At 40.6% G+C, this 72089-nt stretch overlaps 1 protein-coding gene and 1 long non-coding RNA gene across 2 annotated transcripts; one reads left to right on the top strand and one right to left on the bottom strand.

Annotated features, from left to right (window-relative positions):
* Positions 1-49623: 49623 nt before the first annotated feature.
* GJD2 (gap junction protein delta 2) lies at positions 49624-59612 on the bottom strand. The gene is made up of 2 exons (XM_020789391.3): positions 59429-59612; positions 49624-57596 (listed from the first exon to the last, which is right to left on the bottom strand). Exons 1-2 carry the CDS (start codon positions 59497-59499, stop codon positions 56753-56755), a joined length of 915 nt encoding a protein of 304 aa, XP_020645050.1. The 5' UTR covers positions 59500-59612; the 3' UTR covers positions 49624-56752.
* A 178-nt stretch (positions 59613-59790) lies between these two features.
* LOC140703202 (uncharacterized) lies at positions 59791-71872 on the top strand. Its single transcript, XR_012082581.2, has 2 exons — positions 59791-60060; positions 66305-71872. It is a non-coding gene; the product is annotated as an uncharacterized LOC140703202 (long non-coding RNA).
* Positions 71873-72089: the final 217 nt, after the last annotated feature.

Below are 72089 nucleotides of genomic sequence, written 5' to 3'. Positions count from 1 at the left end.
TAATTTAGTAATGACTTGATCTGCAATTCACTTATTTATCTTTCTGGCTACCTTTGGTGTCTATAAAACTCTCTTCCAGTACCACACTTCAAATGAATCTAATTTTTTTCCTTAGGTGTTTTCCCCCTATGTCCAGCTGTTATACATACATAGTGATTGGGTATGCTGTAATAAGAATTATCTTGGTCTTGGTCTTCAACAATGCATCCTTACACTTAAGGATTTTTTTCTAGTTCTTCATAACTGCCCTTCCTCATCTCAGCCATCTTCTAATTTTATTATTGTAATGTCCATTCTGGCTTACAATTGGACTAAAGTACATATGATCTTTCATAATTTTGATTTCTGCCTTATCAACATCGAAGATATATAACTCTATGGTCATTATTTTGGTCTTAATGTTTAATGATAATCTTGCTCTGCTGCTTTTTTAACCTTCCTCAGCAGTCCTTTCACATCATTTCACATCTGAAGAAGCTACTTGGATGAGTAGCGAAACATTTCAACCTAATAAGAAAGAAGTCCGAGTTGTCATGATTCAACTTCCAGATAACCTCACCTGGATGACTGAGAATCTTCACAGATATATCCCAGTAATATGGTATCATTATTGGCACCAGTACTGAGCCAGTGCGTATAGAATGTTAGACTACGACACAGCATGTTCCTGCTCAGCCATGGAATCTCCTGAGGGGTAGCAATGGTAAACCACTCTTTGAACAGGTTCTCCATAATTCAGAAGGAAACTGCACATTAAGAGCTAATATAGATTCTCACATGAACTGTTCTGTATATGGGTGGGACAGATAGGAATTAAAATACATATTTTTCTGACTCTTGCCATTTTGAAGCCATTCCGTCTCTTCCTATTTTGTTCTCACAAAGTATAAATTATACATTAGGACAATCAAATGTGTTACAAACCTTTTTTGGGGAGGCATAGCTTCTCATGATCCACACAAACAAAAGCTTTGTTGCAATTTATAAAGCTGAAAGAGATTTACTTCTGAAAGGGAGCATAATAATTTAAAGTGAAATTCAGTGTTTGAAATCCTGTTGTATAGTTACACAAATGGCATACTTTTGGAAGCTAATTCCAGGAAACTAAGAAATTTCTGTAGACATGCAACAGATACTACAGAAATTTTGTAACTCACGGCTGCATTTTTAAATACTGCATAAGTAAGCAAATAGCTATCATACTCTTTACCAGACCTGGGCAAAGTGCAGCCAGAGGGCCACATACGGCCGGCGAGCCACTCCTGTCCAGCCCGCAGAAGTTTTGAACATCAAAATCATTTATAGCTTTTTGTCTAAAGTTGATCAGTTGCTTATCTTTAACATACCACAAAAAACCTCTTTAGTATTTGTGAAGATTAACAAGTTTAAAATAAAAACAATCATGACATCATGGTTTCATTTTATTTTTAAGTAAAGTTGGTTCAGCCCCCAAACATAGTTCAGATTTTTCATGTGGCCCTCCTATAGAAATTAATTGCCCACCCCTGCTCTTTACTGTAATCAGAAAGAACCATAGCCAATAATGTTGGAATGGATTATGGACTATACTTGGACAAAACAAGGAGAATGATGTTCTGGAATATAAGGACTGGGTAAGTGGGGATACTTGAACATCTGTTGTCCTTATGTGCTCTAACTGCCATTTCTTGTCCTGCTCCCAGCTTAATGTACCTTAGGAGGCTGATGAAAATGGAAAAACTGTCCTGAATCCCCCTGTACAAAAGGTGGAAAAGTCATTTTTCAATTGCAACTGCCAGAATTTCCTACCAGCATGATAATGCTGGATAGAAGATTTCTGTGAGCTGTTGTACAAAAAGAAACTATTTGCTTGTTTAAATTTTTACCCCATCTATCTAGTGGCTAGGCCTCTAACTTTTGAAATACTAGATACAGTACAATGAAATACAATCATTTGCTTTTCTTGTTCTTTCATATATTCTCTTCTAAAAAGCTGAAGCAAATCTTAATGCTTTAATACTGAAAACAAACCAAACTATAAAAATTTATATGAATCTCTAACATTTTTATTCTGCTGTTTTTTGAAATGACTAACATTGCCGTGTGTGTGTCCTATTAATTTCATCATAACAATTAACTTGTGAGATAAGGCTGGCTAAGATATATATGGTCACTGAGTAGCCTACAGTGACATTAAACCTCTGTGTTGCTGTGGAATTTGAAGTTTGTTCCTACCGCTCTTAGTCTAGTTCTTATATCATTATCAGTTTCACAATTCAGCCCAAATCAAAGGCTCAGTTGACTTTTCAGAGGCACCTGCAGCCTGTCACTATAAAAAGAGAGTTTTTCAACTAATCAATGTTCTTTCATGCTTGTTTGTTTGTTTGTATCCTGCATAATGTCATTATCTGGCACAAAGCTTCAGTTTAATGGAGGTGAATAACAAGCTCAGTCCGAACTCTCAGTTATGCTAGAGTCCCTTCATTTAAACCAATTTAGTCCCATTAAAGTCAGTAGGACTAAAGTGGCTTAAAAACATACCATTTCAGCTGACCCAGGGCATATAAATCTGACCTTGAAACAGTCAAAGAGAGCTTTGCAAAATGATGCTGTATTTTCTCCTTCCCATGAAGACAAACAGACACACTGATGTGTAAAGCAGCTGACAGGTTTGGAAAAGATTAGAGATAGAGATAGAGATAGAGACTGAGATATAGATGTAGTTACATTGCAGGCTTTAAGGTTGGTGGTTCGTGTGTAATATTCCCCTTGTATAGCAGTATTGCAGACAGTAGCAGCTATAGTAATCTAAGCAGCCCCAGCGCCAAGAGAAGATTAATCCATCACACGGAGACATTCTATTTTAAGCAACAGGAGCAAATGTCTAGTGACTGCACACACACACTAAGCTTTCTGCAACACACTACTCCAGTTTGCTGCCCGGTGAAAAGGAAAGCCTTAAGATCACAGCCCATGCCACGTCTGCCAGACGGGTGTTATTGGCATCAACAGAAAACACAGGCAGACAGAGAGCCAGAGAACTATTAGAGCTGTGTATACATACAACCTCTTGAAATTCTCCCCAATATTTATGGGCAGAGAAATTAGAGGGGGAATAGAATACTGCTAGGCGAAGGAAGAATTCTATAGCCATTTTTTGAGAAATGGGCTTCACCATTATCACTAGCCTCCAGCACTACTGCTTTCCTTCCTTCACGGGGTTAGATTCTAAACGGTTTGGTACCTCTGCAAACAACAGGAGCAACAAATTTGTTTTGCATCATTCACAGAGCTCTAAGCGCAACATCATTCCAGGAATTACCATATTTTTCGCTCCATAAGACACACCTTTCCATAAGACGCACCAATTTTTTAAGGAGAAGAAAACAGGAAAATATAATCTGTTTTCTTTGCTCCATAAGACGCACAGACTTTCCACCCCCTTGTTTTGTGGGAAAAAAGTGTGTCTTGTGGTGCGAAAAATACGGTAAGCAGAGTGTGGGGTAAGAGACAGCGTGGGTGCTGGCTTCTCCTCCAACACAAACAAAATTGGAGGAAAATAGTGATGTGCAAATAATACCACCTTCAATTTGGTCTGAATTGTTATTTTCACAGGTCATGCCTACATTGCTTCAGACTGCTTTGTTGCCCATCCAATTTGATTTGTGTCCAAATATTTCAAAGTATTTCTACATATTTGTCTTTGTCCAAATAGAAGATAAAATACAAACAAACGAAACATGAAAATGGGGGGAAATAAAGGGTTCTGAACTGGGGTGGGGTGTGTGATACCTCACTGCCATAAACAACTGCTTGACCGTCAGTGTGCAGGGAAAGTGCCCACCTGTTTCCTTCTTCCCCTTTCTCCTTCCTTCACTCCCACTGCCATTTAGTCAAATGTACTCAGTTTAGTCAACAAGATGCTCAACATTTATCACCTGCCCCATCCAGAACACACACACTCACACCACCAACAACAAAAATCAACTAAAGCACTGCAAAATTAAAAGCCAGCAGCAAGCCGTTTTTAAAAAATTAAACATAAAATGAAGGGGAGAAAGATAGCTTAAGTCCTATTCCTAATGCTACTCTGGCCTACCCCACTGAAATCCCACATGATGGCACAAATTTTGCACATACAGGAACCCAGTCAACTGAGCTGAGAGCTCCATCCTGGAGTTGTGTAACTGATGTTTCCAGGGGAGCTTAGGCTTTTCATTGGTACTTGAGCAATCTTCTTCTGTTTTTGACTTCCTGGTTCTCCTGTTACAGCATTTCTTTTGTTTTCCCAATGAGTGATTTTTAAAATATGTTTCAGCTTTCTAAATCCATAAAGTGTCAAAGAACATTTAGGGTTTGAGAGAGCCCTAAATTAATGTGAGTTCCATTTTGGGTTTGCTCACTTTTTTTCTGATTGGTTTGGAAACTGACAAATATACTTGCTACACTTTGGATCCCAAATAATTTCCAAACTCCAAGCACATTGTATTCATGAAGGCTTTCACAGCTGGGATCTACTGGTTGTTGTGGGTTTTTCGGGCTCTTAGGCCATGTTCTGAAGGCTGTTCTTCTTAACGTTTCGCCAGTCTATGTGGCTGACATCTTCAGAGGACTGAAGCTGGTCCTCTGAAGATCCTGGCCACAGAGACTGGCAAAACGTCAGGAAGAACAACCTTCAGAACGCAGTCTAAGATCCTGAAAAACCCACAACAATCCAAGCACATTCTTAGTGGGGAAAATCTGAAGGAAATGATGTATGGTAGCTGTCTTTTCTCCTTTGATGTTGTGGAAAAGAAAAACGTCTGAGACCTTCACAGAAAAAAAAGTCTTCTGAGAAATTGAACTTAGCCTTAACAAGTATAAGCCTGTAGGCATGACTTCTGTATTTTACATATTATAATACTTACTGCCTTTAGGAACTTTAATGAAAAAAGGCCAGGATTCACAAATGAAAAGCACTTCCATGCATGCAGCTATTATTTCCTTGCAATGGAAGCTCACCATGCTTCAAGAAGGGCAGTTTCTGAGTGACTTTTGACCTTGGAATAGTGGGTGTTTTTCTCTGAAGCTCCAGACTCTCCTCAAGCCACAGCCCTTAGTCCTTCTCTGAAAAGAAGGAGCTGAAAATATTGTACTATCTGTGTCAGTTGCTCAGCCCTGACCAACATTTCTTTTTACTTTTGTCCAACATAACAGGGAGAATGACATGCCCCTAAATTCTCTTGGCCTAGCTGCCCTATATCTGAAATGTAAACAGCAGCGGTGTTTTAGAGCACACAATTTTCCATTTCTGTTGTACTCTTTGCTGTATTTGTCATGAACAATTTTTGAAATTCCCTGATCACAGCTGACATCTTCAGAAAGCTGCATTTTTCTTACAGCAAAATGCAGCTGGGGTTTTGTACCTGGAATGACAAAGTGCTCTGTGAACAGAAGTGGGTGAACACTAGTTGGGACAATTCAGAATTCACTGGGAAATTAACTATTAGTTTTGGCATTGGATGTTCTGGGGGCAAATAGTCCTGTTTTCTTAATGTATTGTCCTAATTTGTCCCACATTCACAAAGGAGTATGTGTGCTCCCCAGTGTATTCTCTCCCTACACATTCCTGTGCTGCCCCAGAATGGTAGTTCAGAGCAGCAGCTACACTAGAGAGTGGCTGATAAATTAATAATCCATTCCTCAAAACAGGAAAGTTGAACCACGACATTTTGCTGCCTGAAGCAAAAGACAGGGTGGCAGCCCCTCTGTAATTTCCTTAAAAATGTGACTGGATTACCCTTCAATCTTATTTTGGCCCTGAGAATGCGACAGCATTCTTTATCATACCTGAAGCACAAGGCTATATTGGTGGGCTAAGAGATATACATCATCATCACCATCATTATCACTTTGACTTACATATATACTGTTCCATAGAGTTAGATTACTCTCTGGGCAATTTAAAACATGCAAGGAACAATTTGTCTCCCAGCAAGCTGTGTATTGGGATCTAGGAACTACCAGGCATTCAGGAGAGATGGGCAGGAAACTGCTTTTATTTTTTTATTTTTTTATTTTAAATAAATAAATCTCCTCCCTGAGGGGACCATCTTTGCCTAATCAATGGTAGTGTTAGCCCTATATAAACACATCCAGCAGCAACTAGTTCCAGTTTTTAAATATGACTGATTTTTTAAAATGGACAAAAAAAATTTTTGTGGAGTTGAGTGAATTGTCGTCTCAGTAACTGATCTTGCCTGAAAAAGATTTTGATGGAATACATTAGTATCTTCATTTAATAACTATTAGGTTTTTATAGCTGTTGCACCCCATAAATAGTCTTTTTTGAACCATTGGTTTGTTACCTTATGTATCGTATCCTTCTACTATTCTACAAAAGAAACTAAAGGTGTGATTACACTGACCAGCCAAATCGAGGGAATTCAGCTTTGCACCAGCTTGATCTGTGATGTCTTTTGTGACTACATTCAGTTTAGATGACCATACAAAGACCCCTGTTTGTTTCAGTGCCAGTGTCCACACTGGTCCCTCAATCTGATGTGGTTCAATATGTGCCCACAGTCCCACCCCTTTGATTCCACCCTCCTGCCAATCTCTGGCTCTCCTTTTATGGTCTGCTGTCAAGTTGGGACTGTTTAAAGGGCTGCACTGAAGCAGAGAAAAGGGGACAATTTTCCAAAGTTCTCCATACATGTACATATACACATACCATGGAAGTACTGTAGTCTGCTGGAATTCATCAGAGTTGTTTCCATTTTACATTGTTTTTAACTCCCTTATTTTTCTCTGTGCAAAGATGATATAGCACTAAACTAATCTTGTTTGTTGGTTATTTAAGAAATAAACACAAATTCTTCAGGATGGCTAGGTGTTCCCACTGTCCCAGAATATCATGTCCCAGCTTAATACATCAATAGAAAAATACCCAAAGTCACATCCACCAGTCGAAAAAAATGATCACACTGGCAAAACACCATTTGAATTATTAGGGTTAGAAAAAAGCAGAAGCCTCCAAGCAACAAGGGAAAAAAGTCTAGACTGGACAGAAAAAAGAATGGGCTGATTTGCATTGAACTTTATATCATGTGATCATTGAAAAATACTTCAAATTCACTCATGCCAATTTCAGAGCAATTTCAGAGTAGTTGCACATTGAGTCTCACTGTGACAACTCCAGTGGTCACTTTCACCAAGAACACCCTTTTTATGTTTACGAGATTCTGGAATCACATTTTTCATTTGGTACCTTTTAAGGACATCAAAAATGCAGCAGTATTGCTTAATGTAAATACAGACAAAATAATTTCATCACTAGCTGAAAAGCATAGTAAGAAAGAATTTTTATTGTTAGAGTCACTGTAAAACAGAAGGAAATTTAAAAAAATTGTAGTAGAATTGCAAAAATACATTTTGTTGCTCTGACTAAAACAGAGGCAGAAACACAAGGTATAATCCCCGAGAGGAAATAGCACATCAGTGATGTTCCCTGGTGAGCAGGGGAAACGGGATTAGGAGAAACACAGAGTGTCTAAAGTGACTGGTAATATCCTAGAAGCTCACAGATGGATAATCTACAGCAGGTAGGGTCAGTTGTAAATCACATCACACTTGTGAAAAAACATAGGGACTAGAGATGGGGATAAACCACCAAAATGGTGCTTCGTCATGGTTTGCACGTTGTTTCCCCAGGAAATTCATCCCCAACGAAGGGATGAATAAAAAAGTAAAATTGTTGTCATCCCTTTGTATTCATCAGGGCCTTCAGAATTGATTAATACAAAGTGACAAATATTACACAAATCAGTGATTTCTGACAATATCGCGATTTGGTTTTTTATTTGTCCCTATGTCCAATAGGGACTAAGGAAAATTCTTATTAATTGTGATGGAATTCTTGTGTCCCACTTAGGCTGGTTGAACATCCCACTGGTTCAACACGTACCACTAACTGAGGGCTAGTCTTCACTATGGGTGTCCCTTTTCAACATAAATGCTCTTCTTGTGACTTAATGATTGTTGCGTCCCCTAGTGTCCCTTGTTTGTTCTCCCCAAACACATGTCCACCCTCAGGATACATTGCCTCTTTTTACGCTGCCACCAGTGGATTTAGTCCACACTATACCAAATACACGTGGTGCCAATATAACAGGTTTATTGATCATTTAGTTGGTATGTAAATCACAGATGTAAATTACAGCTGTTGAGTATTATTCATTAAACTGGATTTGATTACACACTTACTTATATGGGTTTTATTCACAGTAACCTCTTTAACAATATTCTTTAATCATCTATCTTTTCTCTATTCCTTTTAACTCTTCCAACTTTCTAATCTCTATCTTAACTCTCTCTGTTCAAAGTCCTCACTCTCTCACTTCCATTCCCTATCTCTCTAGCTGTCCCTCTAACTCCCCAACTCTCACTCTAATTCCGCCCCTTCCGTCCTATCATAGGCTCCTGCCCTTGAGCTCCATATGATGGACAGGAGTGACATAGGCACAGTGATGTTGTGCTTTTTGTTTTTATATTGCATAGGACTTGAATGAGATATGAATTCCAGGCAAATATCACTTTAGAGGTACTTGGGTTCCCTCCTTAGATGAGATGTCTTTGTTCCAAAACAGTTCAAAATGGAGTGGGGTTGCAAAGAAACTGACAAATTGGGGAAACGAGGAACCTGGAACCCATCTTGGAAAATCAGGCATCTCTGTAGTCGCCTGGATAAAACTTGCTGTGAATATGGTGTTCAGTAACAATGAGGGAGTAACACCTGGAATGTATGTTTTGAGAGAGGTTTTAAATGCCAATTCAGTTTGTTCCTTGGTACTATAATAGTTGGGAGATGATTTCAGCTATGTGAAAGGAGAGGACAGAAAGTGCTCTTGTCTTCATGAACAACTGAGGGAAGTCAAAGCCTGATTAGGGCATCTGGAAGGATCTAGAACAGGACATTTAATATATTAAAGGGGATTCAGCAGTTACTTTAGTTAGCTTAGCTTACCTCTCAGGAGATGCTATGTTCAGTTGCTGTCCTGCTGTACCATGCCTGGAAGGATGTATTCTATATATGCTTCAGAACTATGCTCATTTCTATCCTAATATGTGAGTTCTAGGTATATTAGTTTAACTTTATTATTTTGGGTTTATTTCTCTTGATTGCCTTAGCTTTGTCTTGAAACCTTTTGAAATTTTTGCCTTTTTTGTACCTTTAATAAAATATTTAAAATGTCTCCAACCATCTGGGTTATTGGCTCAGAGGGTTTGTGGTAGTAAAACTAGGCCTTGCCTTGACCAGCTACTGGGAGTTTGGGTGTTTCTGTGGGTGTGGTTGCAGTTTACCTTACAAGGTGGGTGCATTGGTGGATTTGGGGGACTTTCTAGAAGCACTGCCAAGTCTGGGAAGACTGAGATGTTGGGAGGAACCAGTGCGAGGTTGGTCCCATAGTCCTCAACACAAATGATTCTCCTGGGTTTACTCACCTCAGGATGAAGATAGTATGGCAGAATGGCTAGGGAGGGATCCCATGAACCCAAACTTCATCACAGGGATATTCCTGAAACTTTGGAACCAGACTGGATTTTTAAGGAATGCTTTATGTTTGGTTTTGCTTTGCTCAACTCTCCCACAAGTTTCTCAATTTTTCCTTATACCAGGGAGAGAAGGGTGGGAAGGCAGAGGAGGGAATGTAGTTTTATGACAGACAGCTCTAATGTTCAGCCAAGAAATTACTTGATCAGGGTTCCAATCCCACCCGACGAAGGAAAGTCCTCTCATTATACAAAGCCACCTTTATGGAATGGATCTCCTGTATGTAAAACAAAGACCAAGAGAACCACCCTCAGCTTCTGACAGAAAAAAGAACAGGAATCCTATTATGTGAGCTTTATAATCAAGGAAGTAAAGCTTGGTGACTGTGCGCATATATTCCCAGGACCCTAGCTGTATTAATCTATTGCAGCAAAAAGAGACTTGTGGTACATAATATAACATATTTCTTTTGGCTTAAGGTGTGGACTAGCTTGCCCCATGAGTGGCAGAAACTGAACAGAAAATTGTTGAAGTGACAAATCAAGTTTTTAATTTGTAACTTCTTAAACCTTGCAACAATAAAATTTTGCAGAGAATTCACCTACATACACCTTTATGTTGTATGTCATGTCCATGCAAATTGCCCACAAAACCATTAAAGAGAAAACCTAAAATGTTATTTATGTTGAACACACACCTGTGCTGCACCTATTTGTCTGACATTTGATGACCACAGGATAAAATACCAAAAAAGCCTAAAAATATTATTGCCTTTTCTTTATTTTCCCATTTGAATCAATGAGAAGATATCCAAAGCTTCAATGATTCTCTAACTCAGATTTGTAGATGTATGATGTGTCAAAGGCTCCCAGCCAAGATGGCTCCTATACAAGTCAACAAAGTGGGTTTTAATAGACACAAATGCTGATTCTATCCACTGTGTTTGTAGTCAGTATTGGTGGCCAAAATTCTGTTGCCTCACATGGTAAATCACACTCAAGTAGGTCCATTGAATCAATGGGGATTTGATGAGTCAACTCCTCTGTAAGTTCCATTGATTCAACAGTGCCTATTCTATCTGCGACTCACTGTGCTAAAGAAAGTCACAGTTAAAATAGGCATATTTGAACCATTGGAACTTACAGAGGATCTGACTCACCAAATCCCCATTGATTCAGTGGGTCTACTCTAGTACAGTTTACTTTGTTAAGCAACAAGATGTTGGGCAATGTTACATAAGAAGTCTGCTTCAGCCTCATTCATTATAAACCCAGACCATAAACAATTCAAAATTAGTCACCTCAAAGTCACCATGACTTCACTGGGAAACATGTCTGAATCGCTACCACAGAAACCAGTTAAGTCCGATGGCAGGATTGATTGTAGATGATTATTTTCTAGGAAGATAATTTTAGAAAATATTAAAGACAGATAAGAAACATCTGCAATCCAAAAGCTCCAGGAATGAAAGTAAAGATCAGAGAGAGGGCCATTAGCAATGTTCCATCCTCATGCAAAGGAATGTGTGCCAGCAGCTATATATGATTAATGCCCTCAGACAGTGGAAGGTTCTTTCTATTTTAAGGTAGTTCCTTTAACTACAAAGCCAGATAGACAGCACTTGGACTGAGTGCTCTGAGACTGTGAAGATAGAAGGGAAGGAGATAAGCAGATTAAGGTGCATTTGTGACATTTTCCTTGTGTATATTTATGGACAGAACAATAGAAGAGAGATGCGCAAAAATGCATTAAGAAACACAATACCTCTAATACATTCAAAAAAGGAATCAGTGACTGTTCTTTAAAAAAGTCCTACCACAATAAATAATGTGTCAAAACTGTGATTAATTACAGAAACTAAATGTCTAGCTTTAAGGAACAGGCAATTTTCATTCTTTGAACCTTGATCACAAATATGGTTTTTAAAGGCTGACCAAGTTGTGTTTTGATGAAACAATTAGACAGTGTCAGAATACAATATTGTTTCTGAGGGCAAGGCTCATTTCTTAAGGTATGTCAAAGCAGCACACATTAGCAAAATGCTCTTGTGGCACAAAGTGGTGATAGCATCTGATTTTTCCAGGAGATGGGGCAATTTTATCACTTTATGTGAAAATGGGGAGTGAAAGTATCAACCGGGTGACTTTGCTAGGCCAGGCCTCTGAAATTGTTTTCAAGAAGCTGGTTTATTCCTGCAGTAGTGCAAATATGTATCTGTTATCTCTTAAAGTTTCACTATTTCTTCCATACCTTTGAAAGTAAGACCCTGCAATATCTGATGAACCTCCAAATTACACCCAACATATATTACCACCTGGTTTAAATAATAATAATTATGTGCCATCAAGTCAATTCTGACTTCAGCCAACCCTTTTCAGAGTTTTTGAGGTAGAGAATACTCAGAATTATTACCATTTACCATTCCCTTCTTTTAGGGGCACCGAGGACTGTATGCAACTTGCCTATGGCCACATAGCTGGCTCTTCACAGGAAACAGTCAGGATTGAAACCCTAGCCTCTGGCTCCACAGACCGATATCTAAATTATTGAGCTATCCACCTGGTTTAATAAGCTCATTTTTTAGAAAAAAACAGTAATGCTGAGAACCAACTAATTCCTCACTACTGTCATTCATAGCTACCTTCCTTGTAGTCTATTACTGGATTAAGTTTTAGTTGATATTACAGTCTTTCCTTAAAGGCAGGGTGGAACTTCATACATTTTTAGTAATGGTTGGAAGGATAGACTATGTTTAAGTTCCCATTCAGATCACATAGCAAACTTGAAGAAATCATACTGTCTATCAGCTGACAGGAGGAAAGTCTGGGCAACATACTGAGGTAAAACTGAAAGTATTTTTTATTCCTACTCTCCAACCATCTGCCTCTTTGCCTAGTGCCACCTAATGGTTGCAATGCATATATAGCTAACACAATATTTCCCTTTCTGAGGAGAGAAACTAATACACATATAATAAACAATTAAATAATATTTTCCTTATACTGGTACGTAATTTGTCAATTACAGTAGGGTTTTTTCCATCTGATGACCAGTGGATGTCATAGTCTTTCCAAAATGTTAGTAGTTTTCTTTCCTGATATGGATTCCTCTTTAAGATAACAGGAAGTGAACCATCTCCTAAACATACCTCATGGAATGTACTACAGTAGGAGGAATCAGTTCCAACCCATCCCCACCCCCACCCCCGGATGTTTAACAGCAGATAAACAAAGCACTTATTTCCAGTTTCGTTGATGTCTGTGCATGGTTGAGAGACAGAGCCCTGGCCCAGTCCTGCCAAAAGACTGGGGTTTTTGCCCTCTTATTCACAAGAGAAGATTTCCTGAAACCAGCAATGGCCACCTTCGCCATAAATGCAGCTTCTCCATTTTTCCAGAAACTGCTTCCCTTGGAGATGTCAGGCCACAAGTGAATTTTCTGTATATATCATAATCTCTGGTTGTGTCTAGTATTCAGTCATGGTAATGCACCTTAGGAATGTGTGTTTCTGGGTTGTTGTTATTTTTCAGGCAGCAGATAAGCAGGCATCTTTCAGTCTCAAGAGACTATGGTAAAATGCTCTGAATAAAGGTCTTTGAAGGAGAAGGTCAATTCGAGAGTAAAAATCCCTTCCATGCTGAAGACAAATACAATCTGTCCCCTGTTCAGCTCCCTGATTTTGCTGGTTTTGGGACTGGCTCTTTGCCTCGGCCTGCTGAACAAGTGTCTCTTCAGAATGGGAGAGGCCATGCTGCACCACCTGCCACCGGGCTGAATGCTCGGATGTCAAGGTTTCCCATCTGTTGAGGTCCATTCCTAAGGCCTGCAGATCCCGCTTGCAGATATACTTGTATCACAGCTGTGGTCTCCCTCTGGGGCAATTTCCCTGCACTAATTTTCCATACAGAGGAGACCTTTTGGAATCCAGCCATCAGCCATTCTCACAATATGCCCAAGCCAACGTAGACGCTGTTTTAGTAATGTATACATGCTAACAATTCCAGCTCATTCCAGGACTACTCTATTTGGAACTTTGTCCTGCCAGATGATGCAGGACAAGTGAAACCACAGGTACTGATCCCATGGATAGAGCAGCCCTACTGTATTAATGAACTGTGTTGCTGAGCATTTTTGGGAATATGTTAGAGATTCCTCCACCTCCCTGATTGTGCTAGGTTGAAATTAATTGGTCAACCTGTCATTGTTAAGAACTATGATTAAAGGGTCTCTGCCTGTTTTTACACTACCTTTATTCTTGAGAATCCTTTTCCCACACAAGTTGTCCTAGTTCTTTAGAACTCTTGGAGTTCTAACTCTGTTCCACTTACACAAGACTAACGCACATTTAATTGAGAAGTTAAATCTGGAATTGTGGACCGTAACTCAGTAGCTCAGTTTGCTTGAAACCATTTCTTAGTAGTGTGGGATGATATCCTTTAAAAAACAAGATAGAAAAACTGAAGATTTACAGAGCAGATGCTTCAAGAATTTGACCATATGATTTGCTGTCTTATTGTTGCAGGGGACTGTTGGACTAGATGTGGTATGCTGAAAGCCATAAGCCTCTACAAATTGCCTTAAAAACAATCACAGGGAAAAAGTCAGGCCATTACCCAAAATGAAAAGTTCAGGAGCTCCAAACCAAGAGTTATTTGGTGTTACTTTACTGATATTTGTATTGATGTTGTAGTCACTAGTAACACAGTTTCAATAAACTTTGAAAAATAGACAATCGTCAGAAAGCAGGCCTTATCATTAGGGTAGAAAAGCTAGTGCCAACGTTATCCCAAGGGAAATTGAAGAGGACAGAGGCATCTATGGTTCAGATGATCTGAAATCTAGCTGGTTAGTTAGGCATCCTTCAGTCTCGAAAAACTATGGTAGCATGCTCTGTATGGAGGGCTTGGAACAGCGCCTAGTGTGGCTGAGAAGGCCAATTCGAGAGTGACAGTCCCTTCCACACTGAAGACAAATCCAGTCTGTCCCCTGTCCGGCTCCCTGGTTTTGCTGTTTTTGTGATTTCCTCTTTGCCTCGGCCTGCTGGACAAGGGTCTCTTCAAATTGGGAGAGGCCGTGATGCACCGCTTGCCTCCAGGCTGAACGCTCAGATGTCAGGGTTTCCCATCTGTTGAGGTCTATTCCTAAGGCCTTCAGATCTCGCTTGCAGATGTCCTTGTATCGCAGTTGTGGTCTCCCTCTGGGGCGCTTTCCCTGCACTAATTCTCCATAGAGGAGATCCTTTGGAATCCGACCATCAGCCATTCTCACAACGTGCCCGAGCCAACGTAGAGGTCGCTGTTTCAGCTCGTTCTAGGACTGCTCTGTTTGGAACTTTGTCCTGCCAGGTGATAATTTCCAGTTTTTGAAGCTGTTTGTTCAGTCATAGCCACTACACAAACTGCTTTTCTTGACCTCTACATTTTTGATACTTTGATGTCCCTCGTGTAGTTTGCCAAGAATTTCCTGTTAATATCACATGAGTATATATCAGTCTGGGCTCTTTCAGTCACAGGATTTGGTTCTCCATCAGAAATGATTGCAAACTGGGAGAACAGCATTTCATGAATTGCAAACCATGAACATAAACATCCTTTCCAACTATTCATGTTTTGTGCAATTTGAGACTTCTGGGAGCAGTAGAATGGTCCTGCATGAGTTAGAAATGCCAGTCTTGCAGTCTTCAGCTGACTCTCCTCCCCACCTGCTCCAAGTCTGGCAAATATTGCTGTTAAAGAACACTTTCCTGGGGGGACCTGCTTGAGGGGGGGGGCTATAGCCTGGACATTCCAAATCTAGTATTTGCCAAACTTGGAGGGGGTGGGGAAGAGAGTCAGCTAAACACTCGCTGCAAGTTTGGTATCCCTAACACATGTGGGGTCATTTTATCTCTTCCAGAAGCCCCAAATCACACAAACCACAAAACATATGAATCGCCGACACCCATAGTTCTGTGTCTCGATTCATTCTAGATAGGCATTTCTCTGAAGTGAACCATGAAACAGCTTGATTCATGGGGAATTTTTGCTTCATGGTTTGTTTCATGCCCATTTCTTGTCTCAATAGTCACAGTGCTAAATTGCAACACAAAGAATTGTAATAAAGAGAGATTTTCATTCTCCTTGCCATTGCAAGGATCATTTTTTTAAAAAACCATTATTTCTGTAAATTGAGGGTTTGGAGTTCAGTGCATTGGAGCATCTTCTGCAGAATCAGAGGGTGGGAGCTTGAATCCCCATTGTGCCTCCTTAGAGAGGCACCAGTCAAGATCATCCAGGGCATGTGTGGCTGATGGTGTTAAGTGTCCTGCCACCAGTACATCCTTGGGTATGCTGCATGGCCCTAGAGTGCCAGCAGAAAGAGGAACTGGAAAATCACTTCTTCATCCTGAGATTCACGCGGCCCCTTCGCTGGGCACATTCAAAACCCACCTAAAAACATGGCTCTATGCTAAGGCCTTCCCTCCTGCCAACATCTAACCCAATCTAGTTTATTATTTCTTTCCTTATCTATCTATTATTTATGATTTTATTATGTTAAGCTACTTGATATTTTAGATTTATATTACTGTAATCGTATATATGTTGTTAGCCGCTCAGAGTGATACTGATGTATCAGATGGGTGGGATATAAATTAAATAAATAAAAATAAAATTAAAATAAATAAATAGCAAACCAGAGGAACCGCTGCTATAAGTAGGAACTGACTTGACAGCACTTATTTTCATAAAGATGGCCTTGACATATATGTAATTCTATGCATCTCAGTATCTTCTATCATCCAATATTTTGTTCCTTGAATCACTTGAAAATCACTGAGAATAATAAATTTACTTTTGTTTCAGAAAAAAAGAACATATAGTACATCAATCATATCATATCAGTATCATATTTCTGAAGCACTGAATGTATTGTCAAAGTCCCTAAACCAGTGCCTTCTTAGCTCATCTAGTAATCTGAGGGTGGGATCAAACAGGGAAGCAGATCACATGGGACCATACTGAAAAGGGTCACCACCGGCTACAATTATATTTAAAGTCATCCTTCTGTATATGCATGAAGTGGTCCCCATCATACCAAAGGAAGTGTAGCCCTGCCTCTGAAAGAAAAAGGTCCAGATGGGCACATAACAGGCTCTGGCTGGTTTGCAATTTCCTGTACGTTGTGTAGTTACCGGGGAAAAAATCCTGACAATGCCTAAAGGGGTCTAAAACACGAGCTAAATTGCCATCTGATCACACCCTGGGTATAGTCCAAATATATTTAATATCTTTCATTATTTAAAAATAAATCAGGTACAGAACCAAGTACAGACATTCTCAGCTCTTCTGCAACCTTTCCATAAGCTACCTGAATGGAGTTTGCAGGGGATGAATATTTGAAGTAAAGACACAATAAGCTATATGGCCTCTTCTTTCTGCAAAGTCTGTATTTAATCCTGTTACAGTATCTGGGAGGAAAAAAATCAATGTCATGCGCAAAGGAGGAACGAGAAAGTTTGTCGTGCCTAGATATTGCTTACCTCATCTCTGAAGGGAAAAGATCTTTCTTAGCATTGCTATTAAACTGACAGCATTGCTAAAGGGAGCAAGTCATGCTTAAGAGCTAGATTTAATCTGAACTGATCAATACCCGGAAACTTAACATGTCCCAAATGATTAATCCAAAAGTGGTACATAATATTCTGAGTTATATAGCATTTCCCCCACTCACTTCACAGGCTCCTTGCTAATTTTGTTAGGAAGAGAATAACAGAGAATTCCCCCTTCCTCTCCCAAGGTTCACAGCACACGCAGAAGCATTTGATACACAACCTTTTCATCAGTTAGACGCAGAGTGGATTTACAATAAAAATTAACAACTAAAAACAGACCTACAGAATAAGCAAATGAATTGACAGCTCCAAATTTCAAATGTTACCTTTCTGTATCTTTACGTACTTTGGTATATAAAGTTATCACATTTTTCTTATTATTCTTGCATCTGAAAACAGATTATTAGCAGACGTGGGGGCAGAAAACCAAGCTGCCTTCCCTGCTTCTTAACTCTTCATGCAGTTGCCAGGCCAACTGTGATGACAGCTGATTGGCTTGAAGCCTGCTCATTCCATCGTCTTTGGTCTCACGACTGACATGGCATTGTGTGAAATGTTGTTCCATGAGTCGCTGGCATAGAGCCCAAAGAGAAAAACCCTTAAAGATGGTCTAGACTAGGGAAGTGGAAAGCATTGGAAGAAGTTACATCTGTTGTCTGTCATAGTCATGTCTGTTAAAATAGTAGTTGCAATAACCGTAATGCCTAGGCACTCGTAGCTAACCATGTCTTGTGCAAACTCAGTCATGTCTACTGAGAAGTGAGCCCCATTGCATTCAACAGGGGGTGGCTCTCAAGTAGGAATGTATAGCAATGCACACTGAATGGAAATTATGCTGCTTTATTCTCACCATAGGGTCCACTGGAAGAGTCCAGAAGTGCATATCATTTTAGAATGGGTTTCACCCACATTTGGTTGCTGGCAGGATAACCAGAAGGATAAGACATGTGGAATCTGCCCTCAAAGCTTTCTATACAGGTATTTAAATTAGCTTTCTAAGACCTGGATTTCTGAATTTCACATGACAATATTTATTTATTTATAGAGATCTTCAAGGTAAACGTAAAGGTAAAGGTTGCCCTTGACATTTAGTCCAGTCATGTCCAACTCTAGGGCACAGTGCTCATCTCCTTTTCCAAGCCATAGAGCGAGCGTTTTGTCCGAAGACAGTTTCCGTGGTCACGTGGCCAGCGTGACTAGACACGGAATGCCGTTACCTTCTTAGCAAGGTGGTAACTAATTATCTACTTGCATTTTACATGCTTTCGAACTGCTAGGTTGGCAGGAGCTGGGACAAGTGATGGGAGCTCACTCCGTTGCGTGGATTCGATCTTACGACTGCTTGGTCTTCTGACCTTGCAGCACAGAAGCTTCTGTGGTTTAACCCGCAGCGCCACCATGTCCCCAGTCTTCAAGCTAGTTAGAGATTAATTGCTTTATCTCTTATCCTTGACAGACTGCTAAAAATATCAAGAGAGTCTTTCTTTTCCCTTGGTAATAAACAAGTTAGTTTTATAAATCTCAGGGCATATTATAACATGAGCCAAAGGATAAAATGATGTCCCTTCTACATGAGTTCTACATAAAAAAGCTAGTCAGCCTGCAAGTTGAAAAATAAACTTCAACAAGTAGCATTTCAGCACTTCAACATTAGCAATAGTGTTTCTTTAGCACCTATGGTCAAGACACACAGAAAACTTTGTCCTCCAAGAAGCTGCTGCCAATTTCCACAGTCAGTATTTGCTGCCTAGGGCAATCACTTCGGGCTGCCTAATGGTAGGGCCAGCCCTTTTAGTGCTATGAAATGTTAATATCCATCATGAGTGGATTGTGCCACATCTCACCCAGGTCAAACCTAAGATCCAGATCTATTGATGAAAACAGTGGATGTTTTCTGGACATCTAATAGGAAGGGTTCTTTTTTTTTTTTCTTTCCCTAGCCTGGGTACCACCACCAACTTCATGTGATTTGCCAGATGAGAAGGCAGCAAAGAAATTATCTTCTAAATCTAGGCAGGCAGCAAAGTCATTGAAACAGTCTTGAATGTTCTCATATGCCACATGCAGTCTCTTCAGGAGCATAAAAGCTGCCACTTTCAGGAGTGCTTCATCTCCTGCACAAAACCTGCAATCCTAAGCACACTTTCCTAGGCGTAAGCACCAGTGAAGTCAATGGAGCTTACTTTCAAATAAACTTGCATAGAATCGCACTCAGCGGAAGTCAGCAGAGTGCAACTCTAGCCCAAGGTGTTGTGCATTTATCTATTGATAATGTGGCAGCCAAAAGCCCAAAGGCTGTCTGAAAAACATCCCACATTCAACATACCCAATTTAATCAAATTTTATGAAAGAACAGGGGAACAGTGAATATCAACCTTGTTGCTCTCAATAGAGAGCACCAAAGAAAAGTTTTGCCACATTATGTGGCATGACCAAGAGAAGCGTTCCTCGCAAGATGTTAGAATCTGGCCAGGCTGTAAAAGAAGAATACCGTCTTCCAGACCTTGTTGTTGTTCTCTTCCCACTGTAAACAGATGGGGATGGTGGAGGTGACCTGACACTGGATGTTTCTGAAGTGATCAATCAAGCCCATACCCCCCACTATCTACTTCCCTCTTTGCCATCTGTTTATATGAATGCACACAGCACACAAATTAGAGAGATTTGTGTAAGCTTGAACCTACCTTTCAGGACATTTAGGTAATGTCCTGAAAGGTAAGTTCAAGCTTACACAAATCTCTCTAATCGTGCACAAAGAAAATGGGGAAACTTAAACATAGAGTGCTAATAAGTAGTGCTGCATATCTGCTACAACTAATCCTAAATTCGAGACTGAATCAGGCTAGTTTAGACAATCTGTATCAGATCCAGGTCAGAACAGAATGACTAAATTTAGTTCCAGAACAAAGTGGCAAGGTCCAAAATAATTTGCAGAATAAAAGTATCTAAAATTAGTGGGGGGGGGGAACAGAGACACCATGTCTCCATTATGACCAATTATGAAAAATGCCAAGATGGTATGACTGGGAGGGGAAAAGGCGGGAACTGTACTTTGCTCATTAACAGGTCTAACATCTAATCTGAAACAAGACATTAACCATCACTGTCCAGTCAGCACTTTCAGGGAGATACTATTCTGTACAGCCAATTATCTCATGCAGCTTCTCTTCATTCAGCTGTTAGCTTTAGCACTTAATGCTGTACTTAGTAGAGCTGAAAGCTGGTGGTGAATGATTTGAGATTCATTGTTCTGAGTTTCTGTCTATGCCATTTTTCTCTTCTTAATGAAAGTAGTTTAGCATAATCTTTTCTTTGCTTTCTTTTAGTAGTAGTAGTAGTAGTAGTAGTAGTAGTAGTAGTAGTAGTAGTAGTAGTAGTGGTGGTGGTGGTGGTGGTGGTGGTGGTGGTGGTAATAATAATAATAATAATAATAATAATAATAATAATAATAATAATAATAATAATAATAATAATAATAATAATAATAATATATGATTACGATAAAATGCTGAGTCACACCCGTTTCTTTCAGTACATGATTAGGACCAACAGGAGTGAGTGGGGGATATGTTTCAGTACCTAAAATGCACATAAATGTACAGATTATATATATAGAAAACCAAACTGGATTCAGATGAAAATTTGTGGAAGACACATCAACAGTTTAAGATCTGCAGATGACACAATCTTACTAGAAGAAAGCAGCAACAACTTGAAACTACTTCTGATGAAAGTGAAAGAAGAAACTGCCAAAGCAGGTCTGCAGCTGAACATAAAGAAGACAGAAGACAAAAATCATGACTGTAGAAGAACTACATACTTTAATGTTGGCAATTAAAAAACTGAAATAGAGAAAGATTTTGTATACCAAATGGAGGCTGCAGCCAAGAAATCAGAAGAAGATTGAGACTTGGTAGGGTAGCTATGAAGGAAGTGGAAAAGATCATCAGGTGTAAGGATTTGCCATTGGAGACCAAGACCAAGACCAAGACCATCCAGACTATTGTATTTCTGATCACCATGTATGAGTGTGAAAGCTGGACAGTAAAGAAAGTTGACATGGAAAAAAAATCATTCGAAATACCGTGCCAGAGGAGAATTTTGCGGAGTTTTGCAACCCTGGACTGCCAGAAAGACCAACAATTGGGTCCTAGATCAAGTCAATCCTGGAAGGAAAAAGGACTAAACAGAAGTTGTCATATTTTGGGCTGCCAGGTAAACTCTGATTATTACTTTTGGTCCTTGTTGCACTATACAGTGCAGAAGTACATTAAGTTTGAACCAAGGAGATATTCCTAAACTATTTGGCATTGTTGCACCAACTGAGGGGACCATGTTATGCCAAAAAAGCTAACTTTGCTTTAGTTGCCTGTCTCTTATCCCTCTTGCCTACTTGACCACTTCTGCCAAGTTCTACCGTTGGTCCCCATGGTACTCACCATCTTTCTAGTGCCATACCTTATCCTAGCCTAATCCTTGTTCTTTAACTGTTTTTCCTCTGATGCAGTTCTTCAATTATTGAGCTTGGGATTTCCTACTGACTATTAGAAAGTGCTTAAACAGGAGAAAGTGACAGGACAAAATCTGTTTGAATGGCCAACGCTGAACACTCATCTGGATGCACATACTGTTCAGAATTGTATTGTGCTTCATTTTGGTTTGGAAAAGCAATTTTTTGTCTGGTACACAAACCTCTACAAATTAACTAAATCAATGTGCATCAGTGGAAAAAAAAACAATCTAGGTGCTTTGGGGGTTTCCACTGCAAGGCAACAAGAGGACTGGTGATCTGAATTTCCAAACTGGTTCAGATTCAAACCAAACTAAATTGTGTATGGTCCAAATCGCATAGGACTGAAACATCAAACTGGTCTTCAGAATGAATCAGGAGACCTGTTCACAGCACTAATAGTAAGGAAAGCATATATATATATAAAGGTTGTGCAAACGAACTCTACCCCCAGGCTCTACACACTGAAAGTGTAATGCCAAAAAGATTTGACAGCACATACATCATGGTCTCACCCAACCCCATCCCCATATTTTATTTGGCTGATGAAAGAAATGATGGTTACATGTGTGTTTCTGTCAGTATGAGCCTTGATACCAGCTGTGCTTCAACCACCACATTTCTGAACATGTCAGAATGGCAACTGAGCCTTGTATGGATTATGGCAGAGTTGACACAGTGATATGATTTCAGGGGGAAAAATCCAAGCCTTCCAGTGTCTGACAGAAGAATGTAACAAAAGAAGAAAGGTAAAATTAAGCACTTACATTTCCTTTGATTTCCGCATGGGAGTCAACTATGCGCTTTGAACTGTTCCTTTGAAAACAATGAGATTTAGGATTTTAGCAAGGTTCACCTAATGTATTTTTTCAATACCTTGATTTCAAAATTAAAAGTAGACTTTAACAACATTTTATATCCACTAAGAGTGCCTTTCAGAGCCCACTGGTCAGAATCCTGCTCGTCAAGGTATAACATAACGTTATGCTGTTGTAAATGTGCCAGTGTGTTCCGCCCTGGCAACAAAGACTGCACAAGTCAGTTATGCAATCAGTCACATCATTCCCATGTAGAAACAGATTTTCCTTTATTTGTTTTTATTTATTGAAAAGAAAACTGCTTAAAATTAAAGCAAAAAAGCATGAAGGTGGAAGCAGGGTGGTACTGACTTTGCTAAAGCAGAGACAGAAATCTTAGCTGCTCCAAAGTTTTGCCTACAGCTGTCTTCATTTTGACAACTAGGGCAGGACATTCGCTGACATTCTGCTGCAAAAGCTAATCCTTTAAACTGAAGAAGTGAGCTGTCTGTGTTTTTTTGTTTATTAGTTTGTTTGTTATCCTTGGTCCTTCTTATAAGTCTCAGCCTTTAGATAAGGAAGAGATGAATAAGCATTCCATTGGCTATCAATGGGCTAAACTGCCACCCATGGACTAACATTACTATCTCAGTTTGCTGTTTTGTTATTTTAAGAAAGAGGAAAGCATCCTTTTTTCCTCTAGGCTGACACACCAGAAAACTGTTTGGTGAAAGATCTGAAGCTTTCCTCTGCCATCTTTGTGCTTCGTAATTATAGCAGAAATATCTATATTACTGATCCTTCATTTCCATGACACACCTTTATAACAGACATTACGTATTACATTAACTTGTCTCTTTTTTGATTCCACTCTTCCATTTTGTAGATTCTGATACACACTAGAACTGTAGTTTATTTATTAATGATGACATTTCTACATCATCTTCCACTACTAGGTAGTACTCAAGCTGGCTTACAATCATAAAGGAGAGCTTGATAGTGGTCATGGATTAACCTCTGAGCCTGGATGCTCTGGTTTTAGCAACAGGGCCTTGTTAAGCAACTGGCAACTACCGCCAATCATCTTAAATGTTATATATTGCAGCCAAATCCTTGATGTTATCTATTGCACCAAATTCATTTTCCTATGTCCTTTTCAAGGATAGTTTCATGTATAATACATGGCAGTAATCAACACATAAGTCTGTGACTGAGCTAACACATGGACAACTGTTGTAATGATGCACCTTGTCCCACTGTCACCTAGAAATCCATGGACGATGAACAACCAAGGAGAACTCTCAGGTTAGAAATCTGACCTGTGAGGAGAAATGTGCACCTTCTAGAACAGGTTGAACCCCAGTCTGACTTTCTACTGATCAGCTTCCAGCTTCCTAGGGTTAACTTCAAAGTTATTCATTCTCACGCAGCTCATTATCAAACTCTGACAGCATTCAAGGGCATTGTCTGCTCTCTTGGTGTTAGATGACAAGGAGCAATAGAGCAGGGTGTCACCAGCATATTGGTGGCACCTCACTCAGAGTATGAATGGCATCTTGCAATTGATTCATGTACATGTTGTAGGGAACAGGGGAAGATTTATGGAACATGAGATGCGAAAAGCCACACATGACATTAAATAGTACTCCCTCAGCACTACCTGTTGAGAATGCCATGACAGGAAGGATAAGAATCACAGCAATGTAGTGTCCCAAATACATAAACCAGGCAAGTAGACCTAACTGATCCTCCTCCCTGGAATAAGCATGGGAAATTGTTACGGTAAGCATGTCTCGTCTTGACTCTTCCGAGTCTATTATCCAGTGTTAGTCCATCACAAATTGTTGAACGAGAGGTCTCCTCTTCAGACCTCCATGCATAGAGGGCAAAAGAACTGGGGGTGGAAGGATACAGGGCAAGCGTGCAGTTACACAGTAGGAGAAATACAAATTGATGTGTTGTGAATTTGCACCCTAGGTGAATTCACTTTAGCCAGTCAGACAGAGGTTAGCAGAGAGAGGAAGAAATTGGCAGTCAACCTTCTTCGTAGGTTGCCTTGTAGATGTTAACTCAGAACTTGGACCCATGGAACAGAAAGGGAAGAGGGGAATGAGCAGACCTATCTTTTTTATGTTATATGGTTGTTCTTTACAGTTATCAGCTTGAATGGAAAAAGTTTAGGAAGGAGGTGATTCAAATGACAGCCAGTTTCCCATGTGACCTACTTCTCCCACTGCTGCAGCAAGGTCAAATGGATTGAAATAGAATCACTACATGTCCCTTCATAAATGTATTTGAAACTGAATGCATCAACACAATCAGTCACACCACCTGAACCGATCTGAATGTATTCGCTGAAAAAACATAAAAAGTAGAAGCTCCAACAATAGAGGGGAAAATAATTCAGATCAGGGCTGGGGATTCTGGGCTGATTCTCACTGACTTGTCTGTCATTTAGTTCCAGCCAGTTGCCTTTTTTTGTGATGCTAGCATACCTACAGAGGCCCACCAGATGTGTAGCAGTTACAATTAGGGGAGAGTGACTTGTCTGCACCAAATTTGACTTACTCTGTCAAAGCATACCTGCTACCACATAATTGGGTGATGTGGACTGGCAAGGTGCTCAGGACCCTCAGAAGGTGGGCATTGCTAGACATAAGGGAGATTGTTCACATGGTGTCATACTGGGTGGCAGCTGGGCACACTGGCATCTCCTACTAGTTGGCAACCCTCTTCTGCAATGGTGGAGTGCACTTATTGGACTAGGGACTGGATGCGTGGCTAACAGAGGTTCTGGGGGGCATGGCTAATTGGTTGCAGCTGCAGTTGTCTGACAGGAGCTGAGCAGGGCCCAGCTCTTTTGTTGGTGGATTCAAGCAGTGTTGGGGTGGAATGCAGGAACCTGTTGCTTCTTGATATAAAAGAATTCCTTCAAGGGAGTCAGGGACAGGGTGGTGGTCTGGCTTAATTTGGGGATCAAAGGCTCCACTCTGGCTCCAAGCAACAGGGAACCATGGGGTGGTGCACACCCAGGAGGTCCCCAAGGCACTCAGATCTCTTGATGCAATGGATCCATTCCTAATGGCGGGCCAGGAAAAACTGCTGCTGTATCCAGTAAAATTGTGTCCTGTCCTCAAAAAGTGGGCTGGTTGTGATTGTTGTTATACTTTGTGTTTTAGATCAGTGGTCCCCAACCTTGGGCCTCCAGATGTTCTTTGAGTACAACTCCCAGAAGCCTTCACCACCACCTCTGCTGGCCAGGATTTCTGGGAGTTGAAGTCCAAGAACATCTGGAGGCCCACAGTTGGGAACCACTGTTTTAGATGACCCAGGCCTGCTCAACTTTAGTCCAACAACATTAGGTGTTTTTAAAAAACTCAAGTACAAAAGGAATGTTTTGCCATAGCCATTGTGGCGGAATGCCCAAGTCATGCCTGTCCATCATATGGAGCTCTAGGGCAGGAGCCTATGGCAGGATAGGAGGGGCAGAGTCAAGAGAACAGTTGGAGACTGGAGAGGGTTAGAGAAGAGGTTTTGAAGTGTTAAGACAGAGATTGGGAAGTTGGTGTGTGTTGGAGAATAGATAAGAGATAAAAGTAATAGAAAATAGATAGAGAGTCATAAGATATTGTTACAGTGGTTAATGTGAATGAATACAAACAAGCAAACGTGTAATCCTATCCAAGTTTAATGACTGAACAATAAAAGAACATCTATGACTTTACTTCTGTGATTTACCAATCAAACAATAAATAAACCTGTTATATTTGGCAGCCCGGGTCTAAGAAACATATTTGGTACAGTGTGGATAAAGATTCACTGGTGGCAGTGTGTAAAGGGAGAAAATAGCACATCACGTCCGAAGGTGGACCTCTGTTTGAGGGGAAACAAACAGGGGACACTGGGGGAACACAACAAAGTGGTGGCAAAGTGGTTGGATGCAAAGTGAATAAACTCCAGTGAGCCAAAGGAGAAAAAAGACATTTTCTGAGTCTGAGAGACCTGTTAGTCGAGGGCTGAGGAGAAGGAGAGGGAAACCCTAGAGCTCTTAGTGAATAGTTTGGAAGGGAATACTGATCACAGACCTTGGGAAAGACTAAGACAGGAAAAAGACTCTGAGGAGAATTATTCTGTGTTTAAGGTTTGCCTCATGCTTAGAGTAGAGGACCAGGGGGCTAACTTTAGATCCCAAACTCTGAGAAAGGAGCACTGAGGCGACAAAGGTGGAAGCCAAGGTCAAAGATATAGCTGAGGTGACTAAAACTGAGGATTGAATAAAATAAAAATTTATGAGAAAAAGCTTGGTGTCTGGAGGCAGAAAGAAACAGTGTATCAGACCCAGGAACTGTGAGACTGGGTGCCTGAAGAAATATAATAGCAATCCATAGCTGCCAGTGGAGAGCTACGATGTAACTCTCTCTCTCTCTCTCTCTCTCTCTCTCTCTCTCTCTCTCTCTCTCTCTCTCTCTCTAATGCAGAAAAGAAAGTAATTTTAAACTGAGACTTGACTGTCTGCCTCAGTAAAATCGGCCAGTTTGTCCAAAGAAACACAAATAAACATGCCTTCTAAGTGAGGGAAAAAGTTAGCAATGGAGGAAGCAGATGTTCAAAGTTTACCTCACGAAGAGGAGAGCCCTCTTGAAATAGTCGAGCAAGATGAGGCTCAGGAGGAGGATGCCTGAAAAGGAGAAACTGGGTTAACTTCCCTAGAGTTGGAAAAGTGGAAATTGGAAATGGAATTTCACTTGAAGGAATTAGAAATTAAAGCTAGGGCAGAAGCAGAAGCCAGACAACTAGAAATGAGAGAAAAAGCTGAGGCAGAAGTGAGACAATTAGAGTTAAGAGAAAGATAAATGGCTATGGAAATGAGAGCAAAAGAAATGGGGTATCAATTACAAATAAACAATTAGAATTAACAGCCCAGAACAATAACAATAATAATTCAAATCCTGAGGGGAATTTATCAAAAGTGGATTTAAAGAAATTCCCTCAATTTAGAGAGGGTGATTGCCCAGAAGCATTCTTGATCATGTCTGAGAGAGCATGCTGGGATTATAACGTGAGGGAGGAAGAGAGAATGGTTATGCTGAGATCCCAGATAAGTGAGAGTTAGCTGGGATTTATTCTCAAATGCCACTAGATCAACAAGAGACTATGAGGCATTCAGAAAACTGGTTTTCACGAGGTTTGGGATCAATGCTGAGCACCTCAGATGGAAATTTAGAGCATTAACTAAAAAGCCAGAGGAATCATATTCTCAATTGGGAGCAAATCTGGTCAGATACTTGGAGAAGTGGCTAGAACAGGCAAATGTAGAAACATTAGAAGATATGAAAAATATTATTGGGCTAGAACAATTCTGTTCAGTTCTACTTGGAGAACTGAGATATTTGGTCAGTTCAAAACGCCCAAAACTGTACAGCAGGCAAGTGAAGCTGCTGATTATATATCAGAAATAAAGAGCCCAAAATTTTCTGAGGTAAAACTTGGCGGTAAAAGTTGGAATGAAAGAAAGGAAGAAAGAGCTCAGAGATTACCACAGAAACCATCAGGCTACTGCAGGCCATTTTAGAGGCAAGCCCTCATAGCAGAATCAACAGAGGTATAAAAGCTTTGAAGGGAAGGGTGACAAATCCCCATATTTTGAACAAAGAGTCCCTAAAACCTGCTATGGATTTGGAGAAAAAGGGCATTTTATTTCTCAATGTCAGACCTCAAAGAATAAAGAGGTTGGTCAACAGAAAGGAAGGGGAAATCTGCCCAAGAAAGTGTGCTGTGTGCAACAACAGAGAAAGACCACTGAGGCAGTTAGAAATGGTGCAGTAACTGCAAACACTGAGAGCCAGGAACAACAACCACCTTTAGCAAACATTGTGAAATTTTATTTTATTTAAAGTAACCTGGAGCTACTTCGTTGTTCTGGTGAAAACATTTACATAAATGATACTAAATATCTAGCTTTGAGAGACTCGTGCTCTAAGGTGACTGTGTCATCCTGATATAATCTCTCAAGGAGATATCCTGAGAAATAAATACATAACCATAAAAGAGATTGGAACTGAATTAATTACTCTACCCATGGCTAAAGTACAAATGAAATATCAAGGGTGGAATGGAGTGTGGAAGGTAGCCATCACAATTCAAATTCCTGCTCCGTGCTTGATTGGGCTGAATCTATCTGAGCATGTTAAGAGTGTTTTGGTAACTTCTTGCTCCCAGACAGAAAAAAGGGAAACACCTGAGGAAAAATGTGAGATCCCTGATGTAATTATAGGAGGAAATGAAGCCAATGAAACAGCTGAGGAAGTGGTTATAAGGAATCCTCATGAAAACACTTTTAGCCAGGAACAAAGACAGGATTCCACTTTACAACAATGCTTTAAGTTAGCTGGAGAAGGAAAGCCCTGAAAACCCTGAAAGATTCTGTGTGTTATATAGAGAGGTCTTAATAAATCCTAAGAGGGGAGGGGAAAGCTTTCACAAACAACTAGAATCCCTTTTAAATACAGGGGAAAGATTATAGATAAAGACACCTTTGCTGCTCATTTGGGAAACACGTACAAAGCAGAGGATATCTCAAAATTTTTACTGGTCTGGGATGGGGAAGCAAATAAAATCATACTGTCAAAGCTGTGACATATGTCAAAGGTGTGATGACATAGGTAATAGAAGCCAGAAGTTAATTTCTAAATGGGATTTGTAGTCATGGAATTAGCTAGAAGGAATCCATCTTAAGTCTGTTTCATTTTTACTAGAAGCCCCTAAATGCTGTTTTCACAGAAGCTAGTATCCTTATCTGGTTGCTAGGCGACAATGAGCCTTACTGAAGTCTAAACATTCCAGCAGAAGTATGTAAATAACACCTGTGTTCCCATGAGAAGGAAAGGCGGAGAAGGACAACTTTTTCTTCTTCCTGATTGGCTGTCAACAGGGGAGAAGAAGAAGGGGTTTTTTCCAGCACCGAAGAGGAATGGAAGATTGCAGAGAGAGGGGGAGACTTTTGCATTGTGGATTTCTAAGGAGACTTTTCACCTCATGGATTTCTAAAGGGACTTTTGCCTTATGGATTTCTAGAAGGACTGGTATGGTTTCTATGGACTATGGATTTTTAGTTGGACTTTGGAGTTCCTAAAATTCTTTTAGGATGTAGTTCTTCAAGTAGTTAGAGGGGAGGCCATTGGCTTTCCTAATTTTTCTTAGATAGCAATTTTATTGTTTTATTTTTCTAGCTGGAGTTTGTTAGAGTTCTTACTGGGTAGTTATGGAAATGTTTCTGATTGCTTTGCTTTTGCATAAACTGAATTCTTTTAAATCTTTATATTTCTAATAAAACAATTATACCAAAGATCTGATGTTTGATCTCTTGAACAGACACAATCCTGCTACCAATACTTAATTTGATTTCTTTCAGGCCACGGAACTATGCTACCTTGAGTCCAATATTGTCTTGAGTACTGGGAGATCTTAATGACTCTGAGACTCATGATTATATTTTGGTTCTCAATGATTTTTAAATGGGAATGGACTTGGGAAAGGAGTGTAGTGTATCTGCTTGAGATGAGACAAGGACTCATTTCATCTCACACAGGAGTGCACTAACTCTGGAACCTCTCTATTCCAAGCTGTCTGATTCTTTTAGGAGAACGGACTTAGCTCACAAAAGGCAGGGTGCTGGCAATGATAAAACTAAAGCTGAGTTATGCCCTTTACTAGTAAGTTCAACCCCATTTCAACGCATCGGCTTAGACATTGTGGGACCCTTACCTAAAGTAACAGAAAGGGAAACTGATTCATTTTAACTATAATAGTTTATGCCAACAGATACCCAGAAGCTGTTCCCTTGTGAAACATAGAGACAGAAACTGTGGCAGATGCCTTATTGAATTATATGTGTCACATAGGCTTCACTTCTGAAATTGTCACTGATTTGGGAACATCATTCACATCCAGATTAATGAAAAGGTTGTGGCAACTTTGTGGCATAACCCATACTACATCATCCCCATATCATCCCCAGACAAATGGACTGGTGGAGAAATTTAATGGGACCCTAATGCGAATGATCAGAGCTTACACTGCAGAAAACCCAATGACTGGGATCACATATTACAACCCTTATTATATGTATATAGGTCTGTAGCCCAGGAAAGCACTGGATTCAGTCCTTTTGAATTGTTATTTGAGCAGAAAGTGCAGGGACCCCTTGATTTACTCCGACAAAATTGGGAGGAACAAAACGGAGACGATCCTGAGACAGTGATCCAGTATACAGTGGTGCCCCGCAATACGATGACCCCGCCGTATGACAAAACTACAGTATGATGACTTTTTTGCGATCGCTATAGTGATCACAAACGATGGTTCCTATGGGGGAAATCCGCTTTACGATGATTAGGTCCTTGCTTCGTGAACCGTTTGTTCACTAAACAATGATTTTTCTGGCTCCGCAAAAAAGGCTTCCCTTCGCAAAATGGCTGGCTTCCCTTTGCAAAATGGGTGTTTTCCAGACAGAAGCTTTGCAAGACAGGGATTTTAAACAGCTGATCGGCGGTTCTCTATGGGCAATCTTCACTGGACGATGAGGTATTTCCCCATTGGAATGCATTAACTGTTTTTCAATGCATTCCTATGGGGAATTTTTTTTTTTATTTTTTATTTTTTGGCATGATGACGATTTTGCTGTACAGCGATTTTCCTGGAATGGATTATCGTCATCATGCGGGGCACCACTGTATAGATAACTTAATGAACTCCTTGCAGCAATTTCTGTAGTTAGCAGCAGAAAACTTGCAGAGCCAGCAAGGGAGACAAAAACTCTAGTATGATAAAAAGGCCAGAGAAAGGTCATTCAGTCTGGGAGATGAAGTCCTGATGCTGAAATCTATTAAAGGAAATAAACTGCAATTAAATTGGGCAGGTCTTTTTAAAGTAATCTCCAAGATGAGTGAAGTAAATTATATAATTCAGGAGGACCATTCCCCACTGCTGTGGTTGAGAACTATCAGGGCGAATAACAGCAAGTTAATGAGGTGGGCCCCACATTAGGTGTTTTTAAAAAACTCAAGTGCAAAAGGAATGTTTTGACATAGCCATCTTCAAATGTTTTCAGTTTCCATTCCCATCATTTTGTCTTGCCAATAATGAGAATATGGTGGGAATAGGGCAGCTGTGCCAACCACAGAGACCTTACTACAACCAAGAATAGTGGTTGCCAGTATTAAAAATAAGGGTGTCTTTGGTAAAACTACAGTTATTTGGAACCATTCCTACAAAGCAGTTACCCCCATAGCTGGTTAAACCCTATATTATGTAACTAGAAGAAAGTTGGGAAAGGAAGGCCTTCACTCAGCCTTTGGTAAGAACAAAACCAGGTTTAATTTTTAACTGTTTGCAAACAGTTTACATGGGTAGAAATGCATGTAGGTTCAACTTAAGTTCATGGAGTTAAAATATCATCCTTTTGGCAAGGCAGCTTTGCAGAGGGAACAACCTTCAGGACTTCACTTCATGGTAGATTCAGAACAGAAAGAGGGACTGGGAGGAGAAAAAGGAGGCTTACATGCCACAGGGTGCCTGAACTAGGATAAACAGACCATGTCAGCTATCTAGTTAAACTCTTCCCGCCCAGGACTGTTTCAAGAGACACTATAAAATATCCAGCAACCAGGTTGTCTCTCCCCCTCCCATGCCCTGCAGAGTGTATGCAGGACCCCCAGTAAGTCAGGGATCTCCCCATATGCCATCTGTAATCGGTGTGATTTTCAGTATACACACACAGGTCCAGATCCTTGGTGTGCTTTGTCTTGGACTGCTCAAAATCTTTGTGGTGAACTTATTGCACTTTCCATTAAATTGTTAAATCAAATATTGCATTCCCTCCCCGCATCTAGCTGAGCAGAAGGAAGTGTCATTGTAAACAACTTTCTGAGACCTAACAAGATCCAATTAAACCTATAAGCACTGTTTGATACCTTACTGCCATGGGTTCTTTGTACTGCGACCAGAGTGCATGCTCCACTGTATCATTTTGGTTGTGATGCTGCTTACACTGAGTCATCTCAGGTGATCTATATTTAGCTGTACTGAGATGGGAGAGAGGGAGAGCTCTTACTGTCTTTGAAGACAATAGTTAAAATACTGACTGCACTGTGATCAGAATATGAGCAATCATCTGAATTACATCTGGTTTGTGAATAGATTTTCAAGAATCCTTATTGCCAATGTGCCAGAATATTTCATAAGGCCATTTTAGATGGCAGAACAAGATTCAGATCGCCTTTATTTTTTGAATCAGCACATTTCTTTCTGCCCCCCCCCCCACATTTAAAAAAATGGTACTTTATAATCTGGATCTACTAAGAAGCTTATGTTGTCCTCTTGTTTCTGTGGACCACCTGCTAAGCTGAGGCTGTATTTTATTTATTACTTCTTCCTTTGCTTTCTGATTAAATATGGTATTCAATCTAGACTTTTATTCAGACAGCTCTTTTACATGTATTTACAGTAGTTTTAGATGCTTCAGTTTTCCAGAGAGAGAGAGAAAGAGAGAGAGATTCATAAACTACAGTTTATTAAATATATAATAACAATTGATTATTATTCAAACACATGTTGGTGGCATGGTTATTATGTTAAGTTAAGCAATAAAGTATATTGTGGCACCTAAAGACTACCCAATTTTATTTAATTTATTATTTATTTAAGATATTTTTACTCCATCTTTTTCCTTAAAACGACCCAAGGTTTTAATCAGACTTGTTGTCGTTGTTGTTGTTTAGTTGTTTAGTCATGTCAGACTCTTCGTGACCCCATGGACCAGAGCACACCAGGCCCGCCTGTCTTCCACTGCCTCCCGGAGTTGGGTCAAATTCATGCTTGTAAGCTTCGATGACACTGCCCAACCATCTCGTCCTCTGTTGTCCTTTTCTTCTCTTGCCTTCACACTTTTCTAACATCAGGGTCTTTTCCAGGGAGTCTTCTCTTCTCATGAGATGGCCAAAGTATTGGAGCCTCAGCTTCAGGATCTGTCCTTTCAGTGAACACTCAGGGTTGATTTCCTTCAGAATGGATAGGTTTGTTCTCCTAGCAGTCCAGGGGAATCTCAAGAGTCTCCTCCAGCACCACAGTTCGAAGCATCAATTCTATGGCGGCCAGCCTTCTTTATGGTCCAGCTCTCACTTCCATACATATCTGCTGGAAAAAACATAGCTTTGACTATGCTGACTTTTGTCAACAAGGTGATGTTTCTGCTTTTAAAGATGTTGTCTAGGATTGTCATCGCTTTCCTCCCAAGAAGCAGGCGTCTTTTAATTTCATGGCTGCTATCACCATCTGCAGTGATCATAGAGCCCAAGAAAGTAAAATCTGTCACTGCCTCCATATCTTCCCCTTCTATTTCCCAGGAGGTGATGGGATCATTGGCCATGATCTTAATTTTTTTGATGCTGAGCTTCAGACCAGTTTTTCCACTCTCATCTTTTACCCTCATTGAGAGGTTCTTTAATTTCTCTTCACTTTGCGCCATCAGAGTGGTATCATCTGCATATCTGAGGTTGCTGATGTTTCTTCTGGCAATCTTAATTCCGGCTTGGGATTCCTCCAGTCCAGCCTTTCGCATTATGTATTCTGCATATAAGTTGAATAAGCAGGGGGACAATATACAGTCTTGTCATACTCCTTTCCCAATTTTGAACCAATCAGTTGTTCCATATCCAGTTCTAATTGTTGCTACCTGTCCCACATATAGATTTCTCAGGAGATAGGTAAGGTGGTCAGGCACGCCCATTTCTTTTAGTACTTGCCATAATTTGCTATGGTCCACACAGCCAAAGGCTTTTGCATAGTCAATGAAGCAGATGTTTTACTGGAACTCTCTGGCTTTCTCCATAATCCAGCCCATGTTAGCAATTTGGTCTCTTGTTCCTCTGCCCCTTTGAAATCCAGCTTGTACTTCTGGGAGTTTTGCTATAAGAAGTTGATAATCAGAGCCAGAATCAACTCCAGGTCATGTTTTTGCTGACTGTATAGAGCTTCTCCATCTTTGACTGCAGAGAATATAATCAATCTGATTTCATTATTTCCCATCTGGTAGTGTCCATGTAGAGTTGCCTCTTGCGTTGTTGGAAAAGAGTGTTTGTGATGACCAGCTTGTTCCCTTGACAAAACTCTATTAGCTTTTGACCTGCCTTATTTTGAATTCCAAAGCCAAATTTACCTGTTGTTCATTTTATCTCTTGACTCCCTACCTTAGCATTCCAATCCCCTATAATGAAAACAACATCTTTCTTTGGTGTCTGTTCTAGAAGGTGTTGTAAGTCTTCATAGAATTGGTCAATTGCAGCCTCTTCAGCATCAGTGGTTGCTGTATAAACTTGGATTACTGTGATGTTGAAAGGTCTGCCTAGGATTCGTATTGAAATCATTCTATCATTTTTGAGATTGCATCCCAGTACAGCTTTCCCCACTTTTTTGTTGACCGTGAGGGCTACTCCATTTCTTCTATGGGATTCTTGCCCACAATAATAGATATGATAATAGTAGAATTGAATTCACCCATTCCCATCCATTCACTGACGTCCAGGATGTCAATGTTTATTCTTGCCAACTCCTGTTTGACCACAGCTTACCAAGGTTCATAGATCTTACATTCCAGGTTCCTATGCAGCATTCTTCTTTGCAGCATCGGACTTTCCTTTCACTTCCAAGCACGTCCACAACTGAGCGTCCTTTCAGCTTTGGCCCATTTCATTAGCTCTGGAGCTACTTGTACTTGTCCTCCACTGTTCCTCAGTAGCATGTTGGACACCTTCCGACCTGAGGGGCCCATCTTCTAGCGTCATTATCTTTTAGCCTTTTGTTTCGGTCCATGGAGTTTTCTTGGCAAAGATACTGGAGTGGCTTGCCAATTCCTGCTCCAGGTGGATCGTGTTTAGTCAGAACTCTTCATTATGTCCTGTCCGTCTTGGGTGTCCCTACACGGCATAGCCCATAGCTTCTCTGAATTACTCAAGCCCCTTCGCCATGACAATGCAGCAATCCATGAAGGGGCCTCTTCTTATTATGATTTACTTAAAGTGAATATATCAGGAAGGGCCTGGCCTGTTAGCCTAACCAATCACACCCTCTTTCTGAGTGTATCCAAAATAGCATCAACCACACATGCAAGAGGTATCTGCTACCCTGAGAACCTTAAGGCTTACAGAAGTACATTGCCCTCCTACCCCGGAATAATGATGTGAGACAAGTATCTTGGGATAAACATGGGCCACACTTTATTGAATAATCATTATTGCCTGCCATAAAAAAGGGGGGTCCTGCTGTAGTGTAGAATCATGTTCTGCATAGGGGTCTCAACGGACCCCTTGCCAAAGAATGGGCGAGTCCCTAGCCCCAAGTTCTCACGGTCATGAAGACAGCGAGAACTCAGCCGGGCAACATTTGACCACACCTGGACCTCGAACTACCTTCTCCTTGTTGACTGTTGGTCTGAGTGTGGCCCCAGCACATCTCTCTTGCTCCCAAGCACTGTAATCACACGATCTGGACCTATATTTTACCTGTGACTGCAATGGGACTCACCACAGTACCCGCCACAGCATAGGGACTAGCAACGCTAAGTCCCATGCCCTCCAACCAACCTCCGAGGCTCCATAGGCAGGCCCCACCTGGATGTCCTTAATATAAAAATTCCAAACCTCTGTCTGAGAGGTGCGCTGAATTGTGCTACAAAAGTTTGATCGGGCCAGGCTCATTTCCTGGTGATGATTCACTGATCCATGTGTTGGGGATAGAGAGCTGAGTGAGAAAGAGAATTAAGAAAGATTGATTATTTCATTGAAACCCTAAACAGAGCCACCCCACAATGCAATTTTTTAAAATTATATTATTTATTTCTAATTTCATTTTGGTCTTATAGTTTAGTCCACACAGAGATGATTTTTAAATAGTTTCATACCATGGTTTAGAAAATGAGGAAGGTAAAAGGGGAAAACCCTTAAAGACAGATTACTTATGGCTTATTTTCCTTTCAGGAAAGATCCCAATGTATCCACTATCAATTTTCAACTTGCTTTTTCTCTATTATAAAGCCAATAATTTTGCCACAGGCCTGTTTCCTGAAGAAGGATGTACCCAAAGATAAATAATTTGTGCTAGTCTCTTGTGCAATAATATTCTATTTGTCTTCATGTAGCATAATGATATACCTGCATATGTTTGCTGCATATTACCTGCAAACAACATGGATTGTACACTTGGATTATGCAGTTGCTTGTACAATTCATGTCACAGCCAATTGCAGAATACACCTGCAAAAGTCCTTTGTCATTACAGCCAGATGCCCCGTGTCATATAACGTCTTAACACACTGCCTAACCAGGACAATCTTCCCAAGAACATGGCTGCCAGTTAAGACTATGAACCCCTCAGTATGGAAAATGGCCCCAATTCCTGTTGTTGAGGACTACTTTATTTTGTTATCATGTTTTTCTTAATATTGATACTGAGAATGAACTTCATATTATCCATTATACCTATAAAAAGCATAGATAAATGACTCAGTTCAGTCTTTTTAATCCCATGGTGTTAAAAACATAGTCATACATGTCAGATGTAATGTTATGTATCTTTACTTGGAAGTACTTAGCACTGGACAGGGTGAGTACATACATACAAGACTCGAGCTTAAGATCAATTTAGAGCTGTCTTTCCCAATATGGAGCCGTCAGATAAAATTCTAGCATTGTTGACCATAAGCCATACCATTCAAGACCAATGACATTTAAAGCCCAAAACTGGGATAGAATACCTTACCTTTTTTTCCCCAACAACACCATTATTCCTGCAATTCCTTATGTACTATCAAAACCAGTCGAGGCTGGTCTTGCTATTTTGTATTTTTTTTTCCTGGGAACCTGCAAGAAAATACTTATCTCCAAAGGAAAACAAAGACATTCAACAAAGCAATGCCAAGTGACATATAAATATTTCTGGTATCTGTCAACTGAGGATTAATTTCCAGATCTGTTGTCATGCAAACAAATGAGTTCAAAATAGCTACAGATGCCATTCATAATTTATTCACAAAGATTTCTTTGTTGCTAGTGAAAATACATTTCAAAAAATACACCAAGTTTCAACTCAAATGTGTTGACATGCTGGCTCATCTATAAATAAGGAATATTTTCTGTACCTGAGGGAATATGTCAGAAGAAACATTTTGTTTCTGTTGCACTGACATGTCAACATCAAGATCTTTTTGTGCAAATATTTAACACTTCTCAATTTATTTAACCAATCTTTTTGATCTCATTTGGTTTGCAGGATGGTTAACAGACCAATGAAGACATTCATTTTGGTATTCAGTTGGGAACTGATTTTTAAATTTTAAATAATATGTAATACACAGCAAATAGACTACCAGTACACAGTGACAACTTGATTTAAAAAAAAATTGTTGTGCTGGGTATTCCAGAACACTTTATTTTAAATCAGCATCACCAATGAATCCTTTCCAGTCAAAATTTAACATATAAATATAAAAAGCTAAATTCAATTGTTATTTGTATTCGTGAAGGCTTTCATGGCCAGGATCTAATGGTTGTTGTGGGTTTTTTGGGCTCTTTGGTCATGTCCTGAAGGTTGTTCTTCCTAATGTTTTGCCAGTCTCTGTGGCTGGCATCTTCAGAGGACAGCACTCTGTGCTCTGGTGCAGTTTGTTTGGGAGTTGAGTATTTATGGCTGTGATATAGGCTTTTGTCCTTTTCAGGAGATGGGTGATTAGTGTGTCTTGTTGTGGGTGTATTGTGTGATAAGGTGGAGAGATTATCTGTCACTGTGATTGATGGGTGTCATTAGCTGGTCTTTTGTGTGTAGTGATCCCCGGTCCTTGTGGCTGGGTAGAGTTTGTTGACCTTTTGCACGCTGTATTTTTCAGAGTTGGGAGCCAAGTTTTGTTGAGTTTCAGACTTTCCTCATTTTTGTTGAAGTTCTTCTGGTTTCAATGGCTTCCCTGTGTAGTCTGACATAATGACTGCTGGTATATTTTGAAATAGAATTTCATGTCCAGCTTGGTTTAGGGCATGTTCAGCTACTGCAGATTTTTCTGGTTGTTTTAGTCTGCAGTGTCTCTCATGTTCTTTGATTCTGGTGTGGATGCTTCGTTTTGTGGTTCCAGTGTATACCTGACCACAACTGCAAGGTATCCAGTATACTCCTGAAGTGGTGAGGGGTCCCTTCTGTCCTTTGCTGACCGTAACATTTCTGATGGGCTTGAATACTGTTTGTAGTCAATTGTTATTCCCAGCTAGAATGTACCCATTGAATGCATGGGTTTTACAAAGTCAACACTTACATAAATCCCACTGATTCCGTGGGTGTACCATTGTTGGGACGAAAAACTAGATTTAGTCATGAATGGCTCCAACCCTGTCAACGCTAGGAAACGCTTCTTCTTTTTCGTCCTCATTCAGTCAGCCAAATCTACCAAGGAGCTTCTTTTCCAAGTGACAACAGTCGGAACAGGTTCATGACATTTTATTCAATACTTTGGAATTTTCTTTCCTTGGAGATTCAAAATAACTCTATTGGATACATTATTGGTAAAGACATGGGTTTGAAACTGTATGGCCTGGGCTTTGGAAAAAAATAATAAATTGCTGGATTTATTATTTACCAATAATCCAGTTCAGGCATTGGAACCCTCTTGCAGAATTCTCATGAAGATGGGAACTGGGTTGTGCAACATCTTTCACCGTGTTGGTGGCTAGTGTGATATTTCCAGACTGGACAATGGATGCGGGCTCGGTCTTTTGCCTTCTTTCCTCAGTCACCCAATAAATGTGCTCTACTTATAGGGTGACCAGTAACCTCTTCTACCGGTCTGATGATGCAAGTGCCAGCAAGGTGGGAGAGAAGCTCTGTGAGGGAAGTCAAAGTCAATGTAAAGAGAAGACATCAGAAGAAGTAGGAAGGATGGTTTCAATGACTTGATTGCGGTTTGCATTCTCTATATATCTGGCTGTGGCTCAGGCAACCAGCTTCATCTATGAGATTGTGCCGCGAATGTTTTTCATAGGGAACAGTGCAACTCAACAGACTGAGTGCAATCTTTGTAGACCTTTGCTCCATGATGTTGCCATATGTATCAACTTGTGCTTACAGTGCATGATCCAGGGGCAGATTTCTAGAATCCATTTTATGACAGGGGCAGATTTCTAGAATCCATTTTATGACCAAAAAAAATTGCAAAAGTTTATTTGTTATCTAGTCTAATTGCAGATGATGAACAGAGGAGCAAAATCAGCATGGAGGGCTATGAAAGCACACAGGTGTTTTAAAATATTAGTAGGTAGGCGCAGATGTGACAAATTTAGTACATGTACCCCATATGGTGTTTCTCCTCTGAAATGCAATCTGAGGAATTCTCTGTTACTTCTTTGACACTGGTGTGGGCAAAAACCAAGGCAGCTACGCTGGGAGCTTCATATCGCTGACCTCAGCAGTTATTTAAATTCTAAGTCTTGTTTCATTTTTATGGAAAACCCGAGGGAGCATCATGAGCATTTTCTATCCTTCGGCAGAGTTAAGGAGAACAGGCACTGTCAGATGCCGCATACTGTCAGTCTGGAAACCTGCCATTCTGTTGAACAAAGTTTGTGATCTAAGCCAGTGATGTCTTGCAGGCAGAAGGATTCTCGGACCAAAACTGTATTTCATAAATGCAGCTTAGATTTGCAATGGATGGTTCAGCCACCCAAACTGTCTTGCTAGCACTGCATGCTTTTTTATTCATGCTTGCTTCGGAAGGGAGAAGAGAAATCATATATTTTGCTAACAGAATATTTTAAAATGCTCTTTTTTTGCATATCCTTTCAATAGCACTTTTCTGAAAGTGCATTAGATCCAGGGTCTTCCCTTCCACGGGCTAAAGGGATTCATACAAGGACTTGGACCTTCACGAACCCAGCCTCCCTTGCATTACAGCTCACCCCATTCTTCTGTACCTCCTGACCTTCTCTGTATTATTTCCAGGGGACTAAAGAGGGTGCCAAGGAAAGGAGGAGGCACAGATAATTCTTCTTACAAAGCAGTTGCATACATATATCTAATGGGGAACCTGACCTGTTTTCACACTTTTCAACTTGACAAAGCCACTACAGACCTAATTAACCATTTTGTGTTAGCATGCGTGGCAGAAGCCACCGTGCAGTTTTGCAAGCTACAGCAGCTTCGGCAAGGAACAAATCACAAAGGTCTCCACTCCCCAACTGACCTGCTTCTTGATTCTCTTTCTTTTTCCGTTTTCTTCTGCCTGTCAAAAAATTATGTTTGTACTTCTGAAGTTTATTGTTGGCCACTTCCATCTGTAACTAAATCACATTTATTTCTGCAATTTTTGAATGTGCAGTTTTACCATTGTCTTCACTAATTCTCTCTTTAACCATGGAATATACAGTTGAATCATGCAGGATTTTTTTGTTGTTTTTCTGCTTTTAATATATTTTCCTGTAGTTCAAAAAAAAAAAAAAAAAAGATTAGAGCCATGTGGTCCTTGTACAATATTAAGGCAAAGATATCTTTACAGTACTACCAAAAAACTGAACTGACTGGATTGCTCCATGGTTTAGGTATTTGGCTGTGGAATGAGGGGTTGGGAGTTCGATTCCCCATGGTGCCACTTGCAAGGAGAGCAAGCCTGCACAGTCCCAGGCTGCCCTAGAAGAAGGGAATGCGAAACCAATTCTGAGTATTCTCTACCTGGAAAACTGTGGCAAGGGTCTCCATAAGTCAGAATTGACTTGATGGCCTGTTGTTGTTGTTGTTATAAAACTGCAGGCACAGTCAAAATTATAAAAACATTGACTGGTATTATATAACAGATATACGTTTTAACCAAAAACCTAAGTATCTGTTAAATATGGACGGAGTATGCATGTTGTTCCTAATATTGCCGCTTTTTGTAGCTCTGATGGTGTGATCTCTGAGATCTGCAACTGCTTATAAAGAATGAGAAAATCTGAGAGGTGAAGAAAGGGGACGTGCATCAGGAAGTGCTGCTATTTATTTTTCTGAAAATTCTCAGTAGGTTCACCTTTAAATTTTGGTGACCTCTTAATTTTGGTCCCTGGTGCAAAACCCCAGGTGCTCCATCTTCTTTACCTCAGCAGATGAGCTTCCTCAAGATATCTGTGTGAGGTTTCTTAGAGCTTCTCAAATCACAGATTAATGTTTTGTTTAGTGATTGGTCTCCAGTCAGTCATAAAAATTTTATCTAGAACCACAACCCTTGCTTCATTAGTTTTCATGGACTATGTGACATATAATCTCTTTCAGTGAGACCTCAGAATTTAAATAAAAACTAGATTGCCATTACATACATTTTAGATTCTACTAAAAACATGTTATTCCATTTTTTTCTCTCCCCCCCCCTTACACGGTGCAAACTAAGCACATGTTCACTACAGTCTTTCATTCCGTGTATATGTTGTGGTATGTAAGTGTTACCTGACTTCCATGTGAAGTAGAAAGTAGACACACTTTTGTGTCTTTTTGATTGATTTATGAAAGAAATTTGAAACTCCAAACTGAGGTGATACTTTCATAAATCAATCAAAAAGACACAAAAATGTGCAAGCTTTCAAAAAATATTGCTACATCAGACAAAAGATTAAAAATTAAGATTTCGAGGGAAGTGGGAGTTGTGGGGAAGGTTGATCTATTTTTTCAGAGTTTAATAGGTGCAGACAAAAAAAGTGGGTCTCTTGAGGTGATATAGTGTTTTTAGATTTAACCTGGGATGGCCCATAGACTCACTGAGATCAGGAAAATGTGAAATGTTGGGTCCTCCATTTTGTGGACTTCTAAGTCGCCCACAGTGAACTCAAAGCTGCAGTCATCTTATCAGGGCATGCAGTCTCCTTGATCAGTGGAAAGCAGAAAGCCATAGGGCAATCTTTGTCTTGTCCACAGAGTTAATTTTAAATGTTATGTAGAATCTTTACTACCAGTAGTAGAATTTAGTATGAATTTGTGATGCTCTGTCTTTTCAGTTCCTACATAAGTGCATCTGGCAAAAGAAATGTGGAGAAACAACAAAGCAGATTCACAGATAGCATTGTGAAATTCTCCATTCAGATTTGTGCCTCTAATTGGACTACCTCCCTCCCCTCTGAAAATAGACAACTAGTGGTCATTTCGCCTTAAATAATATGCATTATATGCACAATATAAAATGCATAGTGGTGGTACACTGGTATGACAGTTTTAGTGTGTCCAAATGGACATGTTTCAGTACAGTTGGCTATATTTAGATGCCCGTGTGGTCATTCCAGCCGAGTAGCTGCTCTACATCGTTTATTTTTATCACAAGAGACACAGAGAGAGAAGGAGGATGCAGAAGACCTTTCGAACTTAATCAGTTTAAACTGATTCCGAAATATTACACTAATTTGTAGTGTTAAGGTCAGTCAGATAACTAATCAGAGAGGGAGTGTGTGTGTTTGTACATTCAGCTGAGTCCTCAGAATTTAACTCTGTGACTGCCATTACATTAAAGTTAGCAGAATCAGATCAGCAGCTTCTTAAATTACAGGATAAATACTGGATGCCTTATTTTAATACAAAAAGACTGAAAAATCAGATGATTTCATCGTGGTCTTTAACAGCTAATTCAAAATGGTGGGTGGCTTCTAGATAGCCCAGTTCTCTCTAGTCCATAGTTAGCTATCAATTACTCAATGCTTTGAAGTTTACAATGTACATTTTCTTCAAACCATGGATTTACAAAATAATGATTGTAATGGAACCCTTGACAGGGGTTTGACAGGAGGGCAGCCAGGCACATGCATCAGTCCTGCATCCCATTCTTCCTCCAAATATCTCTGGGCAGCAGATATGCTGCCACTTTTCTTATCTCAGAAACACTGTCAGATAGGTAAAATTGAAACATAAAGATTGACCTTAAGTCACCTCGCTAACTTTATGGCTGAGCAGCAACTAGCTATCAGGTCAAAGGCACATTAGTCACGGCACTGCTATAGAAGAGTCCAAGTATCACTCGTGGCTCACACAGACAGAAAGCTTTTTTTTTCTTATTGTTAGCAAGGATAATGGTATCTTTAACCTCTCTTAAGCTTCCCTGTTTTGTCTGAGCCTAGCTGAAATCCTTACATTAGGTGCTGGGGAAGACTATTACCCAGTAACAATAAACAGTTGTAAATGAACCCTCTTCTTACAGGGCAGTTGGAGTGGTTCGGTCTCTAATGCAGTTAAGAGCCTTTGGTTCTAAAAAAAAAAAAAAAAAAACATGTCTCTTGCTGCAGATTGGCAAATACTTCCGGATTTGCTCCACAACTGGCACAGATGAATTCAAAGGGGTTTTTCTTCTTCAGAAGATCACATGACACAGAGGCAAAAGTGTATCAGCCCAGCCTTTTTGCTTCTGATTGGGAGATTTCCCCCCTGCCACTGGGGGCTTCTACTTTTTCTAAAGCTGGAACAATTTAAATGGTAGTTTTTTCCCTGTGTGATTGTTTATTTCATTCTATGAAAAGGCAGGGGACGTGACTCTGGCTGGTGTTATGGTGATGTATTAAGCTGAGACATGATGTTTTGGAATAGCAAGAACACCCTCCCTCATGATGCTTCTCCCTAGTCAACCCCAAAGTGTTTTGTTGTTGTTGTTGTTGTTGTTGTTGTTGTTGTTGTTTTAATTGAGTTTTGTGCTTATCACTTCACTGATATATTAGTCTAGCACTAAATCAGCTCTGCACAGACTAAAAAAGGGGGGGAATAAAAAAGAAAAGCCAGGTATCAAAGGAAGGAGGGCTGTGAACTAGGGGTATATAATAGATCACATCAGATTGAGAGCCAATGTGGACACTAGTACCAAAAATGAAATTGTAAACCGCCCGGAGAGTGCTTGTAGCACTATGGGGCGGTATATAAGTCCAAAAATAAATAAATAAATAAATAAAATCTGAGATCTCCATGTGATGACCTAAACTAACCACAATCATAAAGGAAAAGGTCTGTGATTCAAGATTTCAGCTGAGAAACAGTGGAAGAACAAGAGAAGCAGGAGTTCCCTCAGAGAATGATAAGACCCTTGCCACCTTGGTTTAGGTAATGAAATTTCAATGTTTGTGCAGGAGAGGCAATAGAAGAAGGAATTCATGTAGTGATCTTATGTATTCACATTTGTATTTTATTTTAGGGCTTTGAAGACTGTATACAGTGGTGCCTCGCAAGACGAATGTTTTTTGCGATCGTGTTGGTGACTCGCAAGATGGCTTCATTTATGGCCATGCTTCGCAAGATGATTTTTTTTCGCAATACCAATGCCTCACAAGATGAAAATAATTCATTCATCTTGCGAGGTTCCCCATAGGAATGCATTGCAATGCATTCCTATGAGAAACCACTTTTCGCAAGATGAAAATTTTGCAAGACAGTGCTACTCGCGGAACGAATTACTTTCGTCTTGCGAGGCACCACTGTACTTGGAACTACATTTGTTACAAGTGCAAGTGTGCTCCCTGTAAATTAAAAAATAACTTTTTTAAAAAAGATGCCACAAGAAAAAGCAAAACTAATTTTAAAAACTCTTAGTGTAGCTGCTGACTCTGGCCTCTTTGGCCCTCTGACTCCTCGTGCTGGCCCCTCCCACTGCTTTGGTCTTGCCCAATTAGAGTTTATTAATTACTGAAAATTGCTCCCTGCTGATGCCATAATCACCCTTCTGCAGGCATTAAGTTTTCCAACAGAATTTCAGACCACATATCATACTATTATCACAAATCACAGCATATAGACAGTAATAGTCTGATGTGAGACAAGACTGATTAGCAATGTAGTAAACACAGCATTCTCCCTCTTAGTAAACTTTGAACTGAACTGCTATACTGTATCTCCACTGACATTACTTGCGATATGAATGTCACTGACAGCCTGCTTACTGCAGTGACAATAGTACATGGTACTCCTTGTTCCTGCTCATGATACCTCCTCGACAATGCCAGCTGACCTGAAGAAGTCTTGTGCCACAGTTGCACTAGGCACCCTTTTGTCCTTTTCAACTGCCTGATTATGTGAAACTGTAAGTACTTCAGAGCTCCATATCCTTGCCTAGATCCAGAGAGGTTGCAATACATTGCAGTATGTGTAACATTTCTGCTTAAGCAATAGGCAGGGGGTTTTTTCCCAGTGGGGGAGGTAGCATCTCTTGCATAATATCTGAAAGAGAGGAGACCAAAGTCACATGGATGAAGCCATGTGTAATTCTTATCCATTTGTATATTTTTCTCACCAGTTATACAAAGCAATTCCAGGTAAGCCCTTGTCTAATAGCTTTCATGACTGCAGAGAATGGCTTACTTCTTTGCTACAGCTTCTGTAGCTTGGCACAGCTCAATTCTATGTAGGCTATCCAATTGGAGACAGCAAGGGGAGGAAGACAATGTGAAGCAAGATGGGGAACTTTCTGTAGTAAAAGTTCTTGTGGGACATTCCATCTCTAATGCCGAAATAATTCAACCAGCTTTGGGTACGATGGTGGATATGTTGTCTTTTATTTATCTTTGAAATCAGGACAAGTACTAATCTCACAGATGGTTGTGAGAATGAATGAGATAAAGCACTGTTCATAATTTTAACAAATGGACGTCAAATGAAAAGATAGGAAAGATACATAAAAATAGCAATTTGTTTAAAAATAGACCAACAAGATTAACCAAACAGATTCAGTCACATTACGCATAATTGTTTAAGCCCTATTTAAACACAAAAACTAGCAAACCAGATGGTTGCATTGGCTTATAATCACTAGAATTACACACACACACATTCAATCCAATACAGAGCAGCATTCACCAATGCTCTTCCTATGCGGTAGGATTCAGCTGTGTCTCTTGGATTTGGCTCAGTTCATGGAAGTTAGTCCTCTGAACTCTGTGGTCGTTACTTCCAGGGACAGGCCAATGCATTTTGGTTCTTTCAAAAGGAAGAAAAGAACTTAATGTCACACTCCCATTCCTTGTGAAGAAGCTGGCCACATTGGCAGATGAATCTTACTTCTGCCCTTGTGACAAGACATATCCTCCACTTTACCTGAGGGCAGCAAGCAGGCTTTTAGGGACATCTGGGTGCTTCACGGGATTGGATTCAGTAGGTGAGAAGCTGCATTTTCCAAAATTTCTCCATCGATCTCTGCACTTTCAAGTCTTGAGGTAGGCCAGTTCTGCTTATTTCTGAGCAGGTATTCATAAGCTCACACCTGCTTGTAAGGCCCACAGATGGAAGAAACACTGCCTGGCTGAAAGCAATACAGTGGTGCCCCGCATAGCGACGTTAATCCGTTCCAGGATTAACGTCGCTATCTGGATTCATCGCTATGTGGGGGGGAACCCATAGGAATGCATTAAACTCCGTTTAATGCGTTCCTATTGGGGAAAAACTCACCGCTATGCAGGGAATCCTCCATCTGGCTGCCATTTTCGCCGCCCGGTAAGCGAGGTCAGGGCGCGAAAATGCTGCGGGCGGCCATTTGTTGACCCGGCGGCCATTTTGGAACCACCGATCAGCTGTTTGTAAAACATTGCAATGCGAAGATCGGTAAGTGAAACACTTACCGATCATCGCAACGCGATGTTTTCCCTATCTAAAACATCGCAATGCGATCGCATTAGCGATCGCAAAAAAAGTGTCGCTATGCGGATTCATCATTAAACAGTGCGCTCGTTAAGCGAGGCACCACTGTAGTTTTTTTCCTTCTAACTTCTACCTGAATGGTGAATGAGGTCCCTCAGTTAGAGAGCTTTTCCCTGCTCTGTTTCTGCATAAGAACCAAAGGAATCTCTGATACATTGGGATGCTGCCCATTTTTCCATTTTTAAAAGCAACACTGCTTCTCAGTGGGCAGAAAAAGAGGTCTTACAGGATTTTACATTTTTGAACTCTTCCTTTGTAGTAGTATACAACATACCAATGTCCTTCCTTTCCTAGCTCAAGAAGCCCTGGCTGTATGCAGAGCAAACAAAGGCACGGGGGAAGGCTTGAAACATGCAGGAAGAAATCATTCTTCATTATAGATAAGGAGTACAGCTCAGTTCAACAGTCATACTGAGAAAGTAGGCCTTAAATAAGCAAACACTTGTAAACATCTTCTAACCAATGAGAAAAGAAGCATACACTCAGTGGCATAACTGCCACGCACTTGTCTCTATATTACATAGCGCACAGTTAAACATTTTTAAAAACAGTTTTTGGATCAGATTTTGCATGTTTCAAATTGTTTTTTAAATTCCAACTACATGACAGACAGGGAAATGCAAGGTTTAAAAAAACCCAGATAAAGTGCATTTATTTTTATATGTCTTCTTTTCCCTAACACTTTGTAACATTTTGTATGCATCTTTCCTATATGTCGTCTGTTGACTGAAAACATCATTGCAGAACATGGAGATATCCAGGATCAGAAGAGTAATTGTGTTCTATTTCACATTTTTGTTTGAAATACTATGAAAATGCTGTTCAAATATAATTCTTCAACTTCCTTATACTCCACTGGTATCCGTCAATGTGAAATTGAGGGATTTCCTATAGAAATTCATGACTCTTATTTATTCAAGTGGGGACAATCAGATATCAGAACAACATTGTACTAGGGAAGGTAGTCTGGTTTTACTGACTAGAATCCTGCATAAAGGGAAATTATGTCACCAGTTCACAAACTCAGTTACATTGGCTTTAACAAGCCCAGTTCATTCAATGGGTCTATTCTATCTGCAACTAAGGGGTCAGTTACATGTTGAAATACTTCTGCATTTGCATCAGGTTTAGCACACTTGAAATTGATTTAAAATGTTTACATAAAATACATCTAAGCACAAATTTTTTTGAGGACAGGGTGTGGTTTTTTTGGGGGGGGTATTTTAACTCACTTGTGAATGTGATTTATTTCAAAATGTTTGTCATTTGTGCTTGCCTGTGTTGGAATAAATTGCGTCTGTGGGGTTTGTCAAGTACTGGATGTCAGGATCACATGTTTCAGATTGCAGGGTAATCTTGCAGCCTGATTGGTTATTATTATTTTTCAATCTCGAATTCTGTTCTAGTGCTGTTCCAGTTTTAAAAGATAAAACATTAAACAAATGTTCAACTCTTGGAGAGCTCTATGAAACAGGAATACCTGTCTGTGAAGAGCATGCAAGAAATAGAGGAGCAATGGAGAGAGAAATGAAAGAGAAGGAAGTCAGGGGCTTCAACAGGCAAGTCAAAAAGCAAACCCTGCAGGACTCCAATGAGACAGATTCACACTTTGCCAAGCAACAGTGGCAAAAAAGAGTGCAGTTTGTGCATTGTAGGGCCTCATATCTGTTTAAAGGTGGTGGTGATGGGAGGTATTTCCTCTTCAGATGTAGCTGAAAACTGCTTGAAGGATCAACTATCTTTCATTTTTTTCAATTCTTATTATGCAGTTCCCCCTTTTCTCCTGATATTTCTCTCTCCACCCCTGTTCTCATCACAAAAGGAAGGGGTTTAGGCAAGGATTCAGCCTGGTGATCTGAGCCAGGCAAGGTAAGAGGAGCATTACCAGATGATCACTCAATCAAAATAGATATGAGAACAACAAGAAAAAAATGTGCTTCCATGTGACCCAAGCACATTTCTGCCTTCACCTCTCCCCTCATTCCCTCCCTCTGTCCCTCCTTCTCCCTAGGATCTTTCTTCAACCCCCTCTCTATATTTTACTTGAAGGGGAAAAGTAAAATGTTCCCCAGCCACCAGATATTTATGCTCCCCCTCAATCTTGGAGTGCCAAATTGTTTCTAAAAGCAGCAATTCAAAACCCCTTGTAGTCTCCTGGACCAATATACATAATCAGACTACAAATTATCCCTTTTGGGCATACACATTAACACAAAGACCACATGACAATAAATCTACTTCAAAAAAAAACTGAACCAGCTCCGCCGAGGTGGTCCCTATTAATCTACTCGCATTTGCATGCTTTCGAACCACTAGGTTGGCGGGAGCTGGGACAAGCGACAGGCGCTCACTCCGTCGCGTGGATTCGATCTTACGACTGCTTGGTCTTCTGACCCTGCAGCACAGGCTTCTGAGGTTTAGCCCACAGCGCCACCACATCCCTTTACATAATTGTAGCTGAAGGCAAAATCCATGATATCCCTTAAGCAATCCCAAATAAAGTTAGATGTATAACAAACAGCACAAGTTTTTATTAAACAAGAGACATTTATCTAGAATATGAACTTAATTCTAGTTCAGCGAACAATATCTGCGTTTCTCCTTTTAAACATTAATGTTCTCGTTCAAGATAAGTGCACACTCATAGGCATCGTGTCATTTTTAATTTTAAAAAAAGCAAACAGATTTTGTATTGTTCATTACATCCTCTAGTCCCTGTAAATCAGTGAAGATATAAATAAAGCATAACAAACTAAAAAAAATTGAATGAATGAACAAACTACATAAAATCAGATATGGAAAAGTTCTGGTTTCCTAAACCATTCGCTGGAATTATGTTGCATTTCAGGGGTCGATCAAATGTAGCTGTCCAGAGGATGCTAAATTCAACAGTCTCTGGATGGCAACATTCGGCTTCCATCATTCCTCACAATTGACTATGCTGGCTAGCACTGATGGGAGTTGAAATCCAGAAACATCTACTATCAGTTTGAATATACTGTATAACATTCACTTCTGAGAAGGTAGCCCAGTGAAGACACAATAGTACAATGTTCTCTTCTTTCCCAGATTCTTCTCCTTCCCATTTCTTTCAGCCACTGACAGCCATCATACCGCAGCTGCAAAGCTAATAATGGTTAGTAATGTATCTTGTGCACCAGCTATTAAAGGCAACCATAGTTAGCCAACCCCGGAATGTCCACCCTGCTTCTAACCATGCTTTGAGCTCGCTTTGTTCTCCCCACTGAAACAAAATTCCTTTTTCATTATTATTTCTATGTATTCATATATTTATTCAAGTTTTTTAAAGTAAAACCTACCGGTTGTGAATTTCCATGTGTAACAATACTGCAGTATTCCATGCATGCAAACACTTTTGCACAACTGGTTCATGTTCATACTCCACTTTATTCCCATTATTTGCATGTTTTCCATCTAGTAAACAAGTCGTGCATTGCTCATATAGAAGCTGCTATACTGTGAAGGGGGAAAGTCACTGACATTGCTGTTTTAGCTTTTGGTGCCTTTCACTAAAAGCATTGCAATATATCTCTTGACAAGTTTCAAGGCATGCCTTCACCATTTCGCTTTAAAAAATTTTTTTTTTACATATATTAACAGGAACCTATTATAGGGACCTAACGCTATGAAAGCTGTACAATTTTAATAATGCTGAGCATGATCCAGAACTAGTAAAGTCCACAGGTATTTATTTTGCCATTGGCTTCAGTGAATATAAGCGAGTTCTTTCTACACAGCCTATTGCTCATTGTGCATTACAGTTATTTCTTATTTTACCTACTCCTATTACTACCAATATTACTGTGTCTAGTGCTGATGCTAATACTACTATTACTAATATTATCAATAATGTAATTCCCATTTAATAAGCTGTTAAAGATTATTCTGGTAGTGTACAAAATGAAAATCAGATTTTCTGAGAGTATTCTTCATATATAAAAAAATTATCTTCAGGAACATTTTTATACTACAGGTGGAGATCTTTAGCTGCCATGTTTTCCTCCTAAAAATAACATTCATCCTCTGCATTTACTTATTATTGGAGTGGAAATATACATAAAAATTGTAACAATTATTTTTTAATGGTGGGAAAGATCAATGATCAGTCACAAAGCATTCATATTAGTGAAAAAAATAAAGGGTTGGATCCAGATAGAAAAGCAACTCAGCTTGCTTGGTGGTACATTTTCAAGTTCTCATTCATTCACTTCATTCACCCCCCCCCCCCAAAGCTTCTCCTTTGTCTAGAACAATGTGCACTGGAGCATAGTAGGAAAAGGAAATGGGAAGAATTTGGCAGAGATGTCTTGCACAAGCAAAAAAATATCTCTTGATCCAATCTAATAAAGGCATATTATAAAGCAGATCCAGGCCTTCCTCCACACAATGTGTTGGCACAGACTCAGAATGTTGATTAGAAAGGATGACTAATGCAAGCATCTGAGAGATTCCCAATCTTTCATAGATTCACGTGAAAGTAACAAACATTAATTTGAATGGATGAGTAGATTCACATAGGCAATTTCATAATTTGTTGTCTACAATACCAAGGGATGGCTTACACGTGTAAATAGCCCATCAGATGTAACACTGGAAATGGAATGTTCATGTTACCTCAAAATAGTTGTTCTGGGTTTTTTGGGCTCTTTGGCCGTGTTCTGAATTACCTCAAAATACCTTGCTTTTCAGTAAAACCAGTTCACATATGAATGGCCAGTCTTTAGCTGTACAATTATAAAGCATGGAGAAATCTCTTGCTTAGAGGTAAGTGTGAACTGGCCTGATATTACATCCCAGCAAGTCTATTTAGGATTTTGGAGTTAGGAATACTGTTGCCGCACAAGCCTCATTGAAGTTGAAGTGATATGTTTATGGTCATTTTCTGTGCATTCGCAGTGCAGCTTTTGCTTGACTCTGCCTTCAGTAAAGCCTCTGCCTTCAGTAAAGCAACTACAGTGCAAGTGGTTTGCCCTGAATGCACCCAGTGTTTCCACAACTGAAACAGCATCTCTATAAAAAAGAGGTGACCACATTTCATAAATGTACAGCACAAGACAGTCAATGGGTTATCTTTTCAAAAATGATCAAGCACAGTGTACTGAAATAATTGTAAATCTATAACAGAAGCTTGTCTCTTGAAACAAGCAAGCATGTGTCCATGTGAAATCAACAACTGCAGGCCATTCTGCAACAGACAGTCTCACTTCTTTCAATAATGACACAGTGTATTCAGTGTAATCTTTTCCCATCCTTTAATTATGGATTATCTTGGTTCAAAGTCAAGTACAGTGGTGCCTCGCTTTATGATTGCCCCGCATTACAACGAATCCGCTTTACCACTATCTTTTTGCGATCGCAATTGCGATCGCAAAACAATGGTCTAAATGGGGAAATTTCACTTTGTGATTATCGGTTCCCTGCTTCGGGAACCGATTCTTCACAAAATGTTTTTCTAACAGCTGATCGGCGGTTTCAAAATGGCCACCGGGTAATTAAAATGGCTCTCTGCTGTGTTTAGGGACGGATTCCTTGCTATACAGGCAGTGAAAATGGCTGCCGTATGGAGGATCTTCACTGGACGGTGAGTTTTTACCCCAGTGGAACGCATTGAACGGGTTTCAATGTGTTTCAATGGGGTTTTTTATTTCACTTTACGATGTTTTCGCTTAATGGTGATTTTCCTGGAACGGATTATCGTCGTTCAGCGAGGCACCACTATATGTGCTGATCTTTTGAGAATGTATGCCCCATGTGTTGTTATTGTCATTTGGGCTTTCCAGTCTAGCTTAATTCACCTTGATTTTTTATTTAAAGGAAATATGGTGTGCAAATGTTTCAAATAATAATTGTCATGTAGACAAGATAGACGAGATCAGTTGTAGCAGAATATGAATGAGAATAGTGGCTCAAAGGCCTATTCTTTTGAAAGCATTGATGTGGTAACTTCAATGTTCATGTAAGATGTTGGTATGCATATTTTACTACTACTACACCTCACATCAACAGGAAGTTTTCCTTTCTTTGGATCAGGGCAGGAGTGATTTTTTATGATAAACTAATATAGATATTAATAAAATCTCTGTGTGAATTGAGACTAAATAGCCTAGCTGAAATTCCATAACTGAAAAATCCTGACTAGAGATTTGCACGAACTGTTACTTTGGCAGTTTGTGCCCGTTCGTTTAGTGGCTGCACAGGTGTTTGATTCTTCAAAGCCCTGCTTCCTCTGGGCACTGCCTCTAAGTGGGCACCTGCTGGAGGAGGTGGAGCTTTGAAGCACCAAACACTTGTTTGGCCACTAAACAAACTGGCATGAACCTCTGAAATGGCCGTTCATACCCATCTCTAGTCTTGACTAATGGCTCACTTGATCTGTCAGGGGATGACTCATGTACAGTGGTACCCCACTTGACAACGATAATCCATTCTGTTAAAATCGCTGTTAAGTGAAACCGTTGTCAAGCAAAAGTAAAAAAAACCCCATTGGAATGCATTAAAAATGGTTAATGTGTTCCAATGGGGGAAATACCTACTCGTTTTGTGAAGATCCTCCATAGGGGAAGCCATTTTCGATCGCTGTCTTCCGGAAATAGGTCCGGAAAACAGCGGGACGCCATTTTGAAAACCCAACAATCAGCTGTAAAGATCATTGTGCAGGGAAAAATCAGTTCCCAAAGCAGGGACCAAATCAATGTTAAGCGGGGAAAAATCATAGAAACATCATTTTGCGATCGCTATAGCGATAGCAAAATAGTAATCATAAAGCGATTTCAATGTTTAATGGGGTCATCATCAAGCAGGGCACCACTGTATATGGATAGTACTCTTATGTTCCAACTTCACACATTACACAAAAAACAAGAAAAGAAAAAAAATGCTGTGATAATGTAAGAACTCAATCTCCAATAAATATTAAGTCATATTCAGGTGTTCAACCTAAATGTGTGAGAGCACAAAGTGTATGATGCTAGGATAAGGGAAATAAATGCTAGCTTGTCCCAAGAGCACCAGATTCACCTGTTCCATTCCAGACTTTCACATATCTAGCAGAAAAGTCTAAGAGGAAATTCTAAGTGTATTTTTATTATACTTATTGTAATCTCCTCCATGACCTTCCCATCCAATATGCAGATACTGGAGGTGGAGGGTGAGTCAGCATAAACAGAGACATGGACTGCAAGTTTGGAGCGTGAACCTTTTGCATTCAAGCTGAAATGTATAGAACTTTTCATTGACTTTATACACAAAAGCGTAAACACTAAAATGAGTTATTTCAAGTGGGGTAGCAGGGTTAATTTGTCACAACTAAAGCAACAGAGAGTCCCCCAATAGGATTTGAGGCATTAATTAAAAATATCCTGGGAAATGTACAGTAGAAACATTACCATATAGTTAATTTAATTTAAACATTGCTTCCAATGTGTGGTTAAAGTCAGTTAAATGGAGTTTATTTTCATAGTGGTGCCCTACAGCCTTTGAGGTTACCTAAGCTATTCCATAAACCATAACTGGGTGAATTTTAACTTATTTCAGAAAAAGCAAGAAGGTGTCTTGTGGTATCTTAAAGACTATCAGGCTGTCAGGGACAGTAGCCCATTTTTTCACAGACCACTAAAGCTTGCATCAAACAACACTTGCTTGCCTGTAAGGTTCCACAAGACTCTTTGTTGCTTTTGTCGTGACTACTAACCCTAACGAGGCAAGACAATGGCTCAAATCCTATCGGGCAAGTTGCACCTGTACAACAGAAATGATCTCACTGGCAGAGGCAGATTACCACTGATTGAAAACTTCCTTTTGGGATTTTGGGGTAGATGCAGCTTCATCACATTGTGCATAATCTGTGTGCACCTTTAAAAACCCAGAAACAAGCCTTTAATCACAGCAGCCAATGACATCCTCCCATTTGCACAAAAAACGCTGTGCACCAGGATTTTAGCCACTGTTAGCAACATTTTGTGCTTCTGGGACTAAATCTTATGAGTTTGGGTATCTGAATACATACATTCCTGTAATCATAATATGTGCATTCTACACATGCGTAGACACAATGGTTTAAAGCCTACCCATATGAAGGTCCAGATAACTGGAATTATACCATGAATCACTGTCCCCAGAGTGTTCATATTGTGAAAAATGATAAATAAATTGAGGGCAGAGAGACAGTATATGTATACATCCACACACTTGTACACTTTCTGGATCATGCTGCATCACTGACCTTTCCAAATTCTTTGCCCGACAGTAGCACCATGTCATCATTTAAAAAAAAAACAGAAACAAAAAACACCAAACAAATCTATAAATGGCTATCCAGATATTTTGGATGTTATCTCAGCCATGAATATAAAATAGGCTATAATATAACCATCCCTATGTTCTAGATATATATCCATATAAATTTCATTTCATCTTCATATAACAATGCAATGCTATTAATATATATATGCATATATAAAAGAAAGGTAATGTTCTATTTTACAAAAGGCAATTATTTTATCAATATAGTTATCAGTTGCTTTTTACACCATTGCAAAATTAGAGGAAAAAAATCCAAATTGCTTGCTTAAAACAAAAGGAAAATATAAAACCCTAGGTGATTTCAAGTTGGGATTTCCCTAGCCAAGCCTTTTAGTAAATACAGATGCATTAACTTCAAGTATGGCACTTATATAAATAAGAGCAAAGAGGCGGTGATATATATTCACAGTTAACAGCAATAAATTCTGCTCCTTTGGTATATGTGTGTGGGTTTGTTTAGTGTGGATAAATACATAGCTTGGCTGAACTTTAGATCATTCTGTTTTGTTTACACACAGCAGGGATCTGTGTTATTTATTTATTTATTTATTTGTTCATTCATTCATCTATCTATTCATTTTTATTTATTTATTGTGAATTTGGTAGATCACAACTAGCATAATTATTATTAAGGTCTCTGGTGTGAGCAGACAGGCAAACAAAAATAAAAAAATTAAAATGGCAAAATTATATTCAACACTACTGTTCTTTGTATAATTGTTTTTGTACAAAAAAGGTTAATAGAAAAATGCTAGCCATACACAGTTATCCACTGTGTGAATGTAGACAAACAGTGTAATGTCTGGCATCCAAGAGAAGAGCCCATGGATGTATCAGCAGACTTTTCAGTCATATTTTGCATTGCAAAATTCTCACTCTAGCCTGGCTTTTATGTACATGCTTACATTTTCGTATTGCTGCAAACCACCCACCCCCAAACTCTTCCCCTCCCCCCAAAAAACCCAGCTTCCTTGCAATGTTGAGCTATGACATTCTGGACAAGTTTGTGTCAGTCAAGCAAATATACTAGTTCTAATAATGGCTGGAAAGTTGCTGCACTGCACAATAGCACTGGATCATTAGGAGAAAAGTTACTGAGCTGTAAGGCCAGATTAAAGATGTGTGTATAGCTGTTTCATCATCAGTTTTCTGTTTAACACTTGCTTTTGTGTCTGGTTTAGAAAGTGCAGATCCAGTACCTTAACGGCAATCTTGGTGGTTTGAGGAAATAATTTCTTAAGCACAGTTCTTTCCCTCATGCTAATTTCCACTAGGTGGGAGATACTTAGGAAAAGTCCTCTGGTTCTGACACAGCCTCACACATAAGCGGAGTCACTAGATTGAGTCCTGCCAAAGTTTGGTACGCTCATGCGCGGCAGGTCCTTGTTCCTGATTTCGTATATTGATTTCCGTTTGGCTTGCACTCCCCTCACTGCCATTTTGATCTTTCTCCAGCCCAAGTGGTTGAGTTCGGCTAGGTTGAGCACCACGCAAATGCCACTGACAGCGAACATGAAGACCAAGAAGACGGTTTTCTCCGTAGGCCTGGAGACATAGCATTCCACTTCCTTAATACAAGGGTACCTATCACATTCATACATGGACGGGACGTTGAATCCATACAGGAAATATTGTCCCACTAAAAACCCAATCTCCAGAGCATTTCTGAAGACCACTTGGATGATATAAAATCTGGAGATGCCTTCTTGCCGCCTCATCTTTGACTTGGTTGTTCTGATAGCTGGATTGGGGATTTCCTTCACCTCCAAGCAATCAGGTTCTGCCTCCTTAGTAGAGTTTTCAGTGTTTTGCAGCACCCCATTAACAATGGTGTTCTTAATCTTTTTACTGTCCTCTCGTTTCATGGAGTCCTGATCTCGGTCCAAGGTGAGGAAGACAGTGGAATACCTCCTTTCCCTCTGCTTGGCAGACTGGTGAACAGAGTATGTTATAAAGCAGAGGCTGGGTGTGCACACCATGATGATCTGAAATACCCAGTACCTAATGTGAGAAATAGGAAATGCTTGGTCATAACATGCCTGGTTGCAGCCTGGCTGCAAAGTGTTGCATACAAACATAGTCTGTTCATCGTCGTAAACTGTTTCGCCTACAATGGCCACAATAAGAATCCTGAAGATCACCACCACGGTCAGCAGAATCCTATAAAACAAAGGTTGGGTGAGTGCAGAAGTAGAATGCTGAAAAACCTACAGAATCCATTGCTACATACTGGTGGTAGTTACCAGTAGTCCAAAAAAAAGTGTGTGAGAGAAAGGTCGCTTTAAAACACCAGGATAAAACACTAGTATGAAGGAGAAAGGTTGTTTAAATGTGTATTGGAGGCCATTGACGATGATACCTAGAACCACAACATCTATGTTTGGAGACAGTGTAGCTCTCAGAAGGTGAGAATGTAAAATGCAGGATGGGTGTTGTAATCTTGCTCTATGTAGGAACATCTCTGTTATTCCTATGTGACCATCATTAGAGGGAGGATCCTTAAACCCATCTGCTTCTTTATATCTTTCCTCCCACAAACGAGCAAAGACATTTTTATTTGCAAAGATATTTCCAAGACCTTAATTGGTTTTCCTACATTGACGTTCTTTCTTATGCGCTGTTTTTACGGTTCCCATCCTTACGGCTCCTTGTACACTAGCTTTTAGGAACCACTTTGATACATTTGCTGATGTTTTAACATTTGCTTTTACATGTTTATCATACACTCTCAAAAGAAGTACACATTATTCATAAATGTACAAAATGAATGATGAATGGTTGATTTAATTCAAGAGGGTAGCTATTATATTTTCCCAGTTTAACGAGCTAGAAAACAAATCCTCCCCAGATTGTTCTCAACACTACAGAGAAAACGGGAGCTGTCCAGTGCTGATCCTGCTACTCCTTCAGCCTCACAGAACTTGCCAGCTTCCGTTGAGCGGCATTGCTAAATCTTGTGACTGTTGTTGTTTATCTAAAATGATAGCCAAAGCAATGTTCTTCTCCCTACAGATGTTTACAGCAAATAGAAGGAAGTACTTGCCTAGTTTATGAGAGCACAAATCTTTGGTTGACTTATATAGGGCAAGATCTATAACCACAATGTCACTTTTAAGCTGCGGCTAGTGCTCTTCCCTCCCCTCCCTTTCCCTCAATCTCAGCTGCAGAGCAAGAGAAGTTGGTTCAGATCAAAGACATTGGCACCTCTCCCCCACTTTCCGATGGTATGCAGCATATTGATCCACCACCCTAAACCTTAATTGAGAAAAGTAAGGCAAACCAAAGACAGGGAAGCTTGCTTGTCCTTACTTTACCCTTGCTGTTTGCAAGCTGCAATCACCACTAGATTATATACGATTCTTAAGAAATGACTTTCTCTCTTTTCTCCCCCAACCCGGGCTATCTCAAAGCTTAAGACCTCTATACATTCTGTTTCTTCTAAACATGCCTTCAGTACTTTGATATTGTTATGAGCGTTATTCTTTTTTCCCCGTGAGCTGCAAAGAAGATGGGCAACGAGGGACGGGTGACACGGTGAAGGTGAAGAGTCCCTCTGCGCTAGCCATGAACTCTGCAATAAAGTCCAGAGCGGCAAGGTTTGTGCGCGGGGGTGGGTGCGTGGGGGTGGGGATCGTCCTGTGCGGCAGCAAGTTTACCAAAGAAGCAGTGGGGATCCCTGCGAGGGGGTTGCTGGGAAATGGAAACCTGCGACGGGTCAAGGTGTCCGCTTAGGCTTCCGCCCGACAAGCCGGCTTCTTTAGAAGCCCCGTCCCGTTGCAAAGGAAGGGGACCTCCACGGGAGTGATTGCAGGATCCGGCCCGAGGAATGGAGCGGGGTGGGGAACAACCACGGTCTTGGCTGCCCCGGTGTTATGGACTCTCCCTTGACAGTGGGACAGCCGCAGCTTTGCTGAAAGCCAGCAGGTCAAAGAGGGCGATGCACGGAAGGGAAGGGAAGGGAAGGGGCCAGGCTGGCGCAGGCTGGGGCTCACCTCCCTATCATAGTGGAGTGCTGCTGGACGGCGGCTTCGAGGAGTCTCTCTAGGATGGTCCATTCCCCCATCGCGGTTCATCTGGAGAGGAAGGCTCGGGCAGCGGCGGCGGCAGGGTGGCGGCGGGCAGGGGGGTCTCCTCAGGAGCGGAGAAGCGCGATCCCGGCCCGGGCCGCCGGCCCTGCGCTGGGAAGCCCCCACAGCGGCGGCCGGGCAGCAGGCAGGGCGGCTCCTGCGAGCCAGCCTGGGCGGCGATCGCCTGGCGCTGCGCAGCCCAGGCGGAGGTCGCCTTCAGTGTCTCGCCCGCCCGCCTCGCGGCCGCCTTTAAGTAGACTCTGCTTGCGTCACGGCCAGGTTGGAGGGGAGCCGCCACCAAGCGGCAGCGCCGCAGCCGGCCAGGGATCGCCGCCGCCACCGCCGCCGGTGCACCCAGGGCTGCCGGGTGAAGGGGGCGGCCAAGGCAGCATCCAGACTGGCCCGGTCGCCTGATACACGCCTACACACACACAGGGACACGCACACGCGCACACCCCGGGCGACGTCCTTCCTCGGCGGCTGGGGAAGAGGGGAGAGCAAGCGGAGGAAGGAAGGCGCGCCCCCCCCCCAAGATGCCAGCCCTGGCGTGCAGGCAGGTAATGAGGAGATCGGACGGGACCTGGCCCCTCGGGAGACCGGGGTTTAAGGGCGGGAGGGCACCCTGCCCCCTCCCATCCCACCTGGCCTGGCATCGCTCCCGGCTCCGGGCTCTGCCTGCCTTCCCTCCGCGCAGCTTCTCCAGGACGTGGCCTGCGCCGCGTCCTTGAGAAGGGAAGGGCCCGCGGGAGAAGGGGAGGGAAACTGTCGCCGTGCGGCATCCTGCCTCCTAGGAAAGGCTGCGTGGGTGCCTGGCTGCCTGGGTGCGTGGGTGAACGGCGGAACTCCCGGCAGTGGATCTGACCCCTATCGGCCCCTCCCCGAAAAGGAATCATCCGCCCAGGCCTTTCCCTTCCCTGCAAGAAGGGCGGGGAAGCGGGGGGGGGGGGACACGAGGAAGGTCGCTGTTGATTGCCACACACGAGTCCGTGCCATTCCACCCTTGCCTTCCCACCGAGCCGGACGTGACTTGGCAGCACCTGCCGACCCCCTTCCACGCTTTTCACGCGCGATCGATGCCTGCCTTTCAGAAGGTGTCTCTCCCTTGAAATGCTGAAAGAGACGTGGCCTTACTGGCTGGGACTCCCTCTGCCTTTACTGATGGTGCAGTCATGAGACGGCGGATGGCTCCTAAGAGACCATCCAGGGCAATGGGAAGAGGTGGGGCCAGCAGGAAATCCTGTCCACTAGGAGTTCTAGGTGAAAAATGAGAGGAGCTCTCCAAGGTGCTGGACCCAATCCTACCAAAGAGTCTCCCTGACTTCGAGAGCTCCCGGAAAGTTCAGGTGAAATTCATAGGACATTCAGCACCTCCATGAAATTGGACTCACAAGCTCCCATTGATTCATGGCAGCTGAGTGCCAGGGGAACTTCGCACTGTGGGCCAACTGGAGCTTGGGGAAAGTTGCTCTCTCTCTCTCTCTCTCTCTCTCTCTCTCTCTCTCTGTAACTATAAAGCTCAAGAATCTTTGGAAAACACGACTATTGGAAGAACTGCTTTTGGACCACAACTTCCAGAATCCCCTGTCACCAGTCTTGGAGGCTTCTGTAGGCAGAGTGCCAACAGACCACTAATCTTTGGCCTCAGGCAGTAATATGCGGAGCTTGGGGGAGTTAGAATTCTGGGATGTGTAATTTTTTAAAAAGTCAGCTTTTCCCAGTTCATTTTGGGTTAGCCCTGGAGGACCCACATGAAACTGGTCACTGACCATCTGCAGCTGATCTGCAGCAGGCCCTAAGAAATGTGGACTGCACTGTGTGGATGTCCATAATTTTTCCTGTGCCACCATTAGAATGTGCAACCTTTATACTGCACATAGTGCTTAAAGCATTCTCTGGGTGGTTTACAATTTAATTATTCAGGCTACACAGGGAGTTGGGTATTCAATTTACCAAACTCAGAAGGACAGAATGCTACCTGAGCCCATCCAAATCGAACTCAGGTTGTGAGCAGAGGCTTCACAGCAGTACTGCAGTTTAGACATTTTAGCAACAAGAACCCTGTTGCCTCTGTACAAGTATATGGCACTTGGAATAATGAATCACCCAATTAGTACTTACTCAGTGGGCTTCTCATTTCACTTCCCACTGCTGCGTAGTCCAGAAGGAGATGAGAAGATCAGACTGCCCTTTCCTTTTTCTCTTGGCTTATATCTTTGGGCCACATCGCTGGAAGGATGGGGCCAGGGCCATGTGTATGTATGTGTGAAAGAGAAAGAGATGTTCTGTTGCCTGTTTGTGTGCCCAGAGAACTGCACTCCACAGGCCACTCCAGAATAAGCAAAAGAGGGAAGCTCTGGCTGCTCCTTGTACTTTCTCATGCTTTGCTGCTTTTTTTTGTTTGTTTGTTTGTTTTTGTAGCTGCCACCATCTTGTTCTGTTTCCACAGAGTAGCCATGTTAGTCTTTTGGAGCCAGACAACAGAAAAGTCATGCAATGCGTTTAAGACTAGTAAGTTTATTGCAACACATCTATTCCTCTGAAAGGTTCCACCCAACTCAGACTCTCTGTCATTTTCTACAGTTTGCCCTTCCTGTATTTTTCTCTCTGGCTGGGACAGGGCTGTGGATGATTGAGCTCTCTGGGCCCAATCCAAACTGCCACAGCCCACCTAGAGGCCCAAGCAAGCGAAACATACAAGAGATTATGGGCAAATGCTCATTGCACAAGCAATCATCTCTGTCCACTTAGATGACTGCACTCTCTTTTGGATGGCCAAAACTGAGATGAAGATGGATGAGTCAGTGGGAGTCTTGTGACTTCAGTGTCCAAAAGATAGTGGGTTTTAAAATGTTTAAAGGCATGTTGGGTTGTTGTTCAGCACTTTGGATGACTCCTGTAAAACTCAGATTCCCTGTCCCCATGACATCAGTCACCCACCTCCCGTGGAGAAAGTCAGGAGCTCATATACTTGTTCCCTCTGAGCAGTACAAGGCCCGTGGGTATGGGGTGGAATTTAACCAGATACCTCTTCCAACTCACTCATCCTCTTTCTTTGTGCTCAGCAAGAAAATTTAAATTCACTGGGGACACAGTATGTTTAGTTAAATTTGGTATCTGGATTTTATTATCTCACGAGGATTCTCTTTACATTGTAGTGTACATTGTTTCACTACATGATAGCATGTATAGACAGCGGTGTTCATTCTTTTAACATGTAGTCATCCGGTTCTGCTACATAGAAGGTGGTCTCTTCATTTCGCTAAGTGGATCAGTGAAGTTCTCACATAAAGTCTGAACTCATGACCTGGGGTGAGAGTCAGGGAAGGACTCTACCAAAAGCATACTGCCAAAGGTCATCCATATCCTGACATTTCATCAGGTCTAATGTGAGGTCAATGAGCAGCTCCTGATAAAAAATTTTTTTACTCATAATTATTTACGATTTACTCAATTTACACCACACAGTATAAATAAGAGTTCAAGGCGGCTAATTTACACAAAAATGGTTATGTTACATTTTTAAATGTATGTTTTAAAATATGCATAAATGTATGTTTTGAAGTGTGCAAAGAGTGAATCCTGTAAATTCATATTTGCAACTAGTTGTACAACATACAGTTGTGCTGGTCTGGGAGCTGTACTAGATTGCAGCTCTCTGTTGAATGGACTTTCACTGGCAAACCTGAGATTGTCTCTGGGCAATGTGTGAATTAGGCCACAGAATGATTACTCAAGGAGATGATTCACAGCTCAGGCTAGTGCTCTCCTAACAGACATGTAGTTCTGGCAATAGGAGGGGTAACAGTCTGGGGTGAGGCTGCCAGCAGCATTCAGTACAAGGCAAATGAGGCTCATCTGTGCAGTATGATCTCTTGCAGGGCTGAACTATATATTACAGGTAACCTGTCATTACAGCTGAGATCACATTAGTGTTCCAGAGATGTGATTCAGGCAGGCTTTCATTTATCAGAAATCAGACTAGCAAATGAAGCCATGCTTAGTTCCTGGCACAAAACAAAACAACCTAATTTACAAACTACAGGAAGAGAGAAAAGCTCGTGACATTCAGATGCTTTTAGCAGTTAAGGAATTCCCTCTTCTGATGACAATTTGCCTATAATTTATAGTTTGGTCAATATATTATTGTCAGATTTATTAGACGTGCATCTCATGGCAATCTAATTTTATAGCTTTGGATTTTAATGTGATATACCAACTATATAGGCAAACCCAGTTCCATTGACATACCTGTGTAAGTATCTCACAGAGAAAGCTTATTGTCAGTTTATTTCGTCTTCAAAGAATGTAACTGAAATTCTTCTGATGGCCAATAAATGCCTATCAAGCAAAAACAAAGGAAAAAGAAAAAATAAAGATGAAAACATAGCACCTTAAAGACTAACAGCTATATTTTCATGTGCAGCTTTCATGGGCAAAAATATCCTCAGACAAAGACATCATTGCCTGTAACATAGACATGACTGAAAATCAGAGGAAGTAGATAAGGGGCAGTGTAACATAAAATACACTTTTAAAAATAGTATCCCGGTCAGCTCTTGCAAATTAAGTATGCTAATCATAGACTGCTTGGCAACCTTTAATTTATGTGTGAAAAACAACAACAACAAAATTCCTTTAACTAGCCTTGGGAGTCAGTTTCCATGATTACACACCGTAAGTGTCAATGCTGCAGATTGCAGGTATTTAAGAAATATACAAGATGCAAACAATCAGTACAGAATAGCATCATTACAAGCTGCCTAGCATTAATTGTCAACTTGTTAAAATAGCTAAATCCCAAAGATCTCAGGTTGGTGACCTTCAACTCAATAATTATCTTAGGTAATTCTGCTGCTTGCATTGCACAGTGGGTCCATGGCTTAGCCTACCTCACTTATAAAAGCACAAAAGGTATTCAAGAGCACTGCAGACCTACTGCCTGCTAGCAGATGGTTCATATATGGGATGCACATTATGTCAGTCCTGCCTTGGCTTGGGACAGGCACTGCTGTGCCAATGCAGCCTTCCCTGCTTTACATTTTCATCCTTCCCTTTCATTCTCCAGAGGATTTGATTGAAGTTTGAACATATTTGAAATCCGCAATCAAATGGAGTCAAACTGCCATGCTTTACAAGCTTGCCAAGATTAAAATAAGAGGCTGGGGAAAGGTGTAAGACATGGAGGACAAAAGGGATGCAAGCATTTGTAAGCATTCTCTCTCTCTCTCTCTCTCTCTCTTCTCTGAGGATTTATCTGCCTAAGAGCCCAAAGTTCTCTAACCTGCTGTGCTGTCCAGAATATGTGCTTTGCTGGATGTGGCACTTTTTGTTAGTAAACCAGCCTACATTTTATTCACAATCCTCTAGGATTAAGGTTAGCTTGATCTTCTCTGGCTGACGACCAGCTGTTTCTTAATGAAGCAGCAATATTGTAGGCAGAGTCTAAACAGCCCTTTTAAAACATTTTATCAGTTGTAGCCCAAGCTTTTCTTTTCTTTTTTTAAAGTCAGATCATCTTTTACAGAGAAAGAAGGGCTTCTGTGTCAAGAAAACCCATGCGGATGAGTGCAGAGGGCACAAGGCATGCACCAAATCTGCTTGCACAATCAAAATACAGATCTCTGAAGAGGTGTTCTTTGTCCAGCATTCTGTTGTGCCTGCAGCTCACAAAGATGAGTGAAGCAGGGTCAAAGATTGAGAGATGGTCAGAGAGTGATATTTATTTATTTATAGTGTGGGTACCAAGGAGAGGTTAATCTGTCTCAAAGGAATTATGCCACAGAGATCCAGTATATTTACACCATTTTCAACATACAACTTCAGCCAAAGAGCATCTAATACTATAGCCCATCTAGAGGTATGGTATAGCGCATCCACAGACCGTGGTGTGACTGTATGTGTGATGATCTCAGAGAATTAAGGAAGCTTCTCAGACCATGGGCATGTAATTCATTTGAATGTTATACACATATATGAATGTTATACACTTATCGGATCCAGTTTGTTTTGCCTTCTGATACATGTGGCACACTCAACAAAGCTGAGTGCAATGTCTTTGGATGAAGGATTGGACCTGCCATGAAATAGAATGTGATGGCTGCCTTGAATTTCCATGAAAGGGAAACAACATTAGTTACTTACTTGTTAGTGATGAATTTTTAAAGTAATAATGACATGTTTGATTATTTTTACTGGAAGGAAAGGGAAAGGGGTTTTTGTGGGCTACCTTGATGTACGTATCTGCCAAAATAACTTTGCCTAGCTTGGGGAACAAGAGAGACCATCTTGGCTTGAATGAGTAGATGCTCTGCTTCAGGCAGCAAAATATATTTTGCTGGCCTTTAAGACTGCAGTATTTATGATGATTGACTTTCCAAGGATTATTCATATTCTGATTATGAGTAATTTCCAACTCCACGTAGAATGGGATTTTGTCAGAAATGAGAGAATCAGACAGGTGTTGTTTGCTGCTTTGCATTTTGTTTTATCTTTTGTCTATATGTCAAGCCTATGTGGGGACCTGTGTCAGAACACAATATACGGACAGCCGCTACAATTTATCATCAGTCACAGGACTTTCTTCCTTTATCACGGTAGTTCCCAGCCTTCGATAACCCAGGTGTTCTTGGACTACAAATCCCAGAAACCTTGGCCAGCACAGCTAGTGGTGAAAGTGTCTGGGAATTGCAGTCCACCTGGGTCACGAAAGGTTGGGAACCACTGCTTTATCATCATACATTTCTGCTTCTAATTGATCTAGAATATTTGATTTTAACTTTATCTCCTGGGAATTTGTTACAGGTGTTGTCTAGCATGTGGAAACAAGAGAATCTTTTCCAATTGTATCTAAATTTCCCCCGTGAGGATGAATGGTTTCGTTTTACAACTGTTGTCCATCATTAGAAGCTCAGAAAAACACTTGCAACAAGTGCACAGCCAGAAGTCTTGTGTGATGGAAGAAGTGGAACTTTCCTTCAAAGACTGAGTCTGCGAGCTTTGCAGACAGTGTTTGCTATAATCCTTAAAAGCTAAATAATTAGCTGCTGAAATGAAAACATCTATCTAAGATCTCAAAACCATCTGCTCAGCTGTATTTTCATGTCGCGTCTGCCTGTGTATTAATGAAATGATTGCATCAGAGTAGATCTTTTATTCATAAAATTTACTGAGGGCATCTGCTTTTACCTACATGTTCTCTACTCTTAAGGGAAATATATTTCACAGTGCAGTGTTTCAGTTTTACTTACCTTCTCAGTTGTTCAGTGGCTGTACATTCCATGCTCTTATGGTCTTGGTGGAGCCTGAGATTAGGATTCCAAATGGAACTCTTTACAGCATGTGCTTTGGTCTTTTTAACACTTGAGGTCTGGGGAAAGGTGTTGCAGGAAACTCATGTGGGACAAGACTGGCTCAGAATTAGGCAGCGAACAGAGGTTCCAGTCCATTTCTTCTTGTTCAGTCAAAGTAGTTCAAAGCATCTCAGTGTTTCCAGATTCAGCATAATTGAGTGAGTGACTACATTGACAAATAATGTGGGAAATGCTCCAAAATTGGGATGATCACTTTTGCATTTTTTCATTGACCAGAGCAAAGTATACTGCTTATATACCACCTCATAGAGCTTAAAGCATTGTTTGGGTGGTTTACAGTTTTAAATTATACAGGATACACATTGCCCCATCCCTCTCCCCCCCCATAAGCTGGGTACATATTTTACTGACCTCAGAAGGATGGAAGGTTGAGTCAACCTTGAGCTGGCTACCTGAATCAATTGGGATTGAACTCAAGTCAAGAGCAGAGTTTTGACTGCTGTACTGCAGTTTAATCAGTGCACCATGAAGCTTCTTTCTCCAGTTTAACCATTGACTACATGGTGTGCAAGTCAGTGTGAATAAACCCAGAGTTCCCTGCCCAAATTTTTTTCTACTGCTGCTGAGTTTTTACCTTTCTGGAACTAAATGTATTTGAGTGCTGTGATTTCCTCAGCTGATGGAGATAGGTTTACAGTTGTTTTATTTCAAGCCATTCTACCTGGCTTTAACAGCAGTAAGAGATGCAGTAAACTGACTGCTCTCTGAATCCTCTCTCCCCTGAACCTGGTGTCTGGGCCAGTTTATTTTCTTCTTCCCATTTCATTTCTTTTTCCTCCTCCCTTTTTTTCTGTCCTTCTTTCTTTTAAAGGTTTCTGCTGTAGTGCTAGAGCAGTTAGGTAGGGGAAGAGTGAGGAGTTGGGCAAGAGAGAAAAAGAAGTTATCAATCAATTTGTTTTCATTTAAGGTAGACGTACTCTAGCTATGCCTCCTGCAGATCTGGAAGGCCAGAGCAGCACTACCTTAACAAGCTGCAAACAAGGCTGAGAGCCAATTTCCTCTACTCTCTCTGCTGACTCCTGTGTGGTTGCATGAAGTGAATTACCATGGGGAAACCTGACTTCTCTGGTGTAACTTCACAGCAGATCCATTTGCAGTTTTCCATTTGCTGTGTAATCACATTCTGAAACATTTCATTTGGAGGGAGTAGGCTGGCCTGGGCTGAAGGATCATCAGAGTTATTTAAGAACACAGGAAAAGATTGAGGAATGAGACTTGGGATTGGAAAGGCTATTCTTGTTTCTAGTTATGTGCGGTCAGATTGCCTTTGATATATAACAATTCCATGAATGAATGACTTCCAAAATGCCCTATCCCAGCTCAGCTCTTGCAAATTCCAGGTGGTGGCTTCCTTTATCGAGTCAACCTTTGGTCAGAGTGGACCTTTGGTCTAGATGGGTCGGGTATAAATCTAATAAAATAAAATAAATAAAAACCTGTCTCATATTCCTCTTTTCCTGTGACCTTCATCTTTTCCCAGAATTCTTCTCTTTTTCAGCAAGTCTTTTCCTTTCATTGTGTACCCAAAGTACAACCGCCTCAGTTTTGTCCTTTTGTTTGGAGAGCTACCTGGCACTAACTGCTTCTGTCACTGAGCATCACACACAAAACTGAGGAAAGCATTGTTCTGCTTGCCAGAAGTGTGGGCAGCAGACAGACTGTGACCTGCCTTTGGCCCATTGCTGCAGAATCATTGGTGGTGGCTGCTGTGCACACCATCAAACTGTAGCATCGTTCTTCCCCCACCCCCAATTATTTTCTTCCCTTTGTATTGTGTTACTACAGGAAAGGAAATAAATTTTCTGTCCTGTGATCTTACAAGAGTACATGATGTGGGGGACTGTTGTAACATGCATCTGTATCATAGGAGAGGCACCATGGTTCCTGGAAAACTTAACCACAGCTGCAGCAGTGGTAGATTCAGTTATGGAATTCCACCACCATTGGCAAGCTCAGTAGCAATGCAGTTCTTACTTATTTCCAGAGAGTTCGCTGTACCCCTTCTCAACACAGCAAATTGTCTTTTCCCACTTCATAAAACAAAACCATCTTCAATATATACGAAGTACAATTTAAGAATAAGAAGTAATGAAGTGTCAAAAGAATGCAAAGGGGGCTTCTATTAAAAGTAAAGCTTCCCAGTACTTGGGACAGATGATGATGATGATGATGATGATGATGATGATGATGATAATGATAATGATAATGATAATAATAATAATAATAATAATAATAATAATAATAATAATAATAATAATAATAATAATAATAATAATAATAATAATAATAATAATAATAATAATAATAATAATAATAATAATAATAATAATAATGAGCAGCAACCCACAGTTAATGCCCCCATGCCTGCACTCCTGTGCCTGTAGAAATAAAACCTCACACTGAAGCAATTTACACACAAAGCATTTGTATTCATCAGTTAGTCACACTGTGTTTGGTAGTTAGGCTATACATAATACTGCTCCCCTAGAGAAGCTATGGAAAGAGCCAGTCAAAAGCTCTTCATCATTCATTTCCCAGCCTGAATCATAAGGAAGCAATGGAACAGGCTGAACTTGCAAATGAGAAGTATTCGGTTTACAGGGCAGAAATAGGACAGTTAATGGCTGACTGTACAGGCATTTGGCCTGCTGTTGGGCCCACAGCAGGAACAGGCTGGCTCATTTTTAAAGATGGTAATCAGATGATGCCTTTGTTGAAGCAAACCAGCACTCCTCCAGAGTGGTCCTACCTGAACTTTTCTGATCCCCTGTTAGAGCTTTTACAGTACTTGTTGGTGTAGATAGAATTGCTCTGGCTTGGATCAGTGCCAGTACATGTGATCACTGGAACTGATCCAAACCAAGCCTTCCAGTTGGAATTTGCCAATATTATGAAGTGGCTAAATAAGCAAGCCACTTCAGGATATTGGCAAATCAAACACATGTTCTGCTTCTCAGCACAGGGATGGGGAAGTGAGTTTTATCGTATATGGACTATTGCTGATGTACTTAGTTATTTTTAAAATTTAAAAGTCTTTTTCTTGCCAACCAAGGAAACACCCATAGTTGAATCCAGAGCAGTGGCTTCAGCTGCAGTCTATTTATTGACTAGACCTTTAAGAGAAGGAAAAGAAAAGAAAATACTTTTTTTGCAACTGATGTAGTGCATCAGCTATTTTACTTCCTCTGCCCATCTGTCCAAGAATAGAGGAAGTGATTAATTTGTCAGTATCCTGAAGTGGCTTGTTTATTAGGCCACTTTGTGATATTGGCAAGAGCAATTTCCTTGCGAAAAAGAAGGCTTGGTTAAATTGCTCTAATCAAACCCAACTCTTCCACAGAGGCCCATATTAGTTTACTCTGTGTTACTAATGTTGCCACACCATGACTCGTTGAACCACAACTTCCAATGCTGACTATTCTGCTCTAGTATTGTGGGAGTTCTAGTTAAAAAAATGTAGGTGTCCTCATCTCTGTTGCTGGCATGGAAAAATTATCAGCCATAAAAAGAAAGAATAAATATCCTCTCTCCTCATCTCTGCCCCAATGCAGCTGTTATTTTTGTACATAAGGAAGAAATTCCTACAAGTATCTGTCTTGCTCTGCCAGTAAAAATGGAACAGCAATCAATTAAAAAACTAAGGATTGTTTCCCTGTCACAACAACCCAAATCAGCTGTCTGAGACAACTGCTTCGCTTTAATGAAAAGCCAGCCTTTGCTCTCTGTGTGCAGCAAAGAAAGCACATTGAAAAGTGAGAAGACATTTGGGGTTATTTCAGTATGAATTCATTCACACAAAACATTGCTGTTGGACCTAGCGCAATGCCTTGTCTACTTCTGTCTTCATTCAGATGCTGAGTCTTGTACATGCTCCCGGCAGTTTTTGTTTCAATATGTTGATTTCGAGCAGCACTGCTTTTCCGTTGGTTTGACAGTTACACTACCATATGTCTTGGGTATTCCTGGTGCCCTCTCCCCTACCCCCATCTCCTTTATCACCAGTCTTGGAAGAGAATTCACATTACATTAAAGCAGACCTCGTGAAGCAATGCTGAAGCAGTCCGCTGAAATTACTCGAGCCACAGTGATTGATGTGAAAGTAAACCACTGTGGAGAAGAACTATCGTGAAAAAGAATAATGAGCTTGGTAGGGGACTCAGGGTTTTAAAAATTATTTTTAAATCTGTTTGTTGTTCAAGGCCCAGGGGAATTGGATTCCTCAATTCAGTTGTAAAGAAGCAGAAAAAATGGCTATTTATTTCAAATGAAATCTATGTAACATCATAATACATGAATATGATGCACACACATGAAATGCTGGTTGACAAGAGTAAAAAAGAAAGCTAATGTATGCTTTATCTTGGCTTAAGCATTATAGCACCATCTTTCACTAACCATCTGTGATTCCTGTTTGGTTAATTGATGGTTGTTTCCTAAATAATTGACTCCAGGGCTTTGTAACTGAGAGACAAAAATCTCTAAACTACAGAGGGGCCCCAGGTCAATTCAACCCCCAGGAAAGCATTTCACTTAAATTGGAACTGGTGGGATTTTGTTCTATTATTTTTGTTTGTTTGTTCATTTTCCATAGCTTGAAAGTGCTTTACAGGACTGAACAATATGTACAGAAGATAATTCTGATCTCAAGCACAGAAAATGCTGCTTTTTATCATATAAATGTAGAAAGTGTATAGATGGGGAAAGACAATATATCCTAGTTGTACACAAAGGCATTCTGCCACAGAGGTAAGGCGTGTTCATTTGATTTGTAGTTGTTTTCATAATGGAGAGTCTCCTCATGCCTGTAACTTACAGAAGCAACAATGAGGCATGTGAGAATAGAGAGATATTTATTTGGCTTTCATTTTAAATACAAATGTAATTCTTCATTTCCAAATCAGTCAACAAATGGAAACGCAGTTATACTTTAACATCTGTACGTTTCAAAATTTAATTCAAGTCTCTAGTAAATTTTACATCAGGTCTGTAGTAAAAAAAATCATATAAAATGTGCAGGTACAGGAAAAGTGTGCCCCAAGAAAATTTAAAAAAATTATTATATTCTACTGAATTATATGCAACAAATGTGTATATTTGGCAGAACTGCACACAAGCATGCATATGTTCAGAGACATCTGCGTAGGAAGGTTTCTGTAGACATTTATTTTTCACAACTTGCTAATTGACAGGAAAATAAAAGCAAAATGAACATAAAG

The sequence above is a fragment of the Pogona vitticeps genome, chromosome 1 (assembly GCF_051106095.1).
Source record: "Pogona vitticeps strain Pit_001003342236 chromosome 1, PviZW2.1, whole genome shotgun sequence".
In the NCBI taxonomy this organism is placed as follows: Eukaryota; Metazoa; Chordata; class Lepidosauria; order Squamata; family Agamidae; genus Pogona; species Pogona vitticeps.
This window is presented reverse-complemented; position numbering and strand designations above follow the sequence as displayed.

Bases quoted from the DNA above. Each gene is read 5' to 3' on its own strand.
- GJD2 (XM_020789391.3), bottom strand. From the start codon at position 59,499: ATGGGGGAATGGACCATCCTAGAGAGACTCCTCGAAGCCGCCGTCCAG. The intron at 57,597-59,428 runs GTGAGCCCCAGC...TTTGTTTTATAG, and splicing joins CACTCCACTATGATAGGGAG to GATTCTGCTGACCGTGGTGG.